The following is a 72,089-nucleotide window of genomic DNA, read 5'->3' as shown; positions in this document are numbered from 1 at the left end:
ACATATATCAAAATTTCTATTTACCATACACTTCTCTAGTTTTTTGTTCCCATCTACATAGACTTAGAAAGCATTGTTGGTAGTCTTTGGTCCCTGAAGGATCATAGCTCAGTGGCAGTGCATAATGCTTTGAATGTATAAGATCCCCAATTCAATCCCTGGTATCTCAGGACTGGGAAAGATTAAGCATACTTGCTGCAAATGAAAATATACCATCATGGACTAGATGATTCTATGTTCTGACTTGGTATAAGGCAGCTTCGTATGTCCACATGCTTCAAAGACTAGTCTAATGGCTCAGAACAAAATATCCTGCTCATCTGGTAATAATTCGAAGACTAACAGCCCATTCCTGAGCTGGCAGTGGCCAGGGATGGGGAGGAGGAGGCGCCGTCGTGCCACCTCCTAAGCCATTCCACGGCTGCTGAAAGACCCCCCCCCCCAAAAAAAAAGCCTTTTAGAGGCTTTTTTGGTCAAATGGGGCCTTTTCGCCCCATTGAGAAAAGTGAGGCTGCGCCTGGTAAAAAGCAGGCGCAGCCTCGCTCCTCTTGCTGCTGGAGTACCCGGGGCAAATGGGGACAGGAGGCTGCCTAATGGCAGCGCCTCCCCCTGGAATGCCCTGGGAATGCCTCCTGGGATGCCGGGATGCCAGCACGGGCCTTTCCACTGTTGGGACGCCGGCGGAAGGCCCCGCCAGCGTCCCATGGCGGTGCTGCCATGGTGGCGCCCAGCACTCCCTGCCGGCATTGGGGGCACTTACAGCAGTATAAGTAGCCTGGACGCCGGAGTGGAGGGCCCCAACGCCAGCACAGTGCCTTCCTGGCCTCCTAAGGGCTTTTGCCCTTAAAGGTCAGGAATGCGCTCTGAGAAATACACCACTGCACCCAGAATCTTATGAGACACAAATTCAAGATGCTGAATTTGCCATACAATGACAAAATGGAGAATTATGATGGCTTCCGGAGTGAATGGGAGAGTGTATGTTTTCATGTACAGAGTGAAAAGTGTTTGTAGTCCACAGGATCAGCTCATCATGAGCAGTGTGATCTGTCATCACCATAAGGAACATATCTAAAGTAAGGACATTTGTATAGCCCTAGTGGTGTAGTTGGTGGATATAATGGTTCTGATGGCCAAGACCAAAAGAGATAATATATTTCTCTGCAAATGTAGAGTACAGGATCAGCACAGCTTCACTTAACCCACTTCATAGCATATATGATAACCTAATAAAAATGGCAATCTTTGTTTATGATGATGCTGTTGGCAACATTAAATTCATTGTTCATTGTAAGGACTCCAACACAGGCTATTGACCAAGATAATTACTAAACACAAATAAGCTTACAAGAATAACATCAGAAAAAGAGGAAAGAGAAAAGGCCCACAGGTCTAGTACCATATTTGATTGGTAAAGATCTACTAGGGTTGGCAAGCTCCACGTACGGCCTGGAGAGCTCCCAGCATCACAACTGATCTCCAGACTACAGAGAACAGTTCCCCTGTTGACAATGGCTGCTTTGGAGGGTGGCCTGTATGGCATTATACCTTGTTGAAGTCCTTCCCCTCCCCAAACCCCATCTTCCCCAGGCTTCATCTGACAAAAGGAATTTCTCGACCTGGAGTTGGCAACCCTCACTTGTGCCTGTCTAAATGTAAATTACCACTGAGTAAGATTGTTTATGTATTCAGTAGATATGGTAGAATTTAGTACTTTACTTTCAGGATTCACGTTTTGCATTGTAAATACTTATTTCATTCTTCTTACAAACTTCAGATCTGTTCACTGACTTCATTGGAAATATTTAAAACCAGATTTATTCCCTCTCATGTCTTATATGCCACACGGCTTTGGCTTATATGTCTTTTATGCAGTGCAGGAAATAACTGATTTAATTATGTGTTGAGTGCACTTCTTCTATCATCATGGCATTATCTAATAAATCTATAGGATCCCCCCTCCTTACTGAATCAGTCCCTATTTGTTTATGGCTGGTCCTCTGCTTCCTGTATTTATCCAAGCATTTCAGTATCTTTTCAGATAATTCCTTCTGGATCTTGTCTTGCATATCACTGGCAGCTCCCACTGGGTTATGATTTTGTGTTCCTTCCCTGGATGGCATTTAAATATTAACAAAGGCCCTAAGCTGAAGTAAGCAAGGGCTGAAGGGCTAGCAACTTTTACTCCACTTGCTATCTTCCTCATTCATGAACCAAAGCATAGGGAAATCCCTCTTTTAAATCTTTCATTTACCAGAGTTATCGGCAATAGTGATTTGAGCAGAGTTCTCCCATCACATGCTTTAGCAGTTCACTCTCCTTTTTTGATTTGGCATGCATGGACATTTTGCCAAGATATGTGAAATTAAATTCTTAGGGTCACCATAAGTCAGAAGCGACTTGATGGCATTTAACACACACACACACACACACACACACACACACACACACACACACACACACACACACACACACACCATTTTCATCTTAAATGTTAGTTTGGTCTCTCTCATGTAGCTATCTTTGGTATATTTACTAAACTAGTTTACATACATTATTTGCTGTGTTTTATTAAATTATGACAAATAGGGAGGAGTGCTAAACACATTTTTAAAAAGTTTTGACATACATTACGCACTGCCAGGAATAGACTGATCCTTAAATTTCTGTTGGGAAACAAAATTTCTCAGAAAGTGGTTGATCCTATTTCCAGTTAAATCTCAATGAATCCAGAGTATCAAGAATATAGAAGTGGCAACCCGCGAGAAACTTATGGGAGCAGCTCTCCCATCCACCCCACCTTTGCTTCCTCCCACTCCCCCTACTTTTCTGTCTCTCACCCTTTCTCCCTCCTGCTGTCCCTTTTCTTACTCTCTCTCCCCTCCGTGCCTGTCACTTTCTCTCTTTCTGCTCCCCATCACTCTCACTTTCTGCCCCCCCATCACCCTCCCAGCTTCCCACCTGCTTTCACCACCACCCCGCCCCCAGCAGCAGCAGCGGTGGTGGCAGCAGCTCTCTTGGAATTACTACAGATCTCCCAACTACAGAGATCAGTTCTCTTTAGGGTTGCCAGATCCAGGTTGGGAAATTCCTGGAAATTTGGGGGTGGGGCCTTGGAAGGTGAGCTTTCAGGAGGGGAGGGACCTCAGCAGGGTATAATGCCATAGACTCCATCCTCCACAGTAGTAATTTTCTCCAGGGGAACTGATCTCTGCCATCTGAGGATCAGTTGTAATTTCAGGTAAACTCTAGATCTTACATGGTTGGCAACACTAGCTCCCTGGAGGAAACAGCTGCTTTGGAGGGTGGAGTCTATGGCATTATACCTTTCTGAGGTCCCGCCTCTCCTCAAACCCCAACCTCCCAGGCTCCACCCCACAGATCTCCAGAAATTTCTTGACCTGGAGTTGGCAACCCTATCTCCTTCCCACCCAACAGCCAACCTACCTTTATCTGCCCTCTGTCTTAGGTTTTCCATCTCCATTCCCCTGTGACCTCTACCTTGGAAAACTACAGTCTTTCTCCACTGTGGGGATCAAAGCAGCTCACATTAGCTTCCTCTCTTTCTTTTTATCTGCACAACAACTCTGTGAGGTACGTTAGGCTGAAAGTATGGACTGTGGCAAAATCACCCAGTGAGCTTCTACAGCGAGATGGGGATTTGAACCTGGGTCTCACATATCCTGCTCTGTAGCTCTAACTACTACACCACACTGGCTTCCATAGAGTGGTTGCTGTTGAACAGTAGCAACCAGCCAGGTCTAGTTGAGTCATGCAAGTTAGGTGGTATCAAGTCACCCAGAGGTTGCAGCCAGGCCTAGGGTTGCCGACCTCCAAGTGGGACTTGGAGACCTTCCAGAATTACAACTGAACTCCAGACAACAAAGATCTGTCCCCTGAAGAAAATGTCTGCTTTGGAGGGCCAACTGTATGGCATTTGGCTGAGGCCTTTCCCCTCCCAAACCCTGCCCTCCTCAGGCTTTGCCCCCAAATGTCCAGGAATTTTCCAACCTGGAGCTGGCTATCTGGAGCCTGGCCCCAGAGAGTCCTCCCCCAAAGGCCAAAGCAGGCATGTAGAGGGCCCTCCCCCTCTTTTTACTGACAGAACCAAGCCTGTAATTTGGGGTTGCCTAGCAACAGTCACTGAGGAATACATTGCTTAAAGGTACAGGTGCTTCATTTATAATTTTTAGCTTTTTAAAACTCCCCAATGTATTTTTTTTTTAGAGTTCAGATTTTTCTATGAACCAGGGAGGGGGGAGGGGAGAAGGAACCTTGGTGGGTTTGGTGACCAGGTTGGGAGCCACAGTGGCCACGGCAATGTTATAAGCGATTGTGTGTGGGAGCCATGGCAGGCCCAGCAACAGAGCCACACGGGGTCAGGAGCAGCAGTGTAAGCAAACGGGTTGCCAATCTCCCGGACTGGTCATGGCACCCGCAAACAGTCTACGTGTGTGCCCTGTTCCAGCCGCGCGCCTGCCCTAAACGCTACAGGGAAGGCTAGCATGAACGCCAGTGAAACTGACACGACCGCTCCTGTGTGTTCCGAGCAGCCAGCAGCTTAGAGACCGAGGCCAGAGCAACCTCCAGAGAGCCTGAGAGACGCCATGTTCCTGGTCACCTCTGTTCCAGCAGACGCCATGTCAGAGAAAGCGTACAAGCCTGTAGCCTGCATCTGCATTTCCCCTCCCTTGCAACATCGAACTGCTTAAGCTAAGCCATTCAGAGACATTAAGATAACGATGACTTGTTCTTCCAGCTATGCGAGATCGCGATCTCTGGACGTTAGCAAAGATCGCGCCTTTTGTTTAGGATCGTTAAGTCCATCAGCAAGGATCTCCTGGTTCCTCCCGGGTTGCATAAGCCACTGGAATTAGAATAGATTTCCAAATTCTCACTACCCCACCCTGGCAGCCAGACATTAAGTCTTTTGTCACCTTTGGTCAACTGGGAACCTGGAAGGGGTAATCCAATCACCTGCCCTCTGGAAAATAGTATAACTGGGGTGCCCACAGCTCATAATGTTACCTTAGGCATTTTCCTGGCATCTTTGCCGTTACTCTGCTTGTTTGGTTTTGCGCAGCCTGACCACGCTCCCTCCCGCCTCGCTGGCCGAGTCTACGGGAACCCCTTGCACTCGCCTATTTTTCTACTGTCTTAGTCTACTGGAACTTGGGACAACTCCTCTACAAGATCGGTAAAGTATTTCCACACCAACGACACCTGCCACATTGGCATCTGTCTATACTACCTTTTGAATTCTTAGATTCTCTGTATGTTTGTGTTGCATCATTGAATGAAAGAAAACATAAACTCTCTTAATTCAGAATCCATTGCTTCTGTTGTTATTTTAAAGGTCACAGAATACTGGCTCTGGTATACAAAGGTTGCGATACTGCTATATAAATAAATATTGTAATTTGCCATCTTGCTTGCTAATTCCCCAAGTTAAAGAGCATTTTGGCTAACAGCAGCTTCCCTGACAGCCCTGGCGTTTGGGTAGAAGAAGCCACACCATGGTTGGGAGCCACAATGATCCCAGCGGCAGGGACAGAAGACGGGGAGAGGGATTCCCCCACGAGTATCGCAGGTCTCCACTTGTTAATACTAATGTGCAATAGAATAAAATCACATTGTATATTACTCAGTGTAAATTACACAACTGTCACGTGGATGTGGGCGTTGAATATTGTATGATAATTGGGTGACCATTTTAAATTACTGGAGCAGTGAGGGAGTCCTTACTCCATACCAGGCAACATGGGCAAGACTAGCTGTGCAAGTCTTTTCTATGCAATCAGTATTTGGTTAGGGTGGGGAAAGTACTCACTTGTTTTTGACCTATATGGAATGGGCTCTTTCATTGTGAGAACAGTACAGTAGAAATAAAGCCATGGAAAAGCTGTTTCCACACCACTGCTATGTTACAGAAAAAGGCACCATAGGTCATTTATGCAGGGAAGATTTTGACCCTAGCTCAAAGCAGAGTTTTCTATCCTGAACTATAAAATGCCTATTCAAAGGCACAAAATAATGGCCTCCTGTGGGCCTCCCACCACCAGTCCTTCGTCCCGCCTCGCCGAGGCACAGACAAGCTGGGGGACCTGTGGCGCCAGCCTCTCCGCTGGGGCCCTTTGTAATGACAGCGGGATGTTGGGCGCCAGGGTGGGCATCTCTCTGTCCCATGCCTGCAGATACTTAAATCTGCAGTTAGGGGGCAGACTGACCCCCCCAACAGGTTTTTCTGCAGACTTGGGGGACCCCTAGGTCTGCAGGAAAATCCGAAAAAAATGGGGTTTTTTAAATCCCCCCGATTTGAAGAAAACAGTGTTGTCTGCACAGCATTCTGTACCAATTGTAGCTTCTGAACAGTCTTCAAGGCCAGCCCCAAGCCCCTGGAAATTTTAAGCAGCCAGGAGGGGCAAGGCCATACAAACAGGTGGTAGGTCTCAAACTTCCAAGGATCCTGTCCCCATCCTTAGACTGGACAAGCTGAAAGGTATCCCACACAAGTGGGCAGATTGGCACCCTGGGAGCCTTTGATCCTGACACTCCTAATGATGTAGAGTCCAGGTCGGAATGGAAGCATAAGATTTTATCCTCAAAGTGCTTAGCAAAATGATCACACTGGGCTGCACAGCAGTCCGCCTCCTTCTGTAGGCCAAAGCCCGATAGGCCCCTGACTACCTGGAAGAGTTCTGCAGGTCTACACTATGTGGATGCGATGGTAGCAGGACGGTATTGTTCCTTCGCCACCATCACTGCCACGAAGTAGGCTTCAAAAATGAGCTCTAACCCATGGGAGAGAAAGCCAATGTATTCATCACCAGTTTTTGCTGAGGCAACAGGCTAATGTGGCTGCCTCTCTCACAGTGAGTTGCCTGGAAAAGCTGTAGAACTTCCATCCCTAAAGAAGAAACTAGATATTTAAGGAAACTTTTTTTAAAAAAAAATCCTGTAATTGTCCCGATAAGGGCTGGGTTCTTAATTGCTGGGTTCTTAACAGTTTGTTAATTTTAATGATTGTATTCTGTTTTATGATTTTTACCATGTTTTCCTTGGTGACCCATCTGAAGCAGGTTCTTTGCAGAGGGGGCATATAAATGAATAAGATTATTTATGTGGTTCATACTAAATATAATATTGATGTGTGGACTTGGTGGAGGGTTGCTTCTAGAATTCCAATTCACAGGCCTAATCGTGAACAATTTATTTAAAGGTAAACTCTGGCTAAACTGGTTTGAACTGGCTGATGTGTGATGAAATAAATCTTGTACAAAATAAAAAGGACAGATCAGAGAGGGCTGAAATTACAAGATCAGACTTCTGGACTTTGTTCAATGTTAAAACAGTACTATTATCCTGTGCCAACTGATGAAAATAATAACGCTGAGACGGTAATTATTAATCAAAGTAACAAACTTTATCTAATCTATAGGGAAAAGGTAAAACGGGAAATTCCTGATAAAAGAATAAACTCCTAAACTCTACATAGTCGGCTTACTAAAACATTAGGTTACATACCAACAAGCAATTAGGCATGGCCGACAAGTGGCTATACGACTGAGTTACAAATTAGCCATTTTACTAAAATCTCCACAGGAAAACCAATTGAGCTCGTTAACCAACTCAAACAATGACGTAATTCAAATTTGCAAATCAGTTTGTCAAACACACCAAATAATACATAGGATTGGCTAAAAGCCAGATTACACTTCGAGGTCAGGTCTATGATGTTGCTAAACAAATACATTAACCCCATAATGACTAAATTTAGATCGTAACTATTTACAACACCAACAAGTTGTTTGGCATTGCACAAAGAAGAAAAAAAAAACATTTTGTTTCCTCTCTCTCACTTTCTCTATTAAGTAATAAACTATATCTCATCCTTCCTCCAGGCAGCTTTGAACAACTGACATTGTGTGAATTACAGCTAGGGATGCCAGGCCCCAGGTGGGGCCCAGGGATCACCCGGAAATTCAGCTCATTTCCAGACCCAGAGATCAGTTCCCCTGGAGAAAACTGCTGCTTTGGTGGGTGGACTATATGGCATGGTACCCCACTGAGGTCCCTGTCCTCCCCAGGCTCCACCCCGAAATCTCCAGGAGTTTCCTAACCTGGAGCTGGCAACCCTAACCCCCAGGGGGAACCTGGCAACCCTAAATATTATTTGGTATATTTGGTTAATATAGCAGAGTTTGCCCAGTCATGGAAGTGTGATATTGAGTGCATAAAAATCAATCCTCCCAAGAAGTAAATTGCAAAAAAATTAAACTTACATTTATTCAAGTAGCTTCATGTTCTTGTTGCAGTTGATAGAAAGCCTAATCTAAATAATACATTTCCCTAAACAAGTGGCCAGCTGATCCAGCGTCTTGTGAGTGCAAGTATGGTATATTGTTTCTACAGAAGAGACCTGTAGATCCATTTGACTGCCTGCAGGTCCATGTGGAAACAGAGGAAAGAAACTGAGAGAGGAGGAGGGGTCAGAGGGCAGCTCCCAGGTTCAGACAAAGAAGAGCATCCCATTCAAGAGATAACACCTATACACTTAGAGTAAATTAGGGGAGGGGCATTCCAGGCATGCTGAGTTGCTCTCCTGCCAGTACCAGGAACCTCCAGTAACTCAGGTATTCAGGGTGAATGCCGCAATAAGGAACTCTAGCGTATAATCAAAGGTGACCAAAATGGTGAACTCTTCTGAACTCCAGTAGCTCTCCAGTGATACTAATCTTGGCCTCTAGCCTATGTATGTTTCTGTGGCCCTGAGTGCATCACAGGTTGTGAACTTTACTGACCTTGTTGTGCAAACCCCAGTCCAAATGCAGAGGGGGAGCATAGTGGCATATACGAAGGACAGAGTGGATGTCATGTCTTGCTTAGGAGTGCTCACTGAAAGTTAAACACCTTCTGAGCTCAAAGTTAATTTTGTTTTGTCTGGTCCTCCTTGCCTATTTCAGAGGTAGCTTAAAACGTATTTGACTGATTTTTCCAAAAAGATAGCAGTAGAAATATAAACCTCTTTATAAAACAGGAACTTTTGAGAGCAGTTGTCAGAGAAAGAAAAAATGGGGAGAACCTTCTCGGGGCTCCGAGAGCCCAGAGAATCCCAGAGAGGAAGATCTGGGGAAAGAGAACTGAGTGGGATTTCAACTTCTTTCTCTCATCATTCTTTGTGGTCTCCCAGCTCATTCTGTTCTAATGTCTGGCTCACCATTTTCTGAATCTAAATCCAGATGGCATAAAGAACGTAAAAACTTCAACTCCAAATGCTTGGAGAAAGAACATATAAACGTGCAGTATACTTAGCCTCAAACTGTTGGTCTATTAGTCTTCTGATGTACTCTGTGAGTTGCAATGGCTCTGCAGGCATGTGTCTTTCTTTCTCAGCCCTGTTACCTGAGATCCTTGGTACGAAGATGCCAGGAATTGAACCTGAGGTCTTATGCATGTTCTCTTTCACCCCACCCTGTTATGAAATAGTACTAGCCTTGCCTGTCCTGCAACAATTTTCTCTCTTGATATCCATATGAAGTAAAGCACAGAAAGAAACATAACACTGATATAAAAACTCTTACAAACTGCTTCATGTGTTTCAAATCATGTAGGAAATTGGGTGGATGATCTGTAGGTCCTAAATATAGGTGTGATAATCCTGTATCTTTGCACCTACTCAAAGGGAGTTTGCAGATAATTTTTTCTGAAGAGCAATGATATTTCCTGCTTAACATGGCCATGGCACTAACTCCACTCCATCACTGGTAGGGTTACTAATCTCCAGGTGGGGCCTGGTGATCTCCCGGAATTACAAATAATCTCCAGCCTATGGAGATCAGTTCCCCTGGAGCAAATGGCTGCTTTGGAGGGTGGACTGTAATGCATTATACCCTGCTGAGGTCTCTCCCTTCTTCAAACCCTGCCTTCCCCAGGCTCCACCTCCAAATCTCTAGGAATTTGCCAACCCAGAGTCGGCAATCCTAAACATTGGCTTGGAAGAACAAAAAGGAGGTGGGGGAGGTAATTCTGATGTGTCTCATGTGTACACATGTGGTGGATGTGCCATATGGTCTCTGTCCTCTGTTGCAGGCACTGTTCCCTTGTCCCACGGTCAACAGGTGGCTGCTTGAAAGACCATATTATTTTTAAATTAAGGGGTGGATATTTTGACACCATTTTTACAGTGCTCTTTCAGCCTGAAAAACGTTATTCATTTAAGCTGCTTATGTTTCCTCCTCCAGGGTTTTAATGCTAGGTTTTAATGAACAATGTTTATGTTGTCGAAGGCTTTCACGGTCAGAGTTCATTGGTTCTTGTAGGTTATCCGGGCTGTGTGACCAAGACCACGGTCACACAGCCCGGATAACCTACAAGAACCAATGTTTATGTTGTTTGCTTGTTTCATTTTGTAAGCTGCCTCAGGCAAGATCCCAGAGAAGGAACTTTCTAAATAAATAAATACTATTTGGACTTGGTAACAAACTGATAAAAAGCCTTTATTGCAACTCTACAGTTTAGGTTGCTTGGCATGACTTGTGTTGGTGCTCTCATCCTCCTTGTGGAGCCCAGCAGGTGTTGCAGCCTAACTAATGTCTCATTGTGTCCAACATTTACAGCAATCTTTACTGGGACAAGAAGAAGGTGGAGGCATAATTTGTAAGTTGTTCCGACTGCGGTACAATAGCTTCTACCCAGTTTTATTGATAGGATCAATAACATACTAGTTCTTGAAATCTCACAGACATTTGAAATATATTGTTGCAAACTCTGCCAGGGCTCAGGGGATACACATGGAGTGATAACTACATTCATTATCCTACATAGCAGCTATGTAGACATATTAGGGGGGAAAACAGAACTTTTTTTGGGACGGTGCTAATCAGTACTGGTACCATGGGGGAATCCTTGTGTGCCAGCTTGCCCCACTCAGTCAGAAAAAGAGAGAGTGGACCCTCAGAACAGCTTAGGAGCCATCTGCAGAGGGAGGGCGAATTAGTGTAGATCCACACAACCTTGTACTGGCACTTTTCTTAAACATAAAAGTACTGACAGGAAGAGACAAGATACCTCGGGGATCCATGAGGAAGGAAAAAATTAAGTAGTATCCATCTGTATTCTCTGGAGCCTCTTTCCTTGGAATTAGTGGAAGAGTAGGCTAGGAAGTACTTGCCACATCCCAAGAAGGATCGTCAACAGTTTATTTTATGTATTTAAGTAATTTATACTCTACATTTCTCCCCAATGGGGGCCCAAAGTGGCTTCCATTGTTCTCCTCTCTTTCATTTTATCCTCACATCAACCAGGAAGGAATTGAAGGAATGTGACGGGCCCAAGGTCAACCAGTGAGCTTCCATGGTATGAGTGGGGATTTGAACCTGGATCTTCCAGATACTACACCACACTGCCTGTCATGATTTTATGACCAATTGTATTGATTGGTTCAATAGCATACAAGTTCTTGAAATTGATCTCAAGCCAAAAATCATCTTCCAAAGCCTCAAGACATGTTTACTCAGTTGTCAATCCCATTGATTTCAATAGATCTCATTTCTAATGAAGCAGGATTTTGGCCAGAAATATTTTAAAAATTAATCAGCTGCTTATGTGAATGTGTACTACTACCAAGGAGATATAAAAGGGCTGCACCAGTCACAGGAGATAAAAAATAGGCCAAGGCCAATGGTGCAGAGTAGGTAAAAATACATTTTATTACTCAGTTAAATTTCACCCAAAAGGCTTTCTCAGGGGAATCTGTTAGTCTTGTAGTTTTTCAAAGAAGAGTATAAGATCAGTAGCCCAAAGAAGTGTATAAGACCAGTAGCTATTAATCTGATGTGTGTACGTGCGTAAAGTGCCGTCAAGTCGCAGCCGACTTACGGCAACCCCTTTTGGGGTTTTCATGGCAAGAGACTAACAGAGGTGGTTTGCCAGTGCCTTCCTCTGCACAGCGACCCTGGACTTCCTTGGTGGTGTCCCATCCAAATACTAACCAGGGCTGACCCTGCTTAGCTTCTGAGATCTGACGAGATCAGGCTAGCCTGGGCCATCCATACTCTTCTTTAAAAACAAAGAGTATAAAATCAGTAGCCCAAAGAATACTCTTCTTTGAAAAACCACTGCAATACTTAGATTCCCCTGAAGTAGTAGAAAAGGGCAAGAGTCCAGTAGCACCTTAAAGACTAATAAAAATATTTTCTGGTAGGATATGAGCTTTCGTGAGCCACAGCTCACTTCTTCAGATACAGCTGTGAAGTGAGCTGTGGCTCACGAAAGCTCATACAGCTGTATCTGAAGAAGTGAGCTGTGGCTCACGAAAGCTCATACCCAACCAGAAAATATTTTTGTTAGTCTTTAAGGTGCTACTGGACTCTTGCCCTTTTCTACTACTGCAGACTAACACGGCTACCCACTGAGATTCCCCTGAAGAAGCCTTTTGGGCGAAACATATAGGGAACTTTAACTGAGTAATAAATTATATCCTTACCTTCTTTGCACCATCGGCCTTGGTCTATTTTTTTTTTATCTCCTGTGTACTACAACCAGCATTTAACCATGTAGAAAAAACCATTTCGATGCACATAAAGTAGTTCAGATTGAAAATGACGGTGGTGATATGTTACATGTTTGTTTGGAAGGGGGCCACCAGCTACAGAAATGATGATGGCAATGCTTTAAAGGCCCACGCAGGCAAGCCGAATTGTCTACTGAGGAAGTACTAATTTGGCAGGAAGTTCCTCAGGGAAATTCCATTATTATGTAATTGCCATATGTACCCTTATTTAATTTGATAATGATAAGACTGTTTTAGCTTTCTACAGTATTTCAGAATAGACACTGTATAATTAAATGTGTTTCTTCTATAAACCTATTTGGACTTTGGTATGTAGGTGTTGGTTGCCACCTGGTGTTAAGAGGTAGAAATGGTTCTGTTGCTAAATCCAAAAGCAAAAACCATGCAATATCCTTACTAAAGACCAAACTAAATGACATAACACTGTTCGCAAGCTTTGGAGTTCTTCTAACTCTTAATCAGGCTGGGGTGGAAAAACATTGTTTTAGGCCATAATCTTAAGGAGGCGATTTGTCTGCTGCTGTGTGCAGAGTAATGTAAATTTAGAAGATGCTGAGAATTCGGCAGAATTGGTATAAGGCATCCTTAGCCATGTAATGAGACCAATGACAGTCTCCATTATAAAGACACAAAGGTAAGAGGTAAAGGCAGTCCTCTGTGCAAGCATAGGGTCATTAGTGACCCATGGGGTGATGTCACATCACGATTTTTACTAGGCAGACTATGTTTATGGGGTGGTTTGCCAGTGCCTTCCCTAGTCATCTACACTTTAACCCCAGCAAGATGGGTATTCATTTTACCAACCTTGGAAGGATGGAAGGCTGGTGATATGTATGCATGTCTGTATGTGTAATTGAATCAAGGGAAACAAGTTCCTTGTAATTGCATCAGGGGAAAACAAGCACCCTGTGGAGCTTGGAGTTCCCCAGGGCTCCTGAACTGTATGCTCCCATTGGCTACTGGGGTTCCCCCCCCCCAATCATGGACTTGGGGGGGAGTGGCTGCAGGCGGCCAAGTGGGCATATAAGCAGGGGTCCGGTCACTGTAGTTCAGTTCTTTTTCTCACAATAAAGCGGTTGCTGTTGGAACTCCGTCTCCGTTCTTGTGTGTTCCCCCACGTGGACTTAACAGAGTCAACCTTGAGCAGGCTCCTTGAAACCGAATTCCGCTGGGATCGAACTCAGATAGTGAGCAGCGTTTTTACTGCAGTACTGCACATTACCACTCTGCACCACGGGGCTCATCTAATACAAAAGCCAGTAGTTAATCAAATGGGATATGGAAAGGTATAGTAGAGCCTGATCTTGTCAGATCTTAGAAGCTTAGCAGGGTCAGTACTTGGATGGGGAGGGCCACCAAGGAAGACTCTGCAGAGGAAGGCAATGGCAAACCACCTCTGCTTCTCACTTGGATTGAAAGCCCCATGCTGGGGTTGCCATAAATTGGTTGCAACTTGACGGCACACACATACATACATAGTTAATAAAATGCCTCTCTAATTTGGTGGAAAGTGCTGTCAAGTCGTAGCCAACTTATGACAAACCGATGGGGTTTTCAAAGGAAGAGACATTAAGAGTTGGTTTGCCATTGCCTGCCTCTGTGTAGCAACCCTGGACTTCCTTTAATTTTTTTAAAAATTTAATTTATATCCCACCCTTTCCCAATCTAGTCGGGCTCAGGGTGGCTCAGGTCTCCCATCCAAGTACTAACTAGGGCCAACCTAGATTGTCTGCAGCCCCTGCTTGTGGGTTTCCTTGGCCACTGTGTGAACAGACTGCTGGACTTGATGGACCTTGGTCTGATCCAGCATGACCTTTCTTATGTTCTCATGACATCTGACAGGATGCTAGGCTTTCCAGCATACTGGTATGTACCTTCCTCCATGCTGATTCCTTAGATTCCCCCCCCACACACACACACACATACAAATGACACATTTGAGCCTCTGGTGTTATTTGTAGCAGCTATGATTGGGTTTTTAACGAGTATTTTTGCAAATTCTAAAAAACAAATATCAGACAAAAATATAAATGAAAACAAAGCATAAACTTGGCTTCTCTGGTGTTTTGATGTTATTATTTTGAGTTCATGAACTGCTATTTTGAACGAACTGCTATTTTGACTTCATGTACTTATAGGCCCCTTTCAGATTACCCTTCTAAACTAGATGTTATCTATTGTTGGTCCAATTCTGAGTACAGTGATACAGGGACAGGCATTTCATTCAGCTAATTTGAATCCATTAATGAGCATCTAAAGTGCTCCAAAGCAGTCTGGTCATTGCTACATCACCAACATCCAGATGCATTGGATTGCTATGGTGCTATAGCACTAATAGTGAAACGTTTAAAAAAAAGTTTTAAAAGAATGCACAGCAAAAAAAGGCAGGGAGAAAAGTGACCCTTTTGGAAGCGCTCCAGACATTTTAAACACCACATTGCTGCAATTCAGAAGTGCAAGGAAGAACTGAAAATGGGAAAAAGCAGTTTTCATAAAAAACGGCCGAGCCCCGGAATGCCAATGGGACATAAACAGCTTTGTCTGAAAAGGTAAAAAAAATCAGTTAGCAGTCGGGAGCCAAAATGGTTGTGTCTGAAATGACACAAAAATTTTATTAGCAACCGGCTACTGAAACGGATTATAATGGCAGTTTGAAAGGGGTCACCGTTTCAATCTACTGAAGCTAGGATGGAATGTACTGAGGCCACACAATCATAAAACATAAGAATGCCAACATTTTTCTCTTTTTCTATGTGATCTCTTTATGTGTAACCTCTGTGTTTTGAGGTGATGTGTAATGCTTCCTCATTTTTGCTGCCACCAAAGGCTCTCGCTTTAGAGTTCTTAGTTGGACGCAAAGAACAGGATTGCTTAGTGGTATATGGCAGAGTGCTAGAAAGGTCAGTGTGTGGGGGTGGCTCTGAGGTAAAAGGCAAGCCAAGGCTAGCCTCACCTTGTCAGATCTCAGAAGGGAAGCAGGGTCGGCAGTAGTTAGTACTTGGGTGGGAGACCACCAAGGAATATCAGGGTTGCTATACAGAGGCAGGCAATGGCAAACCACCTCTGTTAAGTCTGTTGCCTTGAAACACCTAGAGTTGCCATAAATCAGCTGTGACTTAAAAGCACTTTACACACACACACACGTTTCTAGTTAATGCGCATAAGACTGAAATATAGGGTTGCCAGGTCCCTCTTCGGCACTGGCAGGTTTTTGGGGTGGAGCCTGAGGAGGGCGGGGTTGTGGGGAGGGACTTCAATGCCATAGAGTCCAATTGCCAAAGCTGCCACTTTCTCCAGGTGGATTGATCTCTATCGGCTGGAGATCAGTTGTAATAGCAGATCGCCAGCTACTCCCTGGAGGTTGGCAACCCTACTGAAATAAAAATTAGCGAGGCTTACTAATTCCAGACGAGTTAATATGCTACAATCCTACAGGTAAATGTGTGTGTGTGTAAAGTGCCCTCAAGTCGCAGCCGACTTATGGCAACCCCTTTTTTGGGGGGTTTTCATGGCAACAGACTGAGAGAGATGGTTTGCCAGTGCCTTCCTCTGCACAGCAACCCTGGGCTTCCTTGGTGGTCTCCCATCCAAATACTAACCAGGGCCGACCCTGCTTAGCCTCTGAGATCTGACGAGATCAGGCTAGCCCGGGCCAGGTAAATGCACGCTGGTAAATCCTACTGGACAGGACTCACTGCTGAGCAAGTATGCATGGAATTGAATGCACTGGGCATTATTTTTTAGGACCGCGCTCTTATATTGTCCAAATGGGTTGCCGGATTTTGGACGAACCGCAATTCCCCTTCCAACGGGGGGGGGGGGGGATCTTCGGTCCCTGCAGGAGCAACGGCCCGACCACCTCCAGGCCAACTCCGAGCCCGCAGCCTGACTCCACGCAACCGCGCGCCACAGAGAATGGCTTCCTCCCGCTCCTAAGGAGCGATTAAGTGGTTCCGCCCTCCTCACGGAGGCTGCGAGCGGAGGAGCCTCCAACCTCGACTCTTGGAAGGGCGACGCGGGAAGAACAAGCCTCGAAACAAAAAAGGCGGCGAGTGCCTGCCAGGAACCGTTTTTGTGAGGCGGGGGAAAATAGTTTCTGAGGGAAGAAACAGGCCCTTCTCCCGCCCTCCGACTCTCAACTCTCGGAGGGCCCTTTCCGTCTCCGCTCCCGCCTCCCCTTTAAGAGTGGGACGCCGTTGCTAGGCGGGCAAACTGAATCGCTGCTGGGCCCCGTAACGGCTGGAGCGGCGCCATGGCGTTTGCCTGCCTGGTAAGGGTCCGTGTGGGACGGGGGCCGGCCTCCCCTCGGACGGCGCCGTTGCTGGTTGGGGGCTGCAGCGCGGCTTCTGAGGGAGGGGCGCCTGGCGGCCGGGCAGGCTGGGCTGGGGGGCGGCCGGAGTCGTCTGCGGGGAGGGGGGAGGGGGAGAAGCGTCCGGGCGGAACGGGGGGTTTTGCATTGGGGCCCAAGAAGGGAGCCGGGCCGAGCCGTTGGCTGCAGCGTCTGGGAGGCTCCGGTCGCCCCAGGCTCACAGGCTCACGCGGCCGTCTTGCAGGCAGAACTGGGTCGACTGTTGTGTCAGGGAGGAAAACTCGACAGTTAAAAAAGTATCCTCATATTTCTATTCGGTTGACAAGAAATATCACAGCGGGAAGTCCCGTTTTAAACTTTGCTGAAACTCGCTGTAGAGATTATGCTCAGGCATCCAACCTCCCGGTGCGGAAGACATTTTTGGGATTGATGGCCAAGTTCCAATCTGCAGGTTATCCGGGCTGCGTGACCGTGGTCTTGGCATTTTCTTTCCTGACGTTTCGCCCGCAGCTGTGGCAGGCATCTTCAGAGGAGTCACACTGAAGGACAGTTCACAGTGGGTAGCCCGTGTTAGTCTGTTTGCAGTAGTCAAAAAGGGCCAGAGTCCAGTAGCACCTTAAAGACTAACAAAAATATTTTCTGGTAGGGTATGAGCTTTCGTGAGCCACAGCTCACTTCTTCTGTTTGAATAGAGACACTGTCCTTCAGTGTTACTCCTCTGAAGATGCCTGCCACAGCTGCGGGCGAAACGTCAGGAAAGAAAATACCAAGACCACGGCCACACAGCCCGGATAACCTACAAGAACCAATGAACTCTGACCGTGAAAGCCTTCGACAATATTTCCAATCTGCAGTTTGTAATAGTCTTAAAGTGGAATGGAAGGAGTGTTAAGCAGATGTAAGCAGATTAGGCCATGCTAGGTTCAAAAATAACATGGGGTTCTACTATGTTTAGGAGTCAGGTTGTTAAGAGGGTTGGTTGTTGAGTTGTTTTTGCCAGTTTCAGCTGCATAGTAGATAGGAATTCAGCAGGTAATACTTTTTGTTTCTTTAAGTCACCATATTGGTGAGACCTTTCTTATTGGATTCCTGTCTGTCAAATAAAGCAAGTGTTAAGGACCAGGATAGGCTACTCTGTCTAGTGCAGGAGTACCCAACGTGGTGCCTGGGGGTGCCATGGCACCTGCCAACACCTTTCCTGGTGCCCACCAACTGTTTTAAGAAAGTGGGTGGGGCCAAGTGGGGTCCTGCCCGGTAGGGCTTTTAATTGCCCATTTGTGATCTGATTGGCAGTGCAGATTAAAAGTGCAAATTTCAATGACAGCTGCCACCACAGTATTGGTTTTATTCTCTCTCTAACTCGTCTTTTCCAGCATAGTTAAAAAATTTACTCCTCTTATCCCCTGCACTTGGGCTTCCTCTGTGTGGCTGGCTCCGCCTCCCGTGTGGCCATTTTGTGGTTGTGTCCACTGCCCTACTTTAAAATTCTAAAGGTGTCCACAGGCTCAAAGAGGTTGGCGACCCCTGGTCTGGTGTGTTGTATGGCCATGCAGGAGAGGGGTTGAAATTTAACTAAGTGGTCCTCATCACTTCCTCGGCTACATGGCATTTCCTCTCCAGTTTTATGATGTACTATACGCATGGAAGGAAGAATGGCTGCTGTGAAGCAAAAGCTGTTGGGAATTTTAAAGCATAATGTACCGTAACTTACTGTGTTTGAATATGAAGCACAAAACCATAAATTCAGGAAACAATATCCTGTTGTTTTTTTTAATGTCCATCTTCTTGTGTTGGTTGTATGGGATGCTGTCTGGCTTGCAGGATTTAGATACACTGAATTGGCACAGTGATCCTGAAAAATAACTTGTGCAGTCATGCATTCTTAATATTAAGGTTTTCACATCGTTACTGAGATGAGTTGTGTGTGCTATGCTCCAAATACTTTTACTTGAAAGTAATCCCTATTGCAGGTGAAGGCAACCTTTTTGGCCCCAGTGCCAAGAAAACAAAACACCCCCTTCCCCGCATTGGCAGCCTAAAGGCTGTGTGTGCTGCCTTAGGTTAAGATTAATCCAAGACATAATCTTGCCAGAAAAACACATGGACCAGATTGGCCCTAGGTGTCTGGCAGCACCAACAGGAATAATTGTCAGCAAGACCTAGGTGGCCAACTGTGGATCTACTAGTCCTCTTCCTAAAAGGTTCTGGCAGAGATCCGGAGGCAGGCAAATGTCCAAGAAGCAGGGTCACAGAGGCCATAACCATGTCAGTGAGTCCCCAGCAGCCACGCTGTCGCATCCTATACAGGTCAGCAGCTGGACTGTGATGCAAAGGGCAGACGGAACCAATCACAGGCTTGTAGGTCAGGGGACCCAGCCCTATGTATGTCACAGCCGAGAGGCAGGAAGGGGCAGAGCCACAAATCGAGGTGCCGTCTCCACAGCGCGCACCCCTTTAAAAGAACAACCCTGGCTAACAATAACTGGGCATCTGACAGACTTGGCAAGGGCCCCAGCATTCTCCCACCGGTGGTGACCCCAAGCTGGTCCATGGCTCATATGATGCGAAGGTTGCAATCATCCAGAAAGGATGATGCACAGCAAGGTGAGTGGGGGGAAAAACCAAATGTAAGGTCAGACTTGGAGGTGCGGCTGGGCCCCTGCTATCATGGCGAGGTCTGATAATTCAAGTTGCCGCCTCTCTGGGGCCATGAGGAGATAGACTGAGTCTTCCATGGCATGGCATGCGTCTCAGTGGGGTGGAGTCACATATGGAACTTGGAAGGGCTGGTTGGGTGCAATGCTTCACTCCAGGAGGCGGGAAGGGACAGCAGACTGAGCAGTGTGTGTTGGGAATGGCACTAGCAAAACAGACACATGCAATGACAACAAGCAGCCAGGTGTGCCTTGCTGGATGCAGCCATGAGCATCATGGCCTCCCAAGGACTCCACTCCCCCCCCCAGGCATAGGCTGGCGCCATCCAAACCATACTCACCTGTCCTGTGTTGAAGTGCTCCGCGACTGCTAATTATATCCACCGTGGCAACTTCTGCACAGGGCTGTGTTCCTGTGAGATAATGAGTTCAAGGGTTGTGTAGCAACCTACTCCACTTAGAATGAAGGGGTTCACCCCCACCCAACAAAGTGCCCTGTCTTGTGGGGGGGAGCCCAGCAAAGAAATGCGCTTACAGGCCAGTGCAGAGCCAAAAACATGGGCCCTCTCCCCTGGTGTGAATCACCTCAGGCACTTGTGGCAGAGAGGCAACATACCAATGTGTTAAATAATACCAGCTGCTGCATTTGTATGCAGTAGTAACACAAGTTGAGTATGAACTCTGCATTATTCTCTGCTTTTCTGGTCTTTGAATGCTTTATAATTTCCCAGCTGATCTGATGAAAATGTATTTCTATTTTTTCAAAGTACAATATTTCATAACGATTTTTTAAATCTTTTACAGGAAGATCCAACACTGGAGAGAAATTTCAAAGGCCACCGAGATGCAATAACAAGCGTAGACTTCAGCTTAAATAAGAAACAGCTAGGTGAGCTTGACTTCAGTTCTCCTTTGCACAAAGAAGAGGGTGCTTTCAGATCAGTCAAAAGTCATAACGTTGCATCTGCTTTTAAGTAGTTAGCCAGACTTGTTGGGATTTCTTATGGAATACTGTGTATGCTGTGCAGTATCAGGATTAGGCCTTGGCTACAGTACTGTCAGTAACTGATAGTAGCAAACCAGAAAGTTGCAGTCCAGAGTGATATTGACTCGAGAGGAGGGACTGGTATGACTCGACATATTGGTGTAGCTTGGAGAAATGAAAACAGTTTTTAAAGAGATGTTTATAGGTTCAGATTGCCATTAGTATTATTGGTTTCCAGTTCTCTATAATTCAGATCCTATTGTATTGTCTTCTGGATGTCCCCTCTGTTGATTGTACCGTTTTATTCTATGTAATCTGCCTTGAGTCCCAGTGAGAAAGGCGGACTATTAAATAGCTTAAATAAAATAAATTTAATTTTAGGAAATTTTTCACACTGTTAAGAATAGTTTGTAAATAGCTGCAGCTGCTCAGTCTACTTCAGAAGATGGGATGTATTCCAAGAAGCATATTTTTAAGGAATTCTCATGTTGCCTGAGATAATTTTGGCTTCCAGTTCTGTGATTTGTGAATACTGTACTTCTCAAATTATCTTTCCTATCAATGAAAGGCTTGTAGTTGGAAACTCTTGCTGACTGCTTGTTTGTGTGCATGTGAGTATGAGAGAACTGTTTTCAGTGTAATTAAAAGAAGACTCTCATATTATCTTTTTAAATCTAGTAAGTGGCTCTATGGATTCATGCTTGATGATCTGGAGCATGAAACCCCAAACGAGAGCCTATCGCTTTGTGGGACACAAAGATGCAGTAACGTGTGTTCAGTTTTCACCTTCTGGGCATCTGATTGCTTCAGGTTCTAGAGACAAAACGGTTCGTTTGTGGGTTCCAAGTGTGTAAGTATATGCTGTTTTTATTCTTGATGCTAAGGAGCGTATATGATTTCCCTTGTGCTGGAGAACTCCAGGGCTTTGGAAGAAATTTAAAAAGTGAACTCCATTATGGGGAAGTGGCAAATTATTGACTGTGGAAGAAGAAATAATCCTCTGTCAAATTCTCTGGTGTGTACGTTATTAATGTAAAATAGAGGGTGCACAAGGGGGAAATGCCAAAGCCTCTTTGCAGAGATACTGGAAAGAATGGGTTAAGAAGCTCTTTGCCTGTGAGTCATCTCACATGGGGCTCAGTCAGTGGGCGGAGCCAGTGTTGCTGCCCTTCAGTCTTAAGCTGAATAGTTTAATTCAGTTTATGGCAGTTGTCAAAATGAGTTACTGACGAGGCCTTTACTGGCAAATGGGGTATGTGGAGGAGCAGTGCCTCCGAACTTCTCTTGCTCAAGCTATTGCTTTAGCCTGTTTTGTTTCAAGGTGCAGATTTTCCAGGAAAATTATAATTGCAGAACTTTCCAGAAAATTACCCAATGCCCTAAACAGAACATTCTCTGATTTAGCATGTTTATTTTGACATATTTTATTAGCAAGTATGTAAGAGTACCCCATGTTGATTTTATGTCCCAACTGCAATAAATAATTGGACTGATATGTGTGAGTGGGAGGGACCCAAGTGTGGTTTAAGTGCTGCATTGAAAACTTTATGTGAACTTGAATTTTATTGGCAAGTACTTGTAAAATTTGATGACAATATAGCACATACTTCCCTTACATTGTTTAAAGAAAAAACAGAGGTATTAAAAACTTTTGGCATACTAATTTTAGCACATCCAAAGAACTGTGAATGATATGCCATGTTGTCCACTCATCTACATCAACAAAACTTTTGGCTACAGAGGTCATTGGGGCACCTCATCCCTTGCGTTACTTGTTAGTTCTATATCTGGTTGATGATGACGATAACTATTTTTCCATGCAAGAGTGGAGAGATGAATAAGAATTTTAGCTTTGCCTGTGCTAGTCAAATCAAAAGCAACCAGGTGAATTTATAACTTGTTTACAAATCAATAAATCATACACGTACTTCCTATGACAATTCCTAGAGATAATAATCTGAAAAACATTAATTATTACTTTGATGCTACCGAGCTTGCCTAATATTGTATTGGCAGTGGCATCCATCCGTTGTTGTTTTGTGTTTGTGTGTAAATTGCCATCAAGTTAAAGCCGATTTATGGCAATCCCAGCAAGGGGTTTTCCAGGCAAGTAATTAATCAGAGGTGGTTTTGCCATTGCCTTCCTCTGCAGTCTTCCTTGTTGATTTCCCTTCCAAGTACCGACTCTGCTTAGCTTCCAAGATGTGACAGGCTATACCATACTGACTTCCTTCCCCCATTGCTGTTAGTTTTATAAAATAATGACTCTTTACAGATGGATTTTTTCCCCATGGAAAAACAAAGCATTGAAACATTTTCCGTTTCAGAAAAGTTTCCTCAGAAAAATTTCCCCTCCACATCTCTGGCTGTATCGGATCCTGGAAATATTTCATAAAATTCCCACAGGGAGCAGTGACTGCATGGCTTATATAAACGTGTTCTACAGTAGTCAGTTTTTTAGGAGTGTGCTGAACTGAAGTTTTCTTCTAGTTTGCTGTACGTAATTCTCTGGCAAGGAGACTGTCATGTTCACTTTTAAGAAACAGGAATGCACTGGTTGAGAATACATGCTAGTTGACGGGCTTTTACATAGGCAGCTGAACAATCACTGAAGTGTCTGTTTTTGGACATCTGTATTCAGCTAGGGAAAGCTAGAAAGTTTTTTTTTTAGTTTCATGTAAGCACTTGACTTATACACAAGAGCAAGTAAAAATATTTATAACTTGCTACGTATTTGTGCAGGAAACATTCAGGGCAAAGTCATGTACGTTTACAATTAAGTGATGGTCATAAAACTTTTCCAAATCATCATGCAGCCTTCTTGTTTATGTGCCCTTTCCCTTTTTGCACCAGCGCATAGGACGACGTGATGTTCTTTCACATTGCATCATTGGAACAAACAGTTTTAATAGGATGCTGTTTGACTTTTGCTACTTCAAACATTCTGTTTTATTAATCTGCGCAGAGGACACAGACGTAAATTGTCTCAAGTTAGGAGACTTTCCAGGAACTAAATCTAAGCAGAAGAGTTCCTTCTTGGGCTGTGTCTGGCATTGCATTCAAGATTTCTCTTGAGTTTAGTGCCATTTATGCATGGGAGGTTTTGCCTTGGATTTGCCGCTCTCTAGATGCACATTTTCCCCATCCAAATTATCAGAACTCAAAAATAAGCCCCCATGCAGAGTTTTGAGGATTAGGATGGGGAAAATGTGCATCTAGAGAGCGGCAAAACCTCCCGGGCATAAATGGCCTAAGTCAACAGTTCCTATGTACATTTCTCTGGAAAGAGCAGGCAAGTCTGTATATGGGGCAAGCTGTTTAGAACACAATATCTTGGTCTTCTGTTGCACTGTTCTCTCCCCCTTGTTGTTTAACAAAACTTTTCTTTCTTGAATTAAGCAAAGGAGAATCCACTGCATTCAAGGCTCATACAGCAACAGTCAGAAGTGTTCACTTTTCTAATGATGGCCAGTCGCTGGTCACAGCCTCTGATGACAAAACTGTTAAAGTGTGGGCTGTCCACAGACAAAAATTCTTATTCTCATTAAGTCAGCACATAAACTGGGTTCGCTGTGCTAAGTAAGTACAATTTTCCCCCCTCTATAATAACGTTGGTTTTATGGGAATTATGCTTCACCATAGAGTCTTTTGCATGACAAAACAAACATCTGAAGTTTTCACACCAATAAAAGCTGAATTTTTGTTTAAGACCCATGCAGATTCATTCATCACATATATAATATAACATATATTTTGGGAATTGGTCATATTTCAGAGCTTCAGGGTTTTTTTAAAGGTGCTTTTCTGTGTACAGAAAATTTGCTGTAAGTGGCTGTTCTTTCTGGTGATTGTTTACTAATGTGCAGGTGACAGTCTCCTAGAAGGGCTAAGTTGCTGAGACCCTTTCTTATGCATTCTGACAAAATTACACCAGTGGGGTGACTTTTTATCCCAGAATTATTGCTTATTAAAGTTTTTTTTCCAAAACAGAAAATGTTGCTGTTTTCTTATTTTAAATTGCTTCCTAAAAATTATTGAAAATGCTAAAGTTACTTAAAATTTTAGCGTAGATAGCAAATAGAATTAGAAATAGAAAACAGAAGGGTATATCTGCACACACCTTTGTTAATTGGTGGTTAATAAGGAAAGGAAGGACCCCTGTACTGTATTGAATATTTTTTTTCTGCTACAATTTTATTTGGTCTTTTAAACTTCTCATAAGAATTGTATTGAGCATTCCACTGTCTTGATTATATAATCAGATTAACTATTCGACATAGGTAGTAGAAGGAAGGAATTACCAGTGTGTCTTAACATATGCCTAATATTTAACTCGTGTCTTATTTTTTAAAGCACATGGCTATTAACACTATTATGAGGGTAGTCTAGATACAGCTTCTGTTACTTGCTGCTTCTAAATTTTCCTTATCAACTGTCTTTATTTTAGATTTTCTCCTGATGGAAGATTGATAGTATCATCCAGTGATGACAAAACTGTCAAACTTTGGGATAAAGCAAGCAGGGAATGTATACATTCTTTCTGTGAGCATGGTGGGCAAGTATCTGCACAATATCTTGGGGCTTCCTGGGCTTGTCACATTTATGAAAAGTTTTTAAGTCAAACATAGAATTCTATCACTTACACATCCTAAAAAAGGTGTTACTGTAACCAATCTCATTTAAAAAGATAGAATTAGAGTTGGAGTCCACAAATATGGACAGTTATATATTTAAATTTAACAACCTCTGGAGCCAATGGGATGGTGGAGCCACTTTCTTCAGCCTTGTCAAGTGAAAACATGCTCTGGTCCACTCCTAAGCCAACCTAAGCAAAACATAAGTTGAGGCAATGTGAGAGATGGCAAGGTTAAGAAGGAAGAGAAACTTGGGAAGCATGTGTAAGGAGATAGGATAAAAAAACCTGAAAGGAATGGCAAGTTACCATGCCGAGTCACAATTTATTGCCCATAATCAGACTTTATGTAGCGATGATGTACAAGAACTTAGTTTTCCTTGTGTTCAGAATGTTTTATTCTCTTCGATGAACATCCCGTAATCTAACTTTGCTGCAGTTTTTTACACTGTGATAAGGTCTTCAAAGGCCACATGGTAGAACAGATAACAAATTGAAGTAGAATATGGGGTGGCATTTGTGCCCAGCTACCTCTTGTTATTGTATGCCAGATTTGCATGCAATTACTGTGCAAGTTTTAGGCCTAAGTCCCAGTGTGCATTAGTGGCAAATTCACTGCAAGGTAACTTTCACTCTCTTGGTCTTGTGTGGTGAGTGTTCCTTCTGAACATGCCTTTGCATGGCAAGAGTTGATGTTTACCATGTTGCATTGGACTGATGCTGTAAACACTTATTAGATTGTAGGTACAGCCCTCGCATCCCATGCCAGTGAAAGGCTCCTTAGGGTAGCTCCTATCTAAAATCCAGGAGAGATTATATTCCTGTCATAGGTAAGGGGTTCTATTCCTCATTGACATGTGTTGTGTAATCAAGGGACCCAGGCAAGAGCTTGTGCCTATGCTATAGATGTTGTGTCAGGCCTTGTGAAGGGAAGGCAGTGGGAAGGCTTCATTTTCTTTAGATATTGTAAAATCTTGTGTGTACTGAGTACTTTTTATTCCACTGCAGCAGAGTAAAGTATTCTTGATTCTTCCTGAACAGTTTGCTGAGCTGTTTTGTAGGGAAACTTGCATCTCCATATGAAGGAGAGGAAGGCATGCCCTTTGGAAAGATGAGGTGTTTTGATTCTGCAGAGGGTGGAAGGGCCCCCTGAAGTGAGCAGTGTTTTGCAGGATTGTTCATGTCTGTGCCTAAAGTGATTGGTGCATCATGGGATGTTTCCTAATTCCATAAATCAAAGAATGATACTGTAATTTACTCTACTGTAGATTCCCTAAACCTCGGGGGTGGGAATCTGGTGTTCCCAGATATATTCTAATTAAACATTCATTTAGCCACTCTGAGCCTGGCTTGTCCAGGAAAGGGCGGCCTGTAAATCCAATAAACTATGGGTGAAGTCTCATCCTGGTGACTTTACCATGTGAGAATTGGTTCACAGAGACATTAATATCCATGGAAGAGTCTTGTTGCACCTGATAGACTGCAATAATAAATCTGGTGTAAACGTTTGTGAACTAGAGCCCGCTTCATCAGATGCTTGGCATGTGCCATCAGGAGAGATATATGCCACCATGTATACATCTGCTGAGGGCCCATTTCATGCATCTGAAGGTGTTATCTAGTCCCCAAAAGTTTATGCTATAGTAAATCCATTAATCTTTAAGGTTCCTTAATACTTTTTTTGTTTTGTTTTGTTCTTCCATAATAGGTTTCCATGTTTTATTCTTCTGGAATTAAAAGCACTTTACTCAATCTGTGTTTTAATCTTTGCAGGTTTGTTCCTCATGTGGACTTTCACCCTAGCGGCACATGTATTGCTGCGGCTGGCACAGACAACACAGTGAAAGTATGGGATGTTAGGATGAATAGGCTCCTGCAGCATTATCAGGGTAACCACCACATTTGTTAAGTCTTACTCTAAGCCAATGCCTGGATTCTCAAGTAGAAAAATGCCTATAGGATTAGATACAGACTAGTTCTTCTGCTAATTTTGGGAGAGAAGTCTGCAATTTAAAACACTTCTTCCTTTAGACTACAGCTCCTGTGCTGTATCCTTGCTCTTGCTGAAGTTCTCAGGAAGTTGGAGTCATTGGCTTTAAATACAAACTATAAAAATAGAAATAAAATACTCCTTTAAAAAACCCATGAAGATAATTCACAGTGGGTAGCTACTGGACTCTTGCCCTTTTCTATTAAAAAACCCAGTCCAAGATGTCAGCAAATTATTTTTTAAATGAATATGTTAACCTTATATGCAACCTTAATACACAGCCAGGCTACGAATCATTAAATCACTTAATACATTTCAAACCTTGCTGCAGCTGTAAGGGATTTATATAAATAATAAGTTGGATTGTGGATTGTGAATAAGAGAAGTTGCCTTAGAGTCTTTGGGCCTGTCTAGGTCAGTGTTGTCTGCTCTGAAGATGGCAAGGACTGAAAAAACATGTTGATGACCAATAAATCACAGCCACTCTCCTTTTATACGAAGACTGAGCTTTTAATTGAGCAGAAGGGGCTCAATGTGACATGTGTAACCTATATAGTTAAAAATTGCCTTTCAGTCACTTCACTTGAATCAATTTGTACCTGATCTATTTCAGTTTTATGTATATTTATGTTAGTAACGTGTTATGCATTTGTGTGTTTTTTGTAGTACATAGTGCATCGGTGAACTGTCTCTCTTTTCACTCCTCTGGAAACTACCTCATTACTGCCTCCAATGATTCAACTCTAAAAATACTGGATTTACTAGAGGGGAGGCTGCTTTATACACTTCATGGTCACCAGGTGAGGAGAGTGGCTTGATAATGTTAAACCCAGTGAAGTTGCACATACAACAAAATATATATACTACAGCTTGTGTACAGCATTATTTATATGTGGTGATTTCCCAGCATATGCAGTCATGGTCAAGAAACATGCTGTTTTCAAATATGGTGGTGTGTAAGGGTATACACATCTCCCCCTGCTTCATTTCCTGTATTTTCTGTGTATCAAAAATGTTGTCTGTAAAATGACCTTGAGTCTCCATTAAGGTTTAATTGAAGTATTTTAGTTGTATCTCTTGACTGACTTGCAGGTTTTGGTAGTGCAGTGAGCAAGCTAGCCCTGCACATCGGAGCTGCGATCTAGCAGAACTTTAGTGTATGTTCTACTGTGGTATCAGAATCTTTTTTCATCTTACCTTTTAGCCTGCTCCCCACCCCCAGGTCTCCAAGCTGGTTTCTTGAATTTCCGCAGGTTGTTACAGCAGTTTGGTGATTAGATGCATTTTAGTAGGACTTGAGAGAGATCAGTTCTGTAGAGTGACAGTATGATTAGAAACATTGTTCTTTGAATTCTCTTGCACAAGGGTGCATTCCTTGATCAAGGAATAGGTGGTGGGATGTTCTTGCTGTTGTGGAGTTGCATTCTTCCTGAGGGAGCAAGCATGCAATTTGGGGGTGCTCTTGGACCTGGCTTTCTTATCTGATTTTCAGGTGGCATCTGTAGTCAAGAGGGCCTTTTTAGATCTCTGCCTGGTGTACCAGCTGTTCCTTCTTTTGGATGGCTCAGGTTTTGGCTATGAGATCCATTCCCTGTCAGTCTATAGATTAGTTAACTGTAATGCACAAAACTTCCCTTGAAGATTGTTCAGAGACTGGTTTAAACTCTGCGGCCAGAGTTTTGACAAAAGTTGTATAATTCTGTTCCTAAAACATCTGCACTTGTCAAATTGATTTTTCTGGCCCAAATTAAGATCCTGGTTTTGACTCTTAAAAGCATTATCTGGATCCTGGTGATTGGAAGAACATTTCTTCTGCTCTTTCTCCCCAAGTGCTGAGATCTTTGAACAAACTCAGAAGTACTGGAGTATTTAAAAAAAAAAAAGGCTAATGATCTATCACTAAAGGCTGGAAAAATAAGTGTGCTTGTCTAGCTTCTGAAACTTAGAAAAGCAGGCTGCAGACAATATGGTGCCTCATAGATGAGGTGCCTCAGCAGCAAAAAGCCTCTGTCCGGAAGCTACCCTGTCACCTCAGAAGATTGGGCAGATTCATACAGGAGCAGGTGGTCCTTGAAATACTGTGATCACAGACCACTTAGTTTTAAAGGTAGGAATCAGTGAAGTCCTCAAAACTGGCAAGAGAGATTTCCTGGCTTTATACCAGCCAGCAGTCTTGCAACCATATTCAAGACCAGCTGAGGTTTCTGAACCATCTTCAAAGGCAGCCCTGTGCAGAGCATGTTGTCATAGCCTAATGCGGATGTGACAAGCGCATGGACGACAAGCAGCCAAATTCTGCGTTTCCAGAAAGGGGTGTAGTAAGCAAACCAACCAAAGTTGGTTAAAGCTCTGCATGCCAAGATGATGGAATGTTGTTAACAACTGTGGGAGAAAACAATGTTAGGCATGAGTATTTCTAAACCCAATGTCAAGTCTGTGGGGAATATTAGTCACCCATATGAGCAACATGTTACATTTTCTAGTTTGCATGTTTTTGTCGAAGAGTCTGCCTGGCTCAGATGTGGTTCGTGTTCTGACAGATGACTGGTGCTCTGGGACAGTTACTCATGAGAAAAGCCCTGGATTCCTTAGATATGCCTTGACGTAACTATCCATGTACCAGGAATTCACTGCCAACTGATTAGCTGTAGTTTACATAGGGAAGGCTGCCGAGTTTACATTACTGTCTTTAATTATAATAGTGCTTATTGTTCATACCGGAAGGATCATTAGGGAGATTAGTTTAACGCTGTACTGACAATTTGCAGCTGCACGGTTTGGTATGCTGTGATTGCATGTTAAGTGTACTTTCCATTTGGACTTTCCCCTTGGAATACAAACTTCATTTATAATGAATATATAGGTCTGTACAGAGACAAAACATTCTACAGCTAAGTCATTCTTGGATGGCTGCAAAAACCTGCATCCAAGTATATACATTGTGGATGTGAATGTACATAGGTTTCTAAACTGTATGAATTGTTTGGAAGTTTTAATTTTTTCCCCTGCTATCAAATAAATTAGTCCTGAATGACAGAATAATGATACAGTCAGGGCAGTAATCACAGTCATCACTGGAAGAAACTGTCAAACAGAGACAAGTAGAATGGAATGTCTTGGCAAGAAATGAAAACACTACAAAGGATGGACAGAGGCTGAAAGTCTAGTTAGGAAGACGGAGTACAAAATTCTACAAGTTGAAGTAGAATCTTAAGCTGGTTGCAACTGGAATTGAAGTCTGCAGTAAAACTGTATCTGGCTAATACTTAAGCTTATTAATGCCGCAGTCTTCTGTAGTGACATACATGAGGTCAAGATTAAGTATGCAAAGGAATCCCTCAATACAAAACAAGTGTCGCTCCTTTGATAATCTTGACTTTCTTTTATTTGTTTAAAGCAGGTCCCCCTACTCTTCCAGGGCAACTAATAGTGTAAGAATTTTTGAAAATTCATAAAATATAAATGACCTGGATTAAAATCTACCCATAATAAGCATATTAAACTATCAGAAACATCTCACTCCTGTAACACTCTAATTCAAACAGAGGTCAAACCAATATTGGCAAAAGGCCTTCTATAAAAATCATGTCTCACAGGCCTTTAACTTTGGAGGTTTGCATTACCCAACTTGATAAAAAGTTCCTTGAATGGGGAAAGTAATGTATTTGGGAAATTTATTTCTTTGGAAAATTTCTATGCCACCTTTCTTAGGAGCTGTCCAAGGAGGCTTACAGCCCATTCCTGGGGGGAAGGGCAGAGGCTTCCTGGCTGCTGCGGAGGGGGGGAAAGCCTTTTTTCCAATGAAAAAATGCTTCCCCCCCCAGGGGAAAGTGGGCTTGTGCTACCAAAAAAGGTGGTGCAGGACCACCGGCGTCCTGGGAGGTGTTCCCGGAGCAAAAGGGGTTTTGAAACTGCCTAAAGGCACCTCCACCCCTCGGAACTCCCCAGGAACGTCTCCCGGGACACCAGCATGGGGACTTTCGCTGGGAGAGTCCTGGCGGGGGGTTGCGCCGTTGTCTGAGGATTGTGCTGCCAATGCAGTCCGGGGAGGGGGACGTCTTAAGTGGCCAGTTTGCATGGCCCAACCAGCATAGGGGTCACGCCGCCTCCTAAGACGGTTCGGCCCCCGGCCTCAGGAATGGGCTGTTAATGTACAATCCTAAGTACAGCCTTCTGTGTTTGGTGGACTTGAAAGTTGGGTAAACAGAATAATTAGATAAAGCAGTTAACTAGAAGGGTTTGTTTTTTTGATAGATTGGGTAGTCATCTTTGGGCGGTGTAAGCAAGCAATGCTTCATTGTGTCCACCACATAGAGCTTTTGCAAAAGCTGCATGTAGAATTTTGAAATTGTATTCCCTGTGTGCTTATTTTTAGATTGTCACAAAACTATTTTTGGCAGATGTGTAGTAATTGTCTATTAAGGACAGTATATCAAGATAGTTTTACATTAGAAGAGTTCTTGTAATATCTTGTGGATATTACTAACCTTGGCCGCATCATCCAGATCATAGGACAAGAGACAGGTTTTTTGTGTGTGTCGTCTCTAGGCTTGAGATTCCATTATAAGAAAATAGAAATTTGATGGCTGTGCTTACTTGTACAGATTCACGACCCTCTCAACTGATAAGACTATTGTATGATATATATATAGTACTTGAATTTTAAAGTTTAGAATTACTGAAGTTTGGGGACTATTTTGTAACAATTTATATTGTAATAGAAATTGTGTTTTTAAGAATTTATTTTGTAAGTAAGCCACCTTGGGTTCACCATGCAAGGAAGAAAGGTGCTATTAAAGTATCTCATTCATTTATCTTAGAAAATTTGTTTGCTGCCTTTCCAGACCTGCTCAAGGTGGCTTACAACCAAAACAAATCATGCAAATAAACAAACGTTTTTAATAAACGTATTTTCTGTATGTATATAACACTCGCATTTAGATCTGATTGTATCAGGTTGTTTCTCCATCTTGTCAATATATTTATTTTTCAATAATTTACTATATAATGTGTTTTATATTACAACAGTTATTCTTTTGTCATTTACAGGGGCCAGCTACCTGTGTTTCTTTCTCACGAACAGGAGACTTGTTTGCTTCTGGGGGCTTTGATGAGCAGGTATCACCTGTACATTCTCTTATGCAAGTTCATGTTACCTATATAGTGATCTCGGAATTTAGAATGAAATGCCGTTGGCGCAGAAGTGCTACCTCATTCTGTTGTTCTCACCTGTATCTATAATGTGTGTTCAGTTTCAAGGTGCTGGGTGCAGCTGCAATTATGCCGACTGAAACTAAACCCAGGTAAAAGCTAAAGCATGATTAGCATGTACATGAATGGAACCCCAGCAGATCTCAACAGTGGAGTTTTCGAAACAACTGGGTGGCCAGGGAACCTGAACCTATTTATTGAGCAAAATTGTGAGATACAGAAATAGTTGTGGTGGTGTTGGTATTAACAAGGACTTAAACATTGTGTTCAATGCAAACTACAAACTTTCCTCTCGTCAGAAATGGAATTTATTTTAAATTAAAGCAGTCAAGCCGTCAAGTTTTTAAAACGAGTATCATTTTCACATGTTGGCTTATTTGTTGATTCTACTGTGTCAGTTGGGACGTGCTTAGCTTTAACAGTGTGACGGCATCTCATATACCAGCTCATTTACTGGGTCGCTCTTTTGAAAGCTGTTGAAAATTTTCAATATATCTTTAAGGCCATTTTCTATTGAGGACTTGATAATTAATTCCTGTATTGGCAATGCATCTTTTTTCTTTCATGCTGTCAAACATATACTCTTAAACTGATGCATGCTAATGTGGTTTCCAAGCCACTGCCAAAATAATTGCATGCTTCAAATTAGTTTTATTTTGCAGGTAATGGTATGGAAGACAAACTTCGATGCTGTAGATTATGGCGATGTATTGAAAACACGAAAATACAGCATGAATGTGAATGGTTCTCTTAGTAATGAGGTAGGCTAATGCCCTTGGTAACCATTGTAGAACTTTAGGCTCCCCAGCTGATTATTATGTTTGTGAGAGCAGATGATTCAAGATCTGTTGGTTAAGAAATGGGCAGTGCATTCCTGGGGGGGTATTTCCACAGCGGCTGGGAGTGACAGAGCTGCGACGCCTCCTAGGAGGCTTCCTGGCCGCCGCGGAGGGAAAGAAATGTAGGAGGGGTAAAAACCAAAATAATGCCAAAAAGTCCTCATAGGGGAAAGCAGTGCTACACCACCTAAAAATGTGGCGTGGCCATGGCACCACGGGAGGGGGTGTTCCCAGGGCGAAAGGGGCTAGGAAGCTACCCAAAGGCAGTTCTACCCAGGGAATGCCTCCTGGGATGACGGCACAGGGACTTGCGCCGGGTGGATGCTGGTGAGAGGATACGCTGGCGGAGGAGGCCAGTGCAGCTCTGCTGCTCCCAGGCACCGGCAGAAATGCCCCCCACCCATGCTGGCGTAAGTGCCCATTATCACAGGATAAATGGGCACATAGGCTGGTACAGAGAGCAGTCCTAATGATCTGCTCAGAATCCTACTTGGGTCTATTAAGTGGTACTTACTCCCAGGAAAGTGTTTTTATGATTGCAAGCCAGAGTGCTTGCCCTTTCTACATTCAAATTGAATTTCCCTCTGGTTAACGATGATAAAAACTCAGCTTTAAAATGTGGATAGCCTTGAACTGTATCCCATTGATATTTTTAGGAAAACTTGGGGAGCGTTCATCTGGTGTCTTAAGTGTTAGTGGGAGTAATGTAGAATCATGTCAGACAGTAATGCTTTTGGCCTTCTCAGCAAGTTTGTCATTGTCCACACTCATTATTTGTTTTACAGCCATTATTCTGCACTGTTTAAGCCTGGAAATTTTACTGCCCTGTTACCAAGGTTCCTAATAAGATATTTGTAAGGACTCGGGTTTGTGTTCTGTACTTTGCACTATTTTTAAAATATCTCTTGCCTAACAAGTTTCTCAAGTTGTTATTCTTTATTAAAATTGATAGTTATTCAGTCTGCTTTGCTGGTGGTAGCAGAAGAATATGCAGTGGGTTTTTTGGGTGGGGGGATAACAGTGCAGACCAACGGTCCTAGAATTTGGAATCTTCCAGTGGTGAATGCTCTCAGTCCGGCGGTTTGTTTTTAAGAAAGGGAAGCGGCAGAGAAACTGGTAACAGGAAAGAAAGAACAACAAAGGAGAAGTGGTAGGATACTCCCATTGTCGAACTGCAGATGTTTAGAAAACAGACCACTGAAATAGGGAACGAAAGGAGAACCCAAAGCTTGCCTAAAGGAAGTCAGTTTTAACACGAATAGCTACACTATTTATTTCTGATAGATCATTCAGTTCAGAACCTGGCATACAGAAAAGAATGTTTTCCTGTCTTTATTTCCTACTGAATAGGATTCTTCCCACATGAATGTAGAGAAAATGAGAACTTTGTAAGTTCAGTTCTTCAAATAGGATAGAAGGAGAGGAAACAAAAGCCTTGTTTTCTGGCTGTATTACTTCTTGTATAGCTCCCCAACTCGAATGAATAGGTCTCACTGTTTTATACTAATCAAAATCATAGCAAAATAGTATTTTTATAATTGGAAAGAATGAATCTACTTTCTTGAGTATTACTTGGAATCACTCTCCCTGCTGCAGGACTTCTGGTGAGGCTGCTTGTGATAAAGTGGCTTTTGCTGCTGCCTGTTAAATGGGCTCGGTTACTTTTGTGGCAGTTTCGCTCATGGCATTGGAGTTAGCGTGTACTCACAGCAAAACACACAACTATTTACTAGATTAAATAGTGTTGTTAGTATACCATAACACAGACAAGTTCCATATGGTGGCAGAGTCATTCTTCAGGGACACAGATAGCACCACCATGAAGCCCTTTCGTCTAACTTCATGGCTGAAATTACCAAAATGCCTGGGCTTTTGCACAGACGTGACAGAAAAGAGAGAGGAGAAATGTGCGGGTGGCAGCGGCAGCAAACAGAGTGGGAACAGTACGAATGCTACTCCAGTCCTCTTGGGCCATTTATGCATGGGAGGTTTTGCCTTGGATTTGCTGCTCTCTAGATGCACATTTTCCCCTCTTCCGAATTATCAAAACTCTGTGTGGGGGCTTATTTTTGAGTTTTGAGAATTTGGATGGGGAAAATATGCATCTAGAGTGGCAAACCCCCAAGGCAAAACCTCCCATGCATAAATGGCCTTAGGGTTGCTGCTGCAGCCCAGGCATATTTTTGTACTCCCATGTAGATGAAACCCGAGTTGAATGGAGTAGTTTTTTTTTCTTCCGCTGATGATTTCTTGTGAATAATCTTGTATCAGAAGGCAAAATGTGTGAATTTTGCAAGAGCTAGATAATTTAAAAATATTAAACTTGCTGGTGGATTTTGCATTCTCTTCCACCTAAGCTGAATTTTCATTATTTCCAGTTATTCAGGAACAGAGGATTTGGGCACAAAGTCTGTTATTAGGTTAGGGATCTTGCAACCTTTCTGTCCCCTGCTTGTATAAACAACTTAATTTGAGAAGAAGCACCACACATTCTGTTCTTTTTGTTTGTTGCAATAAGATTGCATATTGCAAATTATTCACAAGATGATCAAGGCCCAGCATTCATATTTTAAACTCCTCTGGTTAGTTTCCATATTCTGCCAGTGGTCTCTTAGCCCATTCCTATTGCTGACTCTAAGAGTTTGTTCCTTTATCATTATTCTTTAGCTACTCATATGCCAGATATTCTGACCTTGTGGTTCTCAAATTAAGTACTCATTCTAATTTTGGCATCAGTCATCTTAATTTTTTCAAATATGTCTACTGTGTCCCTTTTGCAGGGGAGAGTATTATAAACTATTTCCGTAGAAGCTCTCATTAGAAGTACTGGGATTAAAAAGCTACTGCCAGACACTGTCTTATTTTTCTTATTTAAAAAGCAAACCGATTTTAACTTTGTGAGAGGATTAATACAGGGACACGGTGAGGCTTTAAAATTGTGTAGGAATTCCTGTTTGGCTTCCATGTCTACTCTTTCACGAAGGCCTATGCCCAGTGGTCATGCCTGTTTTGTGCTTCCCTACCTTCCCCCCCGCTTGCATTTGAAAAAAGAATCCCAGTTGTCTGAAAACCTAAATCTTAAAAAACAAAATAACAAGTCAGGTCAGAAATCATGAGCTAGTGTTTGAATCCATGTACTTCTGAGCACATTGTTTGGGATTATGTGAAATCAGTTGCCTCTTCTTGGCAAAGTGGATGTGTATCAGCAAATATGGGCTAGATGAAGTGGAAGAAAGGTTAAATTCTCTGTCATAAAAATACGCACAGTGCTTCCTCCGTAGTCTTTCTAGGTTTGATTTGCTCATTTTTTTTACCCTCAAAGATTTCCACTTGTGTCTTAATAAAGTGTCAGAAAGATGAAGGAAAAGCTAAGCGATTTGTTCCACAGGCTAAGTGTTCCACAGGCCTATTAGCTTTAAAAGAAAAGTGAATGAAGTTTTTTAAAAGAAAAGTGAATGAAGGTAGTTGGAGGATCTACTTTTATCAAAACACTAATATAAGACTGTTCTGGAAATTGGTTAAGATGGCTTCTAAGCCCTGTGCCACCATAACAAGGGCTGGGGGCCAGAAATGGGCAGCACTAGAGGTGCTGGGGGAGGGGTGGTATTTAGCATCCCATGCTCCCTCAGTCCATGTCCTATTTTCAGTGTTGGTCTAACATTATACAGGAAACAAGGCCAGCATAAGCATAAATCCCTCCTATTGGGAGTGGGCTGAGATTGTCCTCCAGTGTCTAAATGGTGGTGCTCTAGCATAGGTGAGGAGCAGGCTGCTCCAGGATCACCGTCCCACTCACAGCTGGGGTGAGATAAGCCATGCAGGCTATATGATAGTGATGGGTTCCATAGCACTATGCCTTTCTCTGCCTTCTTTCCTGTCCCAGCATATATGGTTTGGTTTTAAGACCAGGGACAACACCAAACAACTGCTTGTACAGCACCTGGTTGGTTAGCGTGTATGATTATATCTGACAGGGTGTTTGATGTAACCTCCCTTCATTTCCTGTCATGCATTTCATAATGGAAGCAATGTCCTATGAATGCTCACACCTGAAATCAATTTGTCTCTAAAGTGATATTTGTTTATCCTAGCAAGGGAGTACTTCTGCCGAATGTGTCACTCTTAAATCTGTGCAGCGAGAGCAAAAATAACCTTTTATCTGGTCTTAAAAGGTGGTTATGTGCCTTTACTTTTTTGTAAGCTGTGACTGCTGCTTTAGCTTGACAATGAGAAATTCTAAATATAGTCCTCTTTCTTTCCTAATTAGACTGCCTGATGCATTTAAACAAGGCATCATTTGAATCTGTATACAGACATGTATTTTTATGTTTTATTTTGGAAGCTGCCAAGTTCTGCAAGGGAGAAAGGTGGCTGATAAATGTTTTAAAGAAATGAAATACAATCCTCAGAACACTGCTGGCCGATGATGGGTTTTTCTAGAGCAGGTCTAGGCTAATTGTGTAGAGACCAGGAATGTTATTTGCTATCAATTAAGGTGGATCCTCAAACATAAAATGGCTGAGAGTTCACTACAACCCTTATACCTTCCGCATTTGGCAATTGCTAATATTTGAGAATAGACCAGAGAGCTAGATAGATCTTTAGGTTGTCCAGTCCATGTTTGTCAAGAAAGCTGATATAACCTTAATGGTGAGGAGACTGATTTGTGAACTAGGAAGTCCTGATTAGCCAGACTGTAGATGACTTTAGGTGAACTGCACTGTCAGGACCCTCCCCTTCTAAGCAATATGGAGAAAGAATATCAACCTACTTTATAGAATGGTTGTAATGATTACCAAAAGACAATATCTACCAAAAATCTACCAACTCAGCCTAGTCTAAAAGATGGCCCCTTACCTTGATATGCCTGACCAGGCCACCTGGATCCATACCACAGTAACATTGAGACCAGACTATTGTAATGCCCTGTACATTTGTCTCCCCTCAAAGTCAATTCAGAAACTCCAACTTGTGCAGAATGCTGTGGCTCGGCTATTATCAGGAGCTAGACAGAGGATGCATGTTACTTCTGATCTGGAAACCGGGTTTGATTCCTCACTCTTCCACATGAGCGGCAGAGGCTAATCTGGTGAACTGGATTTGATTCCCCACTCCTCCACATGAAGCCAGCTGGGTGACCTTCAGCTAGTCACACTGTCTCAGCCCCACCTACCTCACACGGTGTCTTGTGTGGAGGGAAAGGGAAGGTGATTGTAAGCCGGTTTGAGTCTTCCTTAAGTGGTGGAGAAAGTCGGCATATAAAAACCAACTTTTCTCCTCCTCTTCCTCTGGAGGTGCTCCATTAGCTGCCCATTTGTTACTGGGCTCAATTTAAGGTATTGGCTATCAGATATGAAGCCTTTCGTGGCCTTGGTCCCTCTTTTCTGTGGGACCACCTCTCCCCCTGTGCTCTGCCATGTCAGCTTCACACATGCCAACAAGGCCTCCTCCGGGTGCCAACCTGCAAATGGGCAGAATCAACAACTGCCTGTATGTGTACTTTCTCCATTGTGCCTCCCACCTTATGGAATGGCCTGGCCGAGGAGGTCAGGAAAGCTCTCTCTCTCTTTCCTGGCTTTCCCAAAAATATGCAAAACTGAATTATTCAAGAGGGCTTTCCTGCACAGGTAATTGGGTTGGCACTGTACAAAAAGGTTCACAAACTTACTTGGATAAATAATTAGGGGTTGTAGTCTGTACTCCTGTGTAGCGGTTTCTGCAAGCAGGATCCTATTATGTAATTTTTACACCGCTTAATGTGTCATGTTAATGCTTATGCTGTGTTTCAGTTCTTTCTGGTTGGTTCCAGACTTCTACAGCGTTAATGCATTGTTTATTGAGCATCCCATTTTTGTTGTATTATATTGACTTACTATGTGCAATGTGCCTTGACTCCCTGTGAGAAAGGCTGACTATAAATAACGTAAATATATCAATAAAACAAATTAATATGAGCATTTGCAGATGTCACAGTTTAAGTGGTGATGTTGCTGTTAAATCCTCTTGTTCAGTGAGATAGCTCCTCTGTAGAACTCTCACCTCTATGAACACATGCTGTTGTTGGATGGGGGAGAAATCACTAAGACTACTTAGTTCGGTCTATCAAGGCTATTCCCCCCTCCCCGTTTCCTCAGTTTACGAGAATGTTCTATAGTGGACTGGCATTTTCATATAAAGACTTGCTTTTTTCCTTCTTCCACAGCCAGATTAGTTGTGTACAATCTCCACCAGATAGGGAATCTACAACTCATTTGCTATTGCTTTGCTGCCACTAAAGTTTCTAAAAACTGATGGTCTAGCTGACTTAGTGCTCATCTGTTTCTTTTGATATTTTCAGTGCTTAATAAGTAGATGCCTGGTAGCAAACACATAAGAAAAGCCATGCTGGATCAGACTAAGTCCCACCAAGTCCAGCACACAGTGGCCAACCAGGTGCCTCTAGGAAGCCCATAAACAAGACTGCAGTAGCATCCTGCCTGTATTCCACAGCACTTAATATAATAGGCCTGCTCCTCTGATATTAGAAAGAATAGATATGCATCATGACTAGTATTCATTTGACTAGTAGCCATGGATAGCCCTCTCCTCCATGAACATGTCCAATCTCCTCTTAAAGCCTTCCAAGTTGGCAGCCATCAGCACATCCTGGGGCAGGGAGTCCCACAATTTAACTATGTGTTGTGTGAACCTTTGGTTGTCCTCAATAAATAATACCTTAGAAGAATAACTAAAATAGCCTGTGCTGCAGTATAATTATATAGTACCCCTTTCAAAAAAGCCCCTGTTTAGAATTTTGCATATTGGCAGTGAACAGTCTCTGGCAGTACCTCGTTCATAGCAGGAAGCATATTTAAATTGGCTCACCGTGATTAGATAACCACTGAGTCATTTATTTGGAAGCAACATTGTCTTTGTGCATTTGTATTTTCATTGATTGACATAGGACGAAGTACCCAATTATTTTGATCTTAACATAAAGAAATTAAAGAATAGGCTTGGAGAAGCTGTAATCTGAAGGGGGACCAAATGAGATACCCACTGTGGAAAAGCCAGCTGCCTTTTTATGGTGTGGTGTAAACCTGGCTGACCTTTCTCTTCCTTGCCAAATAATTGCTGCCTAACAAGCTCCCTACTCTAGGGAAAGCTCCATTGTTTTTTCCCCACTGGGATAAAATGATTATGAATTGGGAAAGGTACCTGAAGTCAAAGAATGGTAGTGAATATCTGGTTTCTGAGACTGAATGGCAAAAGCACGTAAAAGTTGCGTTTTTTGGAAATGCAGTATTTGCCGATAATTTGCAGTGCAGCTGAGAGCCCAAGATTTGTGGCTACCAAGTAAAGACCTTTGGTTGCCGTTATAAATTATGGTATATTTGTCCTGTTTAGTAGTACAGCAGTCATTGAACTGCTGAAAACCCCACTGAGAATACTTGGGATATTAATTGTGTATATAAAACTTCATATAAAGAGCCTATAAAGAAGTGCAGACTAAAATATGCTGTCTTGGAATGTTTTCTTGTAGAGATCAATGGACTCTGGCAATATTAACATTCAAAAATCTGGAGTTTACAGACAAGAAAAGGTAAGCAAAGTAGAATATTTCTCAGTCTGGACCTTTGTTGTTGTGTTGAGTAAAGGTCAAGCTTAGTTTAATTGTTTCCATGAGTATTTGGACAGAGACTTTAGTGATGGGTTTGCTTATTGTCTTTTGTAGCAAAGCGATCATTTGTGTGATACAAAGGGGAAAAGGGGTTTGTAGTTCACCTACTGTAACTTCTTGAGTGAACATCAGTCTGCTTGAAGGGCAGACACATGCTGGTAATAAAAGCCTAAGAGTCAAAGCTCTTGACCGTGAGTTTACAGCATATAACAAGTATACCTTTCCATTGTAGTTATAAAAATAGGCCTAAACTAGAATTTGAACCTGCATCCTTCTGAATTGTCGTGAGTGGACTGTCCTAGTCCACATAGAGCTATGCTGATGAATACAAGAATTAAACACATACATACAGGTATTCTTGAATACATGCATAGGCTATGAATGAGGGCAATAAATGTGTAGTAATTGCTTGAAGGTGACTGCAGTGCGTAGATTGAGCTGGGCAGGTTGAAAGGATGTCATTTAGATGTCATGTGAAACCATGGTTTAATTCACTATGAGTGTTGATTGTCACACATAATCCATTCCACTGACGGTGGCTGGTATGTCAAACCAGGATCTGAAACCATTACTTTGAAGCAGATGTATTAACCACACTCTTAACTATGGGTTTTTGTGTGCGTGAAAAACAAATGCAGACACCCTGGCTTAAATCCTGCCTTGTTTCCTGGCACAGCTCACTCGGCCTTGTGGGTTGGGATGCCAGCCGGGGTGTGTGCCAGAGGCTTGGGGAAGAGCTGACAGTGAAACCACCATTTGTTTGAAATAAACCAGGTTTCAAATGATGGTCTGGGAGCCAAACTGTGGTTTCACAAACTAACCCAAGTTAACGTAAACCATGTGTGCTTGCTATGTCTCAACTGGGATTAACTGTTAAATTGGCAAGGAAAAGATAATATGTACGCTATAAGTTTCAATAAAAGATAAACACATTGGGTTGGATCCAACTAGCTTTTCCTACTGGGGAAAAAGAAGGAGGTGTTCTCTTTTACTGGGGTGAATCATGAACAAAGAACTCGTGTGTTGTTGACCGTCATTGAGGTGCTTTCATGGGCTATATGGGTACAACTATTCACAATTGGGCACTCGTGTGTATCATCCTTAACTGCAGATTTCTTGTGAGTGGAATGTCTCTTCCTACTTCTGTTTCTTTTATTTTTAATTAAAAAATTATTTTTGATAAATATAAGCAGAACAGAAAGAAGGGAAGAAAATAGAAACCACTTCACAATAGCAATTACATCAAAAGAAAAAGTGAAGGAAAAAGTACACATGTCCTCATATAAATATACATATAATACAATAAACAATTATATAATAAGAAGTAAACAATAGATGATAACAACAATTACGAGCAGTAAATGGTGACATAATAATGAGCATTAAGTGTTTCTTCATTTTGATATAATGAACAATGTCTCTTCATGCTCTAGCAGTTGGAAATGGATTTTGGAGAAGTTCCAGATAAACAAGAAACTCAAACTGCAGAATCGGTCAGAAAGCAACAAGAACAAATTCAGATTGATGAGACTAGTCTTGCTAGCACCTTACAGCACATTGTGGGACAGCTAGATGTTCTCACTCAGGTATGGAATGTCTTCAAGAGTCTTGTTGAACTTTTTCTGTCTCTCTGGGTCATCCAATTTCATTCTGCAGGAGTAGTTTTGGGACAGACAAAAGGAAGTCTTTATTGCACAATGAATATTAAGAATAAGAATCCATAAATTGAAATTCTTGCCTCACTACAGAGTCATACAGTAAATCATAAAATGAAGTAGTGCTGCTTACAGTTTTGTATTTTATGCACAAAGCTTTAAAATGTCTTTCTATATTACTATTAATTGTGGTCCTCAAATCACACTACAGGTCTAGTCAAGTTGAAGTAAGCGTTAGTGGAATGGATATGCCATTCCCTCCAAAGAACACAGCCTTAAAGGTGGAATGGGATGGAAGCAGTAGGGTGTCCTTTATCCTATGGTGCATGCACCTTCTCTCAGATAGTCATTATAGTAGGAACGATGACACTGGAGTGGTGTTATGCCCTACACAACAGGGCGTACCTTGGCACTTCAACATTTCAGCTAACAATAGAAAACTGTACTGGATCAGGGCAGTGACTGTGGAAAGCCTTGCTTAACAAGGACTCTCTGAGAGTTCAGGCATATGTCTCCCTCTTAGTGAATGAGTGAAATTGCAGGAGACACCAGACCAGGGAAGGAAGCACATGATGTCATAGTACCAGGTCTCTTGTGTGTGATGCTTCCAGGGTGGCATTCCCTTGGACAGTGCCACAGAATGACCAGTAGAGGGCCCTAAAATATCCTATATTGAGATTTGTGTTGCAATTGTATACATTCTGCTTGCCAATTAATATCCATGTTTTTATGTGGGTCCCTTCATATATGCATCCTCTTATTCACAGAGAAGATAAGAATTGTTACATACTGTGTTTGTTTATTTCTGTTATTACATATGTTCAAGCAGAACTGACTGTGTTGTGGCCTCCTGGTTGTCTTGTGAGGTATTCCCAAATCAATATTTCATTGCAGACAATGACATAGTAATTTGGTACATTTTGACAGATGACAGCCAGTTTTCAGCCAGTGTCTGAATGTCTGGTTTATTACGCTTTAATTTGTATTTATTATACATATGCAAGTATGCCCGTTCCTTTCATTCTTTGATACTCTAGTATGACCAACAAATAGAACTCAGACCAGAGGGTGATGCAGGCAGAGGCTGGGTTGGTTCTCAGTGGCTCATATTTTCTCTGTGACAAAAGAAATGAGCTGCAATTTTGGACCCCAGTAAAAAGAAGCAAAAAAAAAAAAAAAAGATTGCTTCTCACTAGGATCACTGACTCAGTTATAAATAAATAGTTACACTTGGTCCTGTGGTTGAGAGTAAAACACTTCTCTTAGAATAATATTACAGTGAGCAAAAGATACTGACGCTGGGTAGTCTGGCCACCACTGATGGGGAATCCCATGGAAGGGACAAATTACCCTCCTGAATCTACCTCCCAGGGTTAAAGGAAGGGGACTGCTGTTTCTAGTGGTTTGTTGCCTGCTGTCCTCAACTTGGCCTTCTGCCTCTTCCCACCAAAAAGTTTGGGGAAAGGACAGTGTTCCTTGATATCTTCTCAGAGCCCAGAGATCAAATTTGACTTGGGGGAAACCTGGTGGGGTCAGGTTTGAAAAAGCAGACCAGTTCTCGCTCAGAGGGAGAAGGGCATCTTCATTATGGGTGTTTCCTTTTCCTCTTATCTCGGGAGGCAGGAACCAAATATTTAAATTTTTCTGACCTCTGAGGGTAAACGCCCCCTTGTGATCAGTTCTATTTCCTGCCTTGAACGGGAGAGCAGCCTTCTAGCAGCTCTCTGCTACAGAAATAATAGAGAAACCTTAACCTTACTTATTAGACCTAAAAATATTCTTATTTTAACAAACCTAAACTTAACCTAACTAATCTACTACTCAATTCTATTTACTGTCTTAATTTTCTGCCTATTCTCCTCAGAAGGGTCTTTTCCCGCCAAAAAAAAAAAAAAAAAAAAAATGGCGGATCGGCATCAGGACAGCTATATAGCGCCTGCCAATTTAGACCCTAGCCTGCTAGTGGCCTTACCACTACAATTAGATGAACCCTCGGACAGTCACTCTGGTGACCTGAGGACCAAAACTCAAAAGGGAAAGGCAAAAGCGGCAAGAACGGCGCAGGCAAGTACAAACGGCTTGGCTCAACCGCTAACAAGCGCGCCAAATGCCTGCTGCAAAACGCACGCTGCTCTGCCGCGCCTGAAAGACGCGACTGCCAGATCGCAACAGAAAGCGGCCGGGAGAAAACAGCGGCGGTAGCCGCTCCTCCCACACAGCATGAACGGGGGAAATGGAGGAGGCTGGCGGCTCGCCTTTTTGCCTCGCCCGCCGTGCTCCGTCCTTAGGCGGCTCACCTATTGTTATTCAAGGACGGGAAGCAGCGGGAAGCAGCCAGGAGAACACAGCGGCTGTAGCCACTTCTCCCACACTGCACAAACGGGGAAAATGAAGGAGGCTGGCGGCTCGCCTTTTTGCCTCGCAATGCTCCGTCCTCAGGCGGCTCGCCTATTATTATTCAAGGACGGGAAGCATCAACGGAGACATCGACTGCCGGTAAGGTGACTTCGCCCCCCCCCATAGATGCAGCCTGTTTTACTCCTGTAAGAGCAGAGCTCTCCGCCCTGATTAAAAACGCCTTCTCAGATGGCTTAAGGGCATCGTAGGGATCACACCCTCCAGCACCACAAACAGTAATCTGATTGCTAAAAGGGCAGAATATCAGCCAAAGCAGGGGAACGGCTGTGGCTCAGTGGCAGAGCGTCGGATTGGCATGCAGAGGGCCAATTCTGGTAGTAGGTGATGTGGAAGACCTCTGCCTGAGATCCTGGTGAGCCAATCACCAGTCCAAGTAGTACCAAGAGAGTACGTGCTGGCCAGCCTAAGCAGCGCTGAAAGCTAATTCACGGTCACAAAATTGCCAATTGGTACCCAGACTGTCTATAGTATTTAACGCAGAAGATTTCCTTCTGCATTGGCATAAAAACCTAGCTACTCTTGATCTCTCAGAGGACTCAGAGTGGGAGAAAAGACTCCAGATAGGTTTGTGCCAGCGCTTGATTATTTCTAACTCTGTTGAAAGCAGAGCGGGAGAAACCAATGGCACCCATACAATGCTCCACAGCCTCTAGGAAGCCTTTATATTTGGTTTATCGGTGCTTCTAAAATTCTAAAAGTGCCTTCAGTAGAATCACCTGTCACTGCCTTCACTCCTTCAACCTTGTTACATGGCCTTGCCATGATTAGGGACCCTACAGATAGGAAGGCAGAGTTAGCAGGCATAAATGCTCAGAGGCCTTGGCACTCACTATCAAGCGCTTCTATCACATCTGCCCTAGTATACAGAGCGGCAATAATTTGGACTAGGAAGTTATATCAACTTTTTCCACAGGAAGAAAGAAACGCCTTTACAGGAGTACCCATGTTTTTTGAGAGTGGTATTCTTTCTAACTGATTCGAACTTCGATACCATGCCATATGCAGCTAGCACACTAGCCGCAGCATCAGATGCCAGAAGGGCATCCATGTTTTTTTTGAGAGTGGTATCCTTCCAGCTGATTCTACCTTAGATACTATGTCATCCATGTTTTCGAGAGTGGTATTCTTTCTAGCTGATTCCTCCTTAGATAACATGTCATATGCAGCTAGAACACTAGCCACAGCCTCAGCTGCCAGAAAGGCTCTCTGGGTACGCCCCTGGCAAGCGGAGTATATAGATCAAAATTGGTTATTATGGGCTTCCTGTATCAGGGAAAGACCTTGCTTGGAGACAATTTGGTCCCCATATCAGTGGAGACCAAAGACAAGTTTCTACGCAAAGAATCCAAGGGATCACTCCATGTCCTTTCGTGCATACCACATACTTCAAAGATACAGACCTGATCAACCTAGAAACCACCGGAACCAGAATCGCAGCTCCTTTAGTAAAGAGGACGATTCAATAAATCTCCAAAATCCTCCACCTTCCAGGGCAATAAAGGGGATAAACCCGACCGCCCAACCAAACAGTGACGCCAGCCACCAGTCAGTGGAAGGCAGGCTCAGCCTATTACACAGTCAGTGGTCACCTCCCAACCAGGCCTCTGGGTCACAAACATTATCTCACAAGGCTATCAGATAGAGTTTTTCTTACACTCCTTCACATCGACTAGTAATATCTCCAACATTCCCCCCCCCCCCAAAAAAAAAAATCCATAGAACTTCAGAGGCCTCTTAGACATCAAGGCGATGGAGCCAGTCTCACCATTAGAGCATACATTGGGAGTCTATTCAGTATTCTTTACTGTTCCCAACAAAGGCGGCGGATGGAAAGCCATCCTAGACCTCAAGTTTCTGAACAGATTATCCCATTAAAGCGCTTCAGGATGGAGACACTAAAGTCAGTCACACAGGTCCTCAGGGAAAAGCATTTTCTTACATTCTAATACACCCGGCACATTGTTGTTTCCTTCGGTTCCCGTACAAGGGACACCTCTTCCAATTCAGGGCCTTACGATTCGGGTTATCATCGCCCCTCCTCGAGTATTCACCAAAGTTCTGGACACACCAGTCACATCTCTGCGCGAGGAGGGCGTGAGAATGCACCCTTCTCAGACGACATTCTGATTTGCGCAAGCTCAAACTAGCAGAGCATAGATCATTCAGAGAGAGTTCTGAAGAGGTTAACAGAACACGGGTCATAATCAACTTCAGAAAGACCCATTTAGTTCCATCCCAACGATTGAGAGAGATGGGGGATGGACATAGACACACTGACAAACTCCTTATACCTTCCAGTGGACAAAAATCCACAACATTTCATCTCTAGCAAAGAAAGCGATTAATTCCCGGTCGCCTTCTCTAATGTCCCTGACCAAACTGAAGGGTCACATGTCTGCATGCATTCCCGCAGTTCAAGGGGCACGCTTACGAGCAAGACCTCTTCAATGGTTCTTAAGGCCGTACCAAAGAGACATACCAAGGAAGAAGTGACAGAAATCTCATCCTGACCGATGAAGTCAGATCAAGACTAGTATGATGGTTTCAGTCTCAGAATTTGACGAAAGGAAGTTGGTATCTCCGTCCAACACCAATTCAAATCTTCACGGACGCGTGTCTATCAGGTTGGGAAGCCACACTCAAGGGACAATGGCTCAAGCAACATGGACTATCAAGAACAGAATCTTCACATCAGTGCCCTAGAAATCAGGACGATCCTCAGAAGCGACTACATTTTTCCTTGGGCCGAGTCCAACCTCTCATCAAAATCAGCAGAACATATTCAGGGCACAGTCAACATACAAGCAGACTGGCTCAGCAGACAGGACATCAGCGAGGCAGAATGGTCTCTACATCCAGAGGTCTTTCAACTTATTACTCAGAGATTCGGCATGCCACAGATTCATCTGTTTGCATCCAGCATCATCCACCAGCTGCCAAGGTACTATTCCATGTACCGTCAACAGGGGGCGGAACAAATGGATCTCTTAATGTCACCAGGGCCACACGACCTACTGTACGGGTTCCCCCCTCCCTCCAAGGGTATTGAGAAAGGTACGACTTCAAAAAGCATCAGTCAGATTCATAGCTCCATATTGGCTGCGACGACCGTGGTCCCCATCTATAATTCAGATGTCCATACAGAACCATTGGAGACTTCCAGACAGACAAGATCTCCCTCTACAAGACCCAATATGCCATCCCAATCCAGGGTGGTACAAACTGACCGCATGGGCACTGAAAGGAGATGACTTATCGCCCTAGGTTATAGCCCGGTGGCCGTCACTACCATATTGACAACAAGGAAGCCATCAGGAGGGACAGAGCTTAGGGCTAGCTACCTGCACTCTACAAAGGCAACTGGCATCTATAGCTACCATAGTACCCAAGGTATCTGGATACCGCTTAACCAAACACCATCACATAAAAGCCTTTTTAAGGGGCGTCAGTTATTTAGCTCCTCCTGTTAGACACAGGTTCACAACTAGAGCCTGCACACAGCTTTGACAGCACTCACACAACTACCATTCGAACCAATCACTGAGATAGGACAAACTGTAGCTGCAAGTTTCACAGGGAGCAGGACATAGCGCTTACATCTTCTGCACTAACCCCAAGAATCCTAAGGAGAAGGCCTGGCACTAGCTAGACCTAAGAAGGGCACTACCTGTTTACATTTATCTTACTAAAATTATTAGGAACTCTGACTCCTTATTCGTTCATATCTCACCACCTGACAAGGGCAAGCATATGTCCAAGGCATCCATTAGTAGGACCATCACCTTATACATAACACAGGCTTATAGAATAAGTAACCTACCTGCTCCTGCGGGCGTTACTGCCCACTTGGGAAGAAGTGCGGCTACTTCAGCAGCCTTCGACTGCCGTGCTTTATGGAAGAGATATGTAAGGCTGCAACTTGGTCCTCGGTGTCCACATTTGTGAGACACTACAAATTAGATCTATACTTGTCAGCAGATGCCGCCTTAGGCAGACGAGTACTGCAAAGTATACTTCAGGACGTCTAACCCTCCCAAGGGCGGGGGACAGCTCTTGTATGTCCCATAATGAAGATGCCCTTCTCCCTCTGAGCGAGAAAGAGCCTTGGCTACTTACCGTGAAGGCTTCTTCTGCTCAGAGGGACGAAGGGCATCTTGCCCGCCCAGACGTCAGTAAAATATAAATAAAACAAATAAAATAAAATTACAGGTAATCATGGTTACATCTAACTTCCAGTTGACATTCAATTCAAGTTAAACGCTGTTTGTTGGTTCATGACTTATAGTTATCCTAAAGGTTCATCGTTAATGTTTATTAGGAACTTATTTCTTGTATAGAATTATAACTAACATGTTTCTTCAGTCTATCTTAAATATATAAGGCTCGGAAAGTCTTTAACTGATCACAAGGGGGCGTTTACCCTCAGAGGTCAGAAAAATTTAAATATTTGGTTCCTGCCTCCCGAGATAAGAGGAAAAGGAAACACCCATAATGAAGATGCCCTTCGTCCCTCTGAGCAGAAGAAGCCTTCACGGTAAGTAGCCAAGGCTCTTTTCCCCACCTTGTTTTGCCTGAGGCAGTGGAATCAGTGTTGGATAAGAGGGTGGGGAGTCGTGTTGCCTCCTTCTCCTCTGTCTGTCAAACTCAAAGAGCCCTTAACTGGTATGCGGTTAAGACGACAGTTCTTTGCACCGTAATTTGCTTAGAAAGGCGTATTTATGGATTTGTACTGGGTGGCTTCTCTTGGGGTGACATTATGTAATTGTGGGGAGCAGCAAGAAGAATCACATGGATAATAGTAGTCAGTTGCATCTTTCAAGTTACCAAGGAGGATGTATCTGAAACTGAAACTAAATGGAAATGAAGGTTTTTGTGCCGACAGTTAGGCGAGTTCACAGAATCTGCTTTAGCCTTGTGGCATGCGTGCATTCTGCCCATCACACTAGATGCTTTGGGGGCTTTTTGGTACGCTTGTGTAACCACCCAAAGCAAATTATTCTGCTTATGCTGTCAGCAGTGTGTACATTTAAATACAAATAAATATGATATGCACCACATCCAGATCCTCTGTGTGTTTACTTAGGTGTGAGCCTCACTAAGGTCAATGGGAATGAATCCCAGGTGTGTTTGTAGGAGTGCGAGCTTGAAGTGGCCAACCTTGCAGCAGTGTCCTACAGCTGCCTTTTTTTCATTTTTCAGACTGTTTCCATTCTGGAACAAAGGCTGACATTAACAGAAGACAAGCTGAAGGAATGTCTTGAGAATCAACAGAAGATTGCTCAAAGTAAATCCAGTTGATGCCCCAGGGACCCGAAGAAGCCAGGATCATTGGCACAGTGTGCATTTTAAGCATTTTTTTTGTATGGACGGTATTTTTTAAACTGAAAATGTTTCCTATTTTATTAGATTAAATTGTACAGTTAAAGGTGTCTGTAAATACATTTTTGTCAAGATTAAATTCTCCTTTCTTACTAAAGAAGACAGTTTCTGGTCCTTGGCTTTACCAGTTGAATTTTCATGTCCTTATGTTGAAGGATCTTCATTAAAATAACAGCCTCCCTTCTCGCAACTTCTACATTATGTGCTCGTCAGCATCATTTTGGAAATGGCAAGTTTCTAAGACCTGCTATGGCGGGTTGGTATGAGTGTGCCTGTGCATAGGAAAGCAGTGGGGGGACTTCTCCTTGGGTACAGAAATAGCAATAGACGGAAGGAGTTCTTCATTTTTAAAAAAGGTGTATCAAAAGCTTTTTCACCCAAAGTGTAACTCATACATTTGGAAGATTCTGCTTCAGGTATCAAGTGGCTACAAGAAAATTTCTAGTGGGACAGTTTAAATACCTGAAATGTCCCCTGCATAAAGAGAATGGCAGAATATACCTTTCAGCATGTTAGAGTTGAAAAGGTCAGAGTTTGGGGTGATTCATATCAGCAAGCATCCTTTCTGCAATCCCAGTTATTTAATAAGTTGTAATGTGTGTTTTATTTTGCATATTTATTTGCTTCATTTATAGCCCACCTTTCTGGCTGAGACTCAAGGCAGATTACAAAATACAAAATCAATGCATTCGGACAACATAAGACCTACAATAAACAATTGCACTGGACTAGGATTACAAAATTAGAAGATGTTGTCTGAACAAACAAAAAAAGGAGTTTAAGACATACTATAAATAGTGCATACTATAAATAGTGCAGAAATCTGGGAACAGAATCCAGTCACTCCGTAGGCTTCCCATCAATTACCGGGCTCAATTCAAGGTATTGACTATCAACATACAAAGCCCTTCATGACCTTGGTCCCTCTTATCTGCGGGACTGCCTGTCTGTGAGGGTTCCCAACCTCCCTGTGCAAACTCCATAAAATCACTTGTTCAGACGGTCATGCAGAAACAAGGAACTTTATTGGAAGCTTCAGGTTAGTATAGGCCTTACACTGGTAAAGTTGCAAGTGCTCACAATTTCACAAAGACAGAATTATAACCCCTACAGGGAAGCAGATGTCAAATGTATGTTATGGGAATCTACGAGATAATTGTGCATGGTACAGGAACATCAAAGACCTCAGGAAGCTCGTTATTGCTATCTGCCTACCAAGGCCATAGCTGGTGGGAGGGAGTCGGAGAGAGCAAGGGAGGTGGACGTGGGAAGAGACATTCCAATCTGGGGCCTGCTAGACGCAGCGCCTGAACCAAGGAAAGGCAAAAGGCCTGGGCTGCTTTTACGAGTCCGGGGGGGGGGGAAACACACAAGGCAAAAGCGTACAGACCCTCACATTCTGCCCCCCTTAAGGCCCCCCTCCCCCGAGACCGGGTGGACGAGGCTTGTCCGGATAGGCAGAGTGAAACTCTCGAACCAGGCGGGGAGCCGCCACATGGGGAGCGGCCACCCATTCTTCATGGGCGGGTCCCAGGTGCTTCCAGCAGATCAAATAGAACAATTTTCCCTTCTTCAGCTTAGAGTCCAACACTTTAGAAACCTCAAGATGCGATTCCCCCCCCACAACCGTAGGAATTTTGGACTTAGGGAGGGGGTGGAACTGAGGGGCAGCGACGTACGGTTTAAGTAGGCTGATGTGGAACACCGGATGTACCCCTCGAAGAGACTTGGGAAGTTCCAACTCCACCGTGACGTCGTTGATCACTCGGGTGATGGGGAAAGGACCTACATACTTGTCACCGAGCTTTTTACAAGTGAATGTAGGTTTTTTGTGGAAAGGTAAACCTGCCCTCCCACCTTGAGTTCCCACCCCGGAGACCGATGTTTATCGGCCTGGTCTTTGTACTTGCGCTTGGCCCTTTCCAGGTTTTTCTGCAGCCAGGGCCAAGTGGTCTGCACCACCTGTACCCAATCCTGGACCTCCTGCACCCCTTCAAGTTCAGGAGTGATGTTAGGAGAACCAAAGGGCCCAAAGTCCTTTCCATAAACCACACGAAAATGACTGAAACCTGTGGAGGAATGGGGGGCATTATTATAGGCATATTCAGCAAAAGGCAGTAGGTCTACCCAGTCGTCCTGGTGGTAATTGACATAACACCTTAGATAGCATTCTACCACAGCATTGACACGTTCGGTCTGACCATCGGTCTGGGGGTGGTAGGCTGAAGAGAGTCCTTGCTCTTCCACCCCCATGACTTTTAGGAAGGCCCTCCAGAATTTGGCAACGAATTGGGCCCCTCTGTCGGAGAGGACCTTCCTCGGGATCGAATGATACTTCACCACGTGATTAATAAACAGTTTAGCCAACTTTTGGGCCGATGGTAGCCCCGCACAAGGAACAAAGTGAACCTGTTTAGAGAATAAGTCTGTTATCACCCACAGTACAGTTTTCCCCCGACTTGGGAGCAAATCAGTGATAAAATCCATGGCGATTACTTCCCAGGGCATGGTCGGGGTCTCCAGAGGCTTTAAGAGTCCGGGGGGCTTTCCCATTCGTTTTTTGGCAGTGGCGCAAACGGGGCAGCTGCGCACGTACAACTCCACATCGGCTCTCATACCTGGCCACCAAAATTGACGCCCCAATAAATGCAAAGTTTTTACAAACCCAAAATGCCCCGCAAGTTTGGCCCCGTGAACCATTCCCAGCACCTCTTTTCGGAGTACTTCGGGGACATAAAGTCTACCCCCCTGCAACCAAAAGGAGCCCTGTTGGTCGAGATGTGCGGGGAGAACCTGCTGATCCGCCTCCCTCAGGGAAGCGTCCCGGAGCCGCTGTTGAAAAGCCTCCGGGACTCCTTTGAGGGGAGGAAAATCTTGGCGGTGGGATTGGGACCGGGTGGTTACTGCAAGTCCCGAGACTTCCCCCCTCTGTTCAGGGGTAAACAAGGAATCCACCGGTCGGTCAAAGTCATTGCGATATTGGGGGAGTCTAGAAAGAGCATCCGCTAGCGCATTGTCCTTCCCCGGCACATGTCTCAGGACAAAGCGGAATTTGGCAAAAAACTGCGCCCAACGAATCTGTTTCGCGGTGAGCTTTCTAGCCCCCTTTAAAGCCTCCAGGTTCTTGTGATCGCTGCAAACTTCAAAAGGGATCTCTGCCCCCTCCAGGAAATGCCTCCAAATGGTGAGGGCATGTTTAACAGCAGCGGCTTCCTTCTCCCAAATGGCCCAGTTGATTTCGGATTGGGAGAACTTTTTAGAAAAATAGGCACAAGGTTTCAGTTGACCGTTCTCGTCCCGTTGCAAGAGGGGCCCCCCCCCCATGGCAACGTCAGAAGCATCGACCTGGACCACAAAAGGTTTTTCACAATCAGGGTGCGCGAGAACGGGTTCGGACGAGAAAAGCCGCTTGAGCGTATCGAAAGCCTGCTGGCAGTCCGAAGTCCATTGCAACCTAGCAGAGGCCAAGGCGGCTCCCGCCCCCTTCCCTTTTGTACGCAGGAGCGAAGTGAGAGGGAGCGCCACCTGGGCAAAGTTAGGGATGAAGTTTCGGTAAAAGTTAGCAAAGCCCAAAAACTGCTGCAAATGTCTGCGCGTAGTGGGGGGGGTCCCACTCCATTACCGCCCGAACCTTCTCGGGATCCATCTCTAAGCCTTGGTGGGAAATCACATACCCCAGAAAAGTGATGGAGGGTTGATGGAAATCACATTTAGAAACCTTAGCAAACAGTTTGTGCTCGCGCAGCCGCTGCAGCACCTCGCGCACCAGTTGTACGTGCTCCTTCATGGTTTTCGTATAAATGAGGATATCGTCCAAGAAAACCACCACCCCGCGGAACAATAAATCATGAAGTACTTCATTAATCAATTGCATGAACACACTCGGAGCCCCCGAAAGTCCGAACGGCATCACTAAATACTCAAACATTCCAAAACAACTTGAGAAGGCAGTCTTTGGTTCGTCCCCTTCTCGTATGCGGACACGGTGGTAAGCCTCCACCAAATCCAATTTGGTGAAGATTCGGCCCTCCTTCAATTGTGCGAGAAGGTCTGGAATGAGAGGGAGGGGGTATGCATTAGACTGAGTGACAGCATTCAGTCTACGGAAATCAATACACAGTCTTAAGTCTCCCGTCTTTTTCTTGACAAAGAAGGCGGGGGCCGAGTATGGAGCCTTAGACGGGCGGATAAAGCCCCGTGCTAAATTGGTGTCCAAATATTCTCGCAACACCGCCTTTTCATTAGTACTCATGGGGTAGACCTTCCCTTTGGATAATTTGCCATCCCCCACTATTTCAATAGCACAGTCCGTCTCCCGGTGGGGGGGCAATTCGTCGCATTCCCGCACGTCAAACACATCGGCAAACTGGGAATACTCGCTGGGAAGCTGGGGCAGGGAAGCCTTGATAGAAGGGGCCCCCACGAGGGCGGCTGCGGGAGTGTTAAGTACTCGGTCTTTATCATGGAATTCACACGGGTTGCGGGGAAAGGTGAGCGTCCGCTCAACCCAGTCTATGGAGGGATTGTGTCCCAGCAACCAATTCATCCCTAACACAACGGGTGCGGCGATGGGGGCGATGGTAAAATAAAGTCGTTCCCAATGCTCCCCTATGGCCATGACGACCGCGGCGGTGCGGTGAGTAACAGGCCCTTTTTTAAAGTCACTGCCATCCATCTGGGAAAAGCGGATGGGTTCAGGTAGCCGCTTTCGCTTAACTCGCAATTGTCGGGCAGCCTCTTCACTTATCAGGGTGCGGGCACAACCCGAGTCAACTAGGGCCGTAAATTCTAACATGGGCCCCCCTCTTGGCAATGAGAGATTGACCTTTACATACACATTGTCTTCCTGAGCGCTTACCATCAGTGGAGCTCCACTGTCTTCCTAAGGTCTTCCACGCCAACTTCACTCATCCCAGCAAGTACCATCCCACAAATAGGCAAAATTGATAACCGCTTATACTCGTGCATTCTCTGTTGCGGTCCCCACCTTATGGAATGGCCTCCGTGATGAGGTTTCTGCAAACTGTGCAAAATGGAATTACGGTATTCAAGATTTTCAAAATTATTTTGCACAGGTAAATAGGACTGTACTGTAATGCAATGGTCAGAAAGTTGCATTGGTAAAGGGTTAGGGTCTGTGACCTACACCACTGTGTTGCTGCCTACCATTGTAAATATGCTCCAGACTAGGTAGTTTCTACACCACTTAACATATCATGTTTTGTTTCTGCTCTGTTTCCGCTCATGTTTTGTTTCAGCTCTGTTTGAGATTTCAGTTTGTTTTCTGATTTCTGAAATCCAAACCCTATTGTTTTCTCACTGGTTGTCCCATTCTGTTGATTGTACTTGATTTACACTGCATAATCCACCTTGAGTCTCAGTGAGAAAGGTGAACTATAAATAACCGAAATAAATAAAATGGATTACAAAACTGGAAGACAGTGATGTAAGAGGAGACAGGGGAGACGTCTTTTGAAGCAAAGCCTTGGTGAAGCGTGTGTAACTCTCAAAATTAGGATATTGAAATTGAATTTAGAATCAGGTCTTCTTGGGTTAGTTATGCTGGATCATCATACAAATATTTGGAATTGGGACAAATACTTGGAATTTAAATTATGTCTGGGCATTACCAATTATATGAGAGGAACTATGAGTAGTTGTGAATTGAGTCAGTCAATTAAAAGATGTTTGATGAATCTTGATTATAATAGTATGCTGATTTGAGTGCGCAGAGTAGGTTCATCCTTTTCAGTTGGTATTCTTCCCCCGACAAAAATGCCAAAGTACCTGTTAGGTGCTGTTAGGAGGATTTAATGGTACTCCATACTCTTGACTCAATTGATCATATTCTTTTGGATTGCCCTGAATTTCTCTTTATCTCTTTAGAAGCTAAGTCTTCTTGGTAACTAAGAGGTGAAGATAAACAAGTAACTTGGAGTGTAGCTAAATTTTGGGTGGCTGTAGTAAAATTGTGTCACTTAGGTAGCAAACCTTAGGCTTCCCTTTTAGTATGTGATGGCTCACTGTTTACGACTTTTGTCACAAAAACGCTAATTAAGAAAAGAACCACCTATGAGAAGTAAGAGTTAAGTCAGAGGTCAGCCACTCCTGTGTTTAAAATAGTCTTCCCAAAAAATGAAGCAATGGATCGGTCACTTTTTGTCTGATGCATTTTCTTCAATATCTGATCAGTATCACTTACAGCCACTAGTGAGAGCCACCAGTTTGATTTTCACTTACTTTAGTAGCCCTCCCTCCTGCCCAAACCATGACCAAGGACTTTGAACCGAATATTCCTACCCGGGGGACTATAAATATTCTCTCTGGCTCTCTTTCCTGACACTGGAACATCTGTGGTGATCATCTTGCAAAACTGCCAGTACAGGAAGCAACTGAGTGTAGATCATTGAGGGGGTGTATGTTGCAAATTCCAGAATAAAAGCTCCAAAGTGAGAACACCGCATTTAAAGAACTGCAGGGCTGGTTCCAGAAAAGATGACAAAAGGGTTAAGGATTCTGTTTGGATCTCCAAGGCAGCTGCTAAGCCAAGTTCTTAAAAAAGCAGTTTAATTTGTTGCCCTTAGACTTGCCAAACATATGACCTCACTAAAGTTTTAGCAATGGCTCTTTTTACTCAGATTGGTCCCCAGAGAAGCAACATATGCCAAAGGGCTGAAGAAAAGGGAACTTTTGGCTGCTAGGGGCATGGAACATGTTAAAACATAGGCACAGTGAAAAGAAATAATCTTTTAAAACACTGCCCACCTTCCTTCCTGTCTGGGAGTTTAAATTGAACCAGTATCATGAATACTTAGAATTATAGTTGGCAGAAACATTACAACATTAGGAGAGGGATTGTTATGAAGTACAGTATAGGTCATCCAGCTGAAACCAGCTCTATTCCAATGCTCACAGTGGCTATTATCAACCTGTTTAACCCAAATTTTGTGTTGATTCAGGTATCTTCATCCTTTAAGTTACTTTTTTTGGTCCAGTCTCCAAAATAACATTTTTTGCTATCTTTAAAAAGAAAAAAAATGCTTTTATTCCCTGGTTTGACTTTGTTCACAACTGAGTTTTTCCAGGCCATTGTGAAAATCAAGTCTTGGGAAAGATCTCTTCTATCTGGTGCAGCAAAGTAACATCCTGCAGTTCTTATGCAAGTTCTGGTGATCATAGAATCATAGAGTTGGAAGGGACCACCAGGGTCCTCTAGTCCAACCCCCTGCACAGTGCAGGAATTTTACAACTACCTCCCCACACACACCCAGCGACCCCAACTCCATGCCCAGAAGAAGGCCAAGATGCCCTCCCTCTCATGAACTGCCTTAAGTCATAGAATCAGCATTGCTGACAGATGGCCATCTAGCCTCTGCTTAAAAACCTCCAGGGAAGGAGCACTTACCACCTCCTGAGGAAGCCTGTTCCACTGAAGAACCACTCTAACTGTTAGAAAATTCTTCCTAATGTCTAGGTGGAAACTCTTTTGATTTAATTTCAGCCCGTTGGTTCTGGTCCAACAGAAAACTCGGCACCATCCTCTATATGACAGCCCTTCTTCAAGTACTTGTTTCATTGTCCTGTGGCAGGTGAATGGCTGTAGGTCTAGGTATCTGAAGAAGAGAGCTTCGACTCTCAAAAGTGTATACCTCCAAAATCTTGTGGGTCTCTAAGGTGCTACTGGACTCAAATCTAGCTGTTCCAGGTCACCCAGTGAGCTTCAAGGCAGTGTGGGAGATTTGAACTGAGGTCTCTTCAGGTTGTTCAATGCCTCCACCACCACACTGACATGCTTGATTAAGAAATGGGGAGTCCTAAGATCCTTTTCTTGTTCTGATGTGTGCTCTGGAGTTGTGTTGAGGAAATCTTCACATGCCTCAAGTTTATCTTTCAGAGCAACACAGAGTGTGTGATTTGATTGTAGGAATGGGAGAGGCACAGCATCATTCATGCTGAGCCTGCCTTGACAGGACCTGGTCAGGACTCTTTTGCTACCATGGCAACAGCTGGGTTGTCATAGGTTATTAATGGGCACTGCGTATGAAAAGGGCACACATTGAGTCTGATTTTCAGCTATGGGCAACATATTGGTGGTCAGGTTTGGAGGGGTCTTGACTGAACCATGGTCATAGCTATCTGCTGAGGATTTTGCCATTCTTCTTCACATGGCAGAGGTCCAGTTAGGATGGTCCACCCTTGGAGACTTATCATAGGATTCTGGAAAGCTTTGAGGGATTATTTGGGGAATTGCCAGTTCGATTATCTACAGGCCCTCATTTGGAAATAGAATGTTGGATTATCAGGGACCATGGAAGCATCATTCCCTGGAGTCTTCTTACTTTGCCTTGCTAGACCTATGGCTTCTTATACAGAATATAAAGCATGTGGGGATCATGCCACAGAGAACATGTATGCTAATTTTGCCTCAGCTGAATTGTGTCCAATGTTCTGAGTGATTCATTGTCTATTAATTCCTAGATCTGAGCCCACAGAAGGTGGGTTAAATGTGGCTTATGGTGATGATTTGCAAACTGGTCCTTGCCCATCATGGCTTGTAAAAACTGAAACATCCTGTATTAGGAGAACTGTTGGTTAAAATGTTTTATAAATAGAAAGGCCCATGATTCATAGTGGATCCAGGACCAGCCCCAGGATGTCGTTCATTGTTCCGTGTATTTAAACTGCTTTGGGTCCCCGCTGGGAAAAAAGATGGCTAGAAAAACCTTAAAATAAAATAAAATAATCACTACTCCTATAGTACAAGGTGAATTTCCTTCTGCTGTAAAGAAGACTGTGATCTACCCCCTACCGAAGAAGCAAACATTGGATAATGAGAATATGGCCAATTTTAGGCAAATTTGCAAAAAAAAAATTGGGGGGGGGGTTGTCGCAGAACGCCTTGCTGACATGTGAGAGCTGTTGCGAATTGGGCCATCTGAGAGGCCGAGACCCTCAGTGGTCGTCCTGGGTCTCCTCACAATGGTGCACGTGTGTGTGTGTGTGTGTTTCTCGCCTCTCACTGGGTATCTGCGCTGCCACCAGCTGGTCGTTTCTAGCATTTCCCAGAGTGCCAGCTCTCCTAGCACTCAGTCCACATTGCCATTTGCACGCTCCACCTAGTGCCTGCGCCCCCTGCTAACTTCTTCAAGGTCCCTGGCCCTACCCTCTCTGCTGGCGTATCTTCAGGATATGCCAACGTAATCTAGGGATACGCTGAGGTAGCAACTGATCAACTTCTTGTCAGCTCCCCCCCGCCAGATTGCACTGTTATTTGTGTCTAAGGAAGGGGCACACTTTAATTTGTTAAAATTTAACACTTTAACTTAAAAAATAAACTAATGCAAGCAAACCTTTCTCCCTTCTCTTGCTGCAACCTGCTGTGCTCTCCAAAATTACATCCCCAGTGGTCAGTAGACCCAGTGGACCCAACCCTATGGGGAACATGGCTATGGAGGATGGGGAGGATGGCTATGAGAGGGGGGAATCTGTTAAAATTGCCCCCCTGTCCTGCAGCCAAAAGTGTCTTCCCCCACCTAGAATCCTACCTAGAATTTCTGCAGGGGCACGAGGTAATTATTTTCACCAATTCCCTCCTCCAATAGCAGCCCAATATGCCTGCTGAAGTGCTGCTCCTGGGGATGGGGGGACCCCAGATGTAGTTTGAGGGGAATCAGGTCTCCTTCAGGAAGGGGGAAGTAATGCTTCCCTTCCATGCTCATAGAAATTCCAGGCAGGATCCAAGCCGTAGTTAGGATCCACCTTTATATTATAAGTATGGGATGATGCGGGATACAAATGAAATGAATAAAATATTATTCTATGTACTGAGTGTAGACTTAGGCTGTGTGTGTGTATGTGTTTTGGCTCAAATAGTGCCTTTCCCCCCTTCAGGCTGGTCTGGTTTTTCATGAATTCAAAATAAAAGGATAGATTGTGTTCTCCAGAAAGCGTGACTTTGATCTGCAATTCATGGGATCACCCCTTCCCTTGGCATCTTCTTGGCATTCTCACACCCAGCTGTTTTCTCTAATGAAAATGAATTTGCATCGTGTGCTTACATACGGCTGCTTCTGCTATACCACTTTGTGTTTACAAAGCTAATAATTTCCTGCTAATGGATGCTTCCATCTCAAATGAGGTACCACTTTAAATCCTAATTACTTAATTGTGCCATGCTGGCCTTGTGGCCTTCTCTCTCTTGCTTTCCCACACTATGGCGAAAAGCCATTGGAATAATTTCTCCCCCCTTCCCCCTGGTAATGGGTCATTTGAGCAAGCTAGGTTACTAAAAGGGTTAATGTAATAATTTTGCAGTACGGGCTGTCTGGCTGAAGTTCAGCATTGCTTCACTTCCCTTTTACACTCCCTCTGTGAGTATTTTCTTAACAGCTGTCTGGGATCTGTTCCATTCAGACTTCCCCTAGTGTGGGTCTATGAAAACAAGCAGTCTGCTACGCTCAGTAAAATTTCCATTGTCGCACCCTTTACTGGAAAGGGGGAAAAAAGAGCTTAGTTCAGGGGGCTTAAATTTAACATATGGTACATACATTCTGAGATAGATCTTATTTTAATGATTGATAAAGGGTGGGAGAGCAATTCCCTAATTGCCTGAAATCTATCCCTGTGTAAGTCTCTTGAATGTCCTATGCAGCCACAGGGCTTGTGAAATACATTTATAATGAGGAGGATGCTTGAGTATGAAGCAAGGTTGCTACCTTTTTATTCCTGAGTGAGGCCCTTTAACAGCTGCAGGGCATGCAGGAATTCAGCAGGTATAGCTGCTTCTTGCATTGAATCCCTATGCCAGGAATCTGTACCGGATGAGCGCTTGCAAGCCATGTAGTTATTAAAAGTACTCCAGGGCCCCTACACAAAACTGAGTCCAAATGTTAGCTCCCTTTGTGGCTTTGTGATTCTGGGGAAGTGGGCCTCCCAGCATTAGTTCCCAGTCTGTAAAATGAGAATAATTGCCTACCTTTTTGGAGAATGAAAGATACTGTTAGAAATCCATTTACTCATTAAATGAGTTATAAAAATTCTAAGCAGTAGTTTAGCTTTGATCTCTGCACATCAGCAGTGCTGAAAGAACACAATCTCTGCCCAAACCTTTGAGGGAGGTCAGGTTTGGAAGCTGTTCAACCTGATTTAAGAAATCCGATTGTTTTTTCCAGGGATCTTGTCAGTAAGCATACAACTAGTATTAATGTTTCAACTTTGGTTTCTGCTGCTTAGGTCAAGGGCTGGATGCGGGGATCATATCTTATATTGTAATAGTGAAGTTGGCCAAATATTTGGATACTTTAATCAAGTGGAGTTGTGAATGGGCAAGACAGATCTTTCTGCAAACCTGAAAAAGGCTCCAGGTTTGCAGAAAAATGTGAAATCTACATAAAATATATTGGGGGTTTAAAAACCCTGAAAATGATAAAAGGAGCTCCTGTAGCTTTAAGCAAAGGATTCCCTCAGCGGCTGTTGCTAGGCAACCACAGCATTTCAGGCATCAGTTTCTGTGAGTAAAAGGCCAGGGGGGGCAGGGCCCTTTCCAGGCCTATTTTGGCCTTTGAGGGAGGACTTACTGGGGCTAGGCCTGGCTAGGGTTGCCATCTCCAGGTTGGGAAATTCCTGGACATTTTGTGGTGGAGTCTGGGAGGGCAGGGTTTGGAGAGGGGAGAGACTTCAAGGGGTATAATGCCATAGAGTCCACACTCCAAAGAAGCAGTTTTCTCCAGATGGACTGATCTCTGTCACCTGGAGATCAGTTGTAATCCCAGGAGATTTCCAGCTACCACCGGGAGATTGGCAACCCTTGGCAGATCTCTGATGTCTAGAGTTCAGTTGTGATTCTGGGAGATCTCCAGGTCCCATCTGGAGGCTGGCAACCATAGGCCTAGAAGCAACCTGTGAGTGACTTGATACCACCTGATTTGCATGACTCAATTAGGCTTGGGTGCAACTCTTTCTGCCTTCCATTAGTTTCAGTTTCAGAAGGAATGCCTTTGTAAAGGATGGGAAAAATTGAAGACTGGTGGAACCTGGCATGAAAAACTCCAGGGTTTACATTTAAAGGGGTGGTCCTACTCATCTAGCAAAGTTCAGAATAATAGATTTAGCCAATTCTTCTTCTGTCATGAACTACTTTTTCAGTTATCATGTTTTACTATGGAAAAAACATTTAGGGTCTTCTAATTATGGTACAAACTCATTTGCCTGAATGGTGTGGAGATCAACCACCATGATTATCTGGCATGATTATGTTTATATAGGATTGTCCGGACTGTTTAGATCAGTCAGTGATCTTGGATAATCCAGGAGATTGGGATAGTAATAATAAGGTTTCAGACAATGGGCTTTTGTTGCTACTATTGCAAGTAGAGGGACCCAGAGACAGAGAGGCAGAGATCCTACACAAACACACTGGGATATAGGCACTATGTAGACCCAAAAGAACATTCTGAAACATATTCTCTCATCACTCCATGGCCAGGAAAAGCACATTACCCATGGGCTTTTTAAAGGGCTTTTTAAACGTAATGCCATCACTGACGGGGCAAGCTCAACTTGAAGGTGGGGTGGGGGAAGAGGACAGAAGTAATCTTAACACTTTCCCCTTATGTCATTTGATCAATGGCCCACGGATCCGAATGTTACATGTCACCCAGGCCACAGAGCCAACATTGCTGAGCGGCCCATGATACCTTGTAAAAGTTCCCTCTCACTTGTAGAATAGTAATGGTTTTCCCCGGCTTTCAAAGCATGCTTTTGGGCAATCTTAATCTGTGTTAAATGATTGTGAACGTGGAGTCCAAGTAGATTGATCTTGTCATAGCTGAAGTTACTGAAAGCAGGGCTTAAGTCCCTGGGTGTCTGCGGACAACCTCTTGTTCTCTGGCTCCGGTCACTACTTCTTTGGTTCCTATGAGAAATGGAAAGGAGCACTGAGAGATCATATTCTCAGAGGAACCCAACCCTATCCCCCTTCTTGTCTTCTTTACCGGCACAGACTGAAACAGTGTGAGCACGTGTGACACATTCTCATCTTTGTACTGGGTACGCAACTATTTGACTATGGGTTTGTGAGTCTTGGGACTACGTGGTGGAGACAAGCACTCATATGGTAAGACGTGTGGTACCCCCTGGCCATTCCTGGAAGTTTCCCTTTCTTGCTCATCCTCTTGGAAAGAGACACCTTCCTTATCCCTAGGGTTGCCGGGTCCCTCTTCACCACCAGTGGGATTTATTTGGGTGGAGCCTGAGGAGGGTGGGGTTTGGGGAGGGTCTTTAATGCCATAGAGTCCAATTGCCAAAGCGGCCATTTTTTCTCCAGGTGAACTGATCTCTATTGGCTGGATCTCTATCAGTTGTAATAGCAGGAGATCTCCAGCTAGTACCTGGAGGTACCCAGTGTGGTTTTCTTAATTCTTCTCCATCACACAGGTTTCTGTGTTTGGAGGCGGGTGAGGCGCTTCTGAGCCCTCCTGCTGTGCCTGGACAGTCATGCAAAAACCAAGCGACAGCCACCACCTGGCTGTCTAATGTTACTCATTTTCCAGGCTACAACCATGCATATTTTGAAAGCATTCTTCCAAATATAATACTTTTTTCATACTGTAGTTTTTGACAGCACCACTTTCTATGGCTTTGGCTCAACGTGCCAGATTAGTGTCATGGTCACCCACTTTGTGATCCCTCCCTTATTCCTTCACAACCCACATTTGTTAGTAACAGCAGGGAGCAATCAAAATAGTGGAAGAGTTTCTGTCTGGAACAAGTTGGAGCGCATAAACCGTGTGTGTGTGCCAGGTAAAACATTCTGAGCAATTAGTAGGCCAACCTGAACAGCCCCAGCCACGCTGCCTTGCCAGATACCGATGCTGATGGGGCTCCAACAAAGGAAGGAAACAAACCAGGACTGGGAAGAATGGCAGGAGACTTAGGTACGTCTTGTCTTCCTTTCCTCTCTGTGAGGGTCTGTATGCCTTTGCCTGGTGTGGTTTCCCCCCCCCCTCCTGGACTCGTAAAAGCAGTCCAGGCCTTTTGCCTTTCCTTGGTTCAGGCGCTGGGTCTGACAGGCCCCAGGTTGGAATGTCTCTTCCCACGTCCGCCTTCCTTGCTCTCTCTGACTCCCTCCCGCCAGCTGTGGCCTTGGTGGGTAGATAGCCTAACGAGTTCCCTGAGGTCTTTGATGTTCTTGTACCATGCACAATTATCTCGTAGATTCCCATAACATACGTTTGACATCTGCTTTCCTGTAGGGGTTATAATTCTGTCTTTGTGAAACTGTATTCACTTGCAACTTTACCAGTGTAAGGCCTGTACTACCTGAAGCTTCCAATAAAGTTCCTTGTTTCTGCATGACAGTCTGAGCAAGTGATTTTATGGAGTTTGCACAGGAAGGTTGGGAACCCTCACATTAAGTTGCAAGTCCTCTGCCTCATTGTCCTGCTCCTGTACCGTTCTTGGACAGCTATGGCAGGCAACGGGGATGACAACGACAAGAAGGACGACGCTGTACCCAAACAGCCCGACCTGGCCCCTTCGGAAGGGAAGTCGACTGGGAAAACGCCCAGTGGAGCTGACTCAGGATCGGGTTTGGGTGCAAAGCCCAAGCCCACCCGCTTGGAGACCTGGCTGGAATCTCCCCGGCATTGGTCGCTCCCGCAGAGCGACGCGCGGTCAAGACGGACTGCGGTTCACGGGTTGGGGTTCGAGGACGATCCCGCCCGAAAGGAAGCCCTGCTGCTTCGCCAGATGGATGAGGAGCGGCAGCGCTGGCAGGAAGAGCGCCAGGAGTTACTGGACCGGATGGATGCCATGAATGCAGTGATGCTGGACATGGCCCAAGCCATGGACGACCTGAAGGTTCAGACTCCACCCGTGGCTCCGGCGGACGGAGGGCAACAACCCGTGGTCCCCGCACCTCCCATCCGTCCCGCTCCACCGGCCCGCCGAGATCTGAAGATCACGTATGACGGGTCGAGTGACCAGCTGACGTTTTTTATGGTGCAAGTGGACATTTTTATGCGCGAACAGGCCCGGAGTTTTACCTCGGAAGAATCCCGGGTCCAATACGTGGCGTCCCTCCTACAAGGTGAGGCGGCCGCCTGGATGGTACAGCAGTATGAGCTCCGCTCCCCGGTCTTGCGAAGTCTCGATGACTTCATGATCGCCCTTCGACACCGTTTCGAGGACCCGCATTTGGGTGAGCGAGCAAAAACTGCCTTGCAACAACTGCGCCAAGGGACTAAATCTGTCACGCAGTATGCAAGCGAATTTCAGTTGCTCTCGAGTCGAATTTTGGACTGGAGTGAAGCTACCAGAGTGCAGTGTTTCCGCGAAGGCTTGAACCCGGAATTGCAACACTGGGCTTTCATGCAAGGTAACCCTCCCGATGTTGAAGGGTGGGTTCGTCACGCCGCTGACATCGAAAACCGAAAGCAACTGCTGCTCCTGTCCCGACAACGCACCGGACGGGAGACCAAGACCCGTGGAGACAGGCCCGGCGGTCCGAAGGACTCTCGTCCCCCCTCGGGGGGAGGACCCTCCGTGACCGAACGCCGCAAACGCTTTGAGAGCGGGGTCTGTCTCGTTTGCGGGGGAAAAGGACACTTTGCTTCTCAATGCCCTTCCCGACCCGGACGTCTGGGACCGTCTCGTCCGACAACGATCGAACCTGAGAAGCCCCCTCCCGAGGGGCAACCTCGCCGCCAGAGCGGCGCACCAAGCCAACGGGGCGCACCCTCGGCCTTGCACGCACGCGCCGAGGTCGAAGCCTCGGGCTCTTCTGGCCCATCGGGGCCACGGATTATAAATGAAGCCTTGGACTCATCGGAGTCACGGATTACAAATACCGCATCTGCTTCCTCCAGCAAGGAGGAGGACTGGGACAGGCCGGCAAAAAACGCCGTCGGTCTGCTGTAAAGGGGGCTCCTCAGCAGACCACTCCGAACGTTGTGCAAGGAGCTCCACTGATGGTAAGCACTCAAGAAGACAATGTGTATGTAAAGGTCAATCTCTCACTGCCAAAAGGGGGGCCCACGTTAGAATTCACGGCCCTAGTTGACTCGGGTTGTGCCCGCACCCTGATAAGCGAAGAGGCTGCCCGACAATTGCGAGTTAAGCGAAAATGGCTACCTGAACCCATCCGCTTTTCCCAGATGGATGGCAGTGACTTTAAAAAAGGACCTGTAACTCACCGCACCGCCGCGATTGTCATGGCTATAGGGGAGCATTGGGAACGACTTTATTTTACCATCGCCCCCATCACCGCACCCGTTGTGTTAGGGATGAATTGGTTGCTGGGGCACAATCCCTCCATAGACTGGGTTGAGCGGAAGCTCACCTTTCCCCGCAACCCGTGCGAACTTCATGATAAAGACCGAGTACTTACCACTCCCGCAGCCGCCCTCGTGGGGGCCCCTTCTATCGAGATTCCTCTGCCCCAGCTTCCCAGCGAGTATTCCCAGTTTGCCGATGTGTTTGACGTGCGGGAATGCGACGAACTGCCCCCCCACCGGGAAACGGACTGTGCTATTGAAATAGTGGGGGATGGCAAATTATCCAAGGGGAAGGTCTACCCCATGAGTCCTAATGAAAAGGCGGTGTTGCGGGACTATTTGGACACTAATTTAGCGCGGGGCTTTATCCGCCCGTCTAAGGCTCCATACTCGGCCCCCGCCTTCTTTGTCAAGAAAAAGACGGGAGACTTAAGACTGTGTATTGATTTCCGTAGACTGAATGCCATCACTCAGTCTAATGCATACCCCCTCCCTCTCATTCCAGACCTTCTCGCACAATTGAAAGAGGGCCGAATCTTCACCAAATTGGATTTGGTGGAGGCTTACCACCGAGTCCGCATACGAGAAGGAGACGAACCGAAGACTGCCTTCTCCAGTTGTTTTGGAATGTTTGAGTATTTAGTAATGCCATTCGGACTTTCGGGGGCTCCAAGTGTGTTCATGCAATTAATTAATGAAGTGCTTCATGATTTATTGTTCCGCGGGGTGGTGGTTTTCTTGGACGATATCCTCATTTATACGAAAACCATGAAGGAGCACGTATAACTGGTGCGCGAGGTGCTGCAGCGGCTGCGCGAGCACAAACTGTTTGCTAAGGTTTCTAAATGTGATTTCCATCAATCCTCCATCACTTTCCTGGGCTATGTGATTTCCCATCAAGGCTTAGAGATGGATCCCGAGAAGGTTCGGGCGGTAATGGAGTGGGACCCCCCCATCACGCGCAGGCATTTACAGCAGTTTTTGGGCTTTGCTAACTTTTACCGAAACTTCATCCCAAACTTTGCCCAGGTAGCGCTCCCTCTCACTTCGCTCCTGCGCACAAAAGGGAAAGGGGCAGGAGCCGCCTTGCCCTCAGCTAGGCTGCAATGGACTTCGGACTGCCAGCAGGCTTTCGATACACTCAAGCTGCTTTTCTCGTCCGAACCCGTTCTCGCGCACCCTGATTGTGAAAAACCTTTCGTGGTCCAGGTCGATGCCTCTGACGTCGCCATGGGGGGGGGGCTCTTGCAACGGGACGAGAACGGTCAGCTGAAACCTTGTGCCTATTTTTCAAAAAAATTCTCCCAATCCGAAATCAACTGGGCCATTTGGGAGAAGGAAGCCGCGGCTGTTAAACATGCCCTCACCATTTGGAGGCATTTTCTGGAAGGGGCAGAGATCCCTTTTGAGGTTTGCAGCGATCACAAGAACCTAGAGGCCTTAAAAGGGGCTAGAAAGCTCACCGCGAAACAGATTAGTTGGGCGCAGTTTTTTGCCAAATTCCGCTTTGTCCTGAAACATGTGCCAGGGAAGGACAATGCGTTAGCGGATGCTCTTTCTAGACTTCCCCAATACCGCAATGACTTTGACCGGCCGGTGGATTCCTTGTTTACCCCTGAACAGAGAGGGGACATCTCGGGACTTGCAGTAAACACCCGGCCCCAGTCCCACCGCCAGGAGATTCCTCCCCTCAAGGGAATCCCGGAGGCTTTTCAACAGCGGCTCGGGGACGCTTCTCTGAGGGAGGCGGATCAGCAGGTTCTCCCCGCACATCTCGACCAACAGGGCTCCTTGTGGTTGCAGGGGGGTAAGCTTTATGTCCACGAAGTACTCCGAAAAGAGGTGCTGGGACTGGTTCACGGGGCCAAACTTGCGGGGCATTTTGGGTTTGTAAAGACTTTGCATTTGTTGCGGCGTCAATTTTGGTGGCCAGGTATGAGAGCCGATGTGAAGTTGTACGTGCGCAGCTGCCCTGTCTGCACCACGGCAAAAAAACAGATGGGAAAGCCCCCCGGACTCTTAAAGCCTCTGGAGACCCCGACCATGCCCTGGGAAGTGATCGCCATGGATTTTATCACTGATTTGCCCCCAAGTCGGGGAAAAACTGTACTGTGGGTGATAACAGACTTATTCTCTAAACAGGTTCATTTTGTTCCTTGTGCGGGGCTACCATCGGCCCAGAAGTTGGCTAAACTGTTTATTAATCACGTGGTGAAGCATCATTCGATCTCGAGGAAGGTCCTCTCCGACAGAGGGGCCCAGTTCGTTGCCAAATTCTGGAGGGCCTTCCTGAAAGTCATGGGGGTGGAAGAGCAAGGACTCTCTTCGGCCTACCACCCCCAGACTGACGGTCAGACCGAACGTGTCAATGCTGTAGTAGAATGCTATCTAAGGTGTTATGTCAATTACCACCAGGACGATTGGGTGGACCTACTGCCTTTTGCTGAATATGCCTATAATAATGCCCCCCATTCCTCCACAGGTTTCAGTCCTTTTCATGTGGTTTATGGAAAGGACTTTGGGCCCTTTGGTTCTCCTAACATCACTCCTGAACTTGAAGGGGTGCAGGAGGTCCAAGATTGGGTACAAGTAGTGCAGACCACTTGGCCCTGGCTGCAGAAAAACCTGGAAAGGGCCAAGCGCAAGTACAAAGATCAGGCCGATAAACATCGGTCTCTGGGGTGGGAACTCAAGGTGGGAGGGCAGGTTTACCTTTCCACAAAAAACCTACGCTTGCTTCGGCCTTGCAAAAAGCTTAGTGACAAGTATGTAGGTCCTTTCCCCATCACCCGAGTGATCAATGACATCACGGTAGAGTTGGAACTTCCCAAATCTCTTCGAGGGGTGCATCCGGTGTTCCACATCAGCCTACTTAAACCGTACATCGCTGCCCCTCAGTTCCACCCCCTCCCTAAGTCCAAAGTTCCTACGGTTGTGGGGGGGGAGTCGCATCTTGAGGTTTCTAAAGTGTTGGACTCTAAACTGAAAAAGGGAAAATTGTTCTATTTGATCCACTGGAAGCACCTGGGATCCGCCCAGGATGAATGGGTGGCCGCTCCGCATGTGGCGGCTCCCCGCCTGGTTCGAGAGTTTCACTCTGCCTATCCGGACAAGCCTCGTCCGCCCGGACTCGGGGGAGGGGGGCCTTAAGGGGGGCAGAATGTGAGGGTCTGTATGCCTTTGCCTGGTGTGGTTTCCCCCCCCTCCTGGACTCGTAAAAGCAGTCCAGGCCTTTTGCCTTTCCTTGGTTCAGGCGCTGGGTCTGACAGGCCCCAGGTTGGAATGTCTCTTCCCACGTCCGCCTTCCTTGCTCTCTCTGACTCCCTCCCGCCAGCTGTGGCCTTGGTGGGTAGATAGCCTAACGAGTTCCCTGAGGTCTTTGATGTTCTTGTACCATGCACAATTATCTCGTAGATTCCCATAACAAACGTTTGACATCTGCTTTACTGTAGGGGTTATAATTCTGTCTTTGTGAAACTGTATTCACTTGCAACTTTACCAGTGTAAGGCCTGTACTACCCGAAGCTTCCAATAAAGTTCCTTGTTTCTGCATGACAGTCTGAGCAAGTGATTTTATGGAGTTTGCACAGGAAGGTTGGGAACCCTCACACTCTCATCTTTATTTGGAAACTCTTGGCTTCACAGACTATTAAGCACACTGCTGCTTTTGTAAGCAAAACCTCCTCAATTAGAAGCTGTATGTGTGGGTGTAAATCTGGATCCAGACTCGTAAAGGTTTAGCTATCAATTGATTCACTTGATGTAAACATCCAGTTACAGAAACAGCTTTACAGTGTTCACCAGACCTTTAGCTAAAGAATTCATTCAGTATTAGGCTTTCTGAAGACACTGCTTAATGTTTCCTGTGGGAGAGATCGCTTGACTCTACATTGGTGTGGGGTTTTCTATCTCTGTACAACTGAACAGAATCAATAGATCATAAACCTCATTCTGCTAAACCTGTGCAATCCAGGACAATGAGCTTGGTTGCTTTCTGGAAGGATGGCAGCAGAATATCATTGGAGGGGTGAGATAGGGTTGCCCACTGCCAGGTACTAGATGGAGATCTGCTATTACAACTGATCTCCAGCCAATAGAGATCGGTTCCCCTGGAGAAAATGGCTGCTTTGGCAATTGGACTCTATGACTTTGAAGTCCCTCCCCCAAACTCCACCTTACTCAGGCTCTGCCCCAAAAACCTCCCACCAGTGGTGACAATGCATATGTGCCAAACCAAGATTCTTTTTCCTAGCTAGAACTGTAAGTAAAGTCATTTCTCTCCTACTCAAGTCAGAGGGGATAAAAAGTACATATGTGATGAGGCATAGCTCCTGAAATCCAGGAATGCTTATCATGGAGACTTTTACCTAATTCTGAACATGGCCCCTGTGCAGACTGATATAGCCAGTGGATGGGGCCAGGTTCAGAGGGGAGACATGATTCTACAAACCTAGCCCCCCCGAGGTTTACAGAAAACCGTGGAAACAAAATAAAAATGGAGGGATGGTTTAAATCCTTACACTAAGAGAGGAATTTTGCTTGAACTTGTGCATAAAATGTTCCCATACTTACCTTGAGTAGGGAGGGCAGTGGGAGGAGAGGCAGCCGAGTTCATGTGCTGGGACATAGATGCCGATGATGACCCTCCACTACTGACTCTCCTTTGCAGGCTGGTGGCTGGGAAGGGGAGAAGGAGCTGCTGGGTGGGTGGTGGGAAAGAATGGAAGATCTGCTTGCATTTGTGGAGTAGGCGGCAGCTCTGTGGGGAGGGAACGGCGGGGTCTTGCAGGTCCCCCTTGTACAGTTACAAGTGCCATTTTTCCACAAGTGATGATTATGTAAGTATGCACATTCACAGGCACTTCAGGATATGTTAATCAGTATGTAACACAAGTATCCACCAATGCGTAAGATGATCGGGTGGGGCTGGGAAAAGCATGGGATGTATCAACAGTGAAATCTGCACAGGTCCTGCCTCTCAGTACCACCAAGGCTGCAGAGCAGACCGTTCTGTGTTGATCGCTGTGCCACACTGAGAGACTCCTTGGGGTCTTATGGTTTGGGGCTGAAGCAAGTGGGTGTAAAAGGATTTGATATAATAGTCTCCTCATGGAGCAGCATGCCCTTCTTTGGAAAGGAGCAAAGAACAAAAAAAGATGTGTGACCTCAAGCTGAGACCATGGCCTTCCTGGCCAGCTGGAGGGATGAAGAAGAAGAGTTGGTTTTTATATGCTGACTTTCTCTACCACTTAAGGAAGAATCAATCCGGCTTACAATCACCTTCCCTTCCCCTCCCCACAACAGACACCCTGTGAGGTAGGTGGGGCTGAGAGAGCTCTAAGAGAGCTGTGACTAGCCAAAGGTCACCTAGCTGGCTTCGTGTGTAGGAGTGGGGGAACAAATCCAGTTCACCAGATTAGCCTCCGCCGCTCATGTGGAGGAGGGGGGAATCCAACCTGGTTCTCCAGATCAGAGTCCACCGCTCCAAACCACTGCTCTTAACCACTATAC

At 44.7% G+C, this 72,089-nt stretch overlaps 1 protein-coding gene across 2 annotated transcripts; it reads left to right on the top strand.

Annotated features, from left to right (window-relative positions):
• The first annotated feature begins 16,814 nt into the window (after window positions 1-16,814).
• POC1A (POC1 centriolar protein A) lies at window positions 16,815-50,276 on the top strand. 2 transcript variants are annotated; one of them, XM_056857073.1, is made up of 12 exons: window positions 16,815-16,841; window positions 20,339-20,423; window positions 21,198-21,369; window positions 23,919-24,098; window positions 24,967-25,074; window positions 26,926-27,041; window positions 27,809-27,942; window positions 32,192-32,260; window positions 33,016-33,114; window positions 40,715-40,774; window positions 42,289-42,438; window positions 50,125-50,276. In XM_056857073.1, exons 1-12 carry the CDS (start codon window positions 16,824-16,826, stop codon window positions 50,221-50,223), a joined length of 1,290 nt encoding a protein of 429 aa, XP_056713051.1. In that variant the 5' UTR covers window positions 16,815-16,823; the 3' UTR covers window positions 50,224-50,276. The 2 variants fall into 2 exon arrangements, with proteins under 2 accessions (XP_056713051.1, XP_056713044.1); XM_056857066.1 differs by having other exon boundaries at window positions 42,286-42,438.
• Window positions 50,277-72,089: the final 21,813 nt, after the last annotated feature.

Source organism: Euleptes europaea, chromosome 1 (genome assembly GCF_029931775.1).
Source record: "Euleptes europaea isolate rEulEur1 chromosome 1, rEulEur1.hap1, whole genome shotgun sequence".
NCBI lineage: Eukaryota > Metazoa > Chordata > Lepidosauria > Squamata > Sphaerodactylidae > Euleptes > Euleptes europaea.
This window is presented reverse-complemented; position numbering and strand designations above follow the sequence as displayed.

Coding starts and splice junctions, on each gene's coding strand:
- POC1A (XM_056857066.1), top strand. Junction 27,943..32,191: donor ATACACTTCATGGTCACCAG/GTGAGGAGAGTG, acceptor TGTCATTTACAG/GGGCCAGCTACCTGTGTTTC. Junction 40,775..42,285: donor GAGTTTACAGACAAGAAAAG/GTAAGCAAAGTA, acceptor TTCATGCTCTAG/CAGTTGGAAATGGATTTTGG.